This window comes from Rutidosis leptorrhynchoides, chromosome 2 (genome assembly GCF_046630445.1).
Source record: "Rutidosis leptorrhynchoides isolate AG116_Rl617_1_P2 chromosome 2, CSIRO_AGI_Rlap_v1, whole genome shotgun sequence".
NCBI classification, from domain to species: Eukaryota; Viridiplantae; Streptophyta; class Magnoliopsida; order Asterales; family Asteraceae; genus Rutidosis; species Rutidosis leptorrhynchoides.
The window spans coordinates 415,653,188-415,725,276 of record NC_092334.1 but is presented as its reverse complement, the minus strand read 5'-3'; the positions used below and the strand labels follow the sequence as shown (position 1 = coordinate 415,725,276).

At 34.5% G+C, this 72,089-nt stretch overlaps 3 protein-coding genes and 1 pseudogene across 6 annotated transcripts; 2 read left to right on the top strand and 2 right to left on the bottom strand.

Annotated features, from left to right (window-relative positions):
- The first annotated feature begins 37,522 nt into the window (after nucleotides 1-37,522).
- On the top strand, nucleotides 37,523-41,714 carry LOC139892327 (uncharacterized). 2 transcript variants are annotated; one of them, XM_071875392.1, is made up of 6 exons: nucleotides 37,523-37,748; nucleotides 37,831-37,905; nucleotides 38,083-38,210; nucleotides 41,107-41,207; nucleotides 41,319-41,378; nucleotides 41,490-41,714. In XM_071875392.1, the coding sequence occupies exons 1-6, from the start codon at nucleotides 37,547-37,549 to the stop codon at nucleotides 41,572-41,574; spliced, it is 651 nt and encodes a 216-aa protein (XP_071731493.1). In that variant the 5' UTR covers nucleotides 37,523-37,546; the 3' UTR covers nucleotides 41,575-41,714. The 2 variants fall into 2 exon arrangements, with proteins under 2 accessions (XP_071731493.1, XP_071731492.1); XM_071875391.1 differs by having other exon boundaries at nucleotides 37,831-37,938.
- Nucleotides 41,715-41,936: 222 nt separating this feature from the next.
- On the bottom strand, nucleotides 41,937-44,827 carry LOC139889165 (uncharacterized; annotated as a pseudogene).
- Nucleotides 44,779-52,843, top strand: LOC139894487 (uncharacterized protein At1g01500-like). Of its 2 annotated transcripts, none has more exons than XM_071877813.1 (3): nucleotides 44,779-44,856; nucleotides 45,491-46,241; nucleotides 46,480-47,140. In XM_071877813.1, exons 2-3 carry the CDS (start codon nucleotides 45,543-45,545, stop codon nucleotides 46,705-46,707), a joined length of 927 nt encoding a protein of 308 aa, XP_071733914.1. In that variant the 5' UTR covers nucleotides 44,779-44,856; nucleotides 45,491-45,542; the 3' UTR covers nucleotides 46,708-47,140. The 2 variants fall into 2 exon arrangements, with proteins under 2 accessions (XP_071733914.1, XP_071733913.1); XM_071877812.1 differs by lacking the exon at nucleotides 44,779-44,856 and adding an exon at nucleotides 52,754-52,843 and having other exon boundaries at nucleotides 45,291-46,241; nucleotides 46,480-46,712.
- A 215-nt stretch (nucleotides 52,844-53,058) lies between these two features.
- Nucleotides 53,059-63,163, bottom strand: LOC139894488 (uncharacterized). Of its 2 annotated transcripts, none has more exons than XM_071877815.1 (6): nucleotides 63,014-63,163; nucleotides 55,491-55,615; nucleotides 55,202-55,378; nucleotides 54,966-55,064; nucleotides 54,627-54,872; nucleotides 53,059-53,614 (listed from the first exon to the last, which is right to left on the bottom strand). In XM_071877815.1, exons 2-6 carry the CDS (start codon nucleotides 55,572-55,574, stop codon nucleotides 53,333-53,335), a joined length of 888 nt encoding a protein of 295 aa, XP_071733916.1. In that variant the 5' UTR covers nucleotides 55,575-55,615; nucleotides 63,014-63,163; the 3' UTR covers nucleotides 53,059-53,332. The 2 variants fall into 2 exon arrangements, with proteins under 2 accessions (XP_071733916.1, XP_071733915.1); XM_071877814.1 differs by lacking the exon at nucleotides 63,014-63,163 and adding an exon at nucleotides 55,761-55,890.
- Nucleotides 63,164-72,089: the final 8,926 nt, after the last annotated feature.

Genomic DNA, 72,089 nt, shown 5'->3' with positions numbered 1-72,089 from the left:
ATAAAACAGTTATAAAAGTTGCGCATGTATTCTCAGCCCAAAAATATAAAGGGTAAAAAGGCAAATGAAACTCACGATACTGTATTTTGTAGTAAAAATACATATGACGTCATTGAACAATGCAGGGTTGGCCTCGGATTCACGAACCTATATCAATTGTGTATATATTAATACGTATAATGTAAGTTACAAAATTTCATTTATTAATATGTATTATTTATATATTATAGTTTTGTAGAATTTATTCTAACCTTTATTTTAAACGTATACTTATATTATATTTTAAGTTATATTTTATATATATATCGATTTTATGTATATATATCTATAATGATTTACGTTTATATAAATAGTGACATTAATATATTTATATACATATATTTGTGGTTAGTATTGTATTTATGAAATTTTATTAGTTTGTTATGTGAATTATTAATACAATCCTAGTATATACCATAAGTATATATATAGTGTACAAAAGATTTATTTGTTAAAATAATAATTTAGATAATAATGATTTACTAATAATAATAATAATTTTATTAATAATGATAATACTAATAGCAAAAAAAATGAAAATGATAACTGTTAATGATACTAATAATAATAACTCTAAAATAATATTAATACTAATACCATACTTATGTTAATAATAAGGGTTCTAATATTTATAAAATGATAAATGATAATCATAATAATACTAGTAAATATTAATGATGATACTGATAAATATGATATTATTAATTGTAAATGTACTGATGATACTATTATTTATAAACCGGTACAAATTCTAATATTGATGATAATAATATATTTTTATTTCCTTAATAATAATAATAATGATAATCATAATCATAATCCTAATGATGATAAAATACTAAAATGATAAGTTTATTACTAATAATAATATTATTAATACCTATCATAATAATAATAGTAATGTCTATAATACTTTCAAATATGATAACAAGTATGATACTAATAATAACAATAACAATAACAATCAAAACAATCACAATAATAATAATAATACTAATAATAATTAATATATAATAACAATAATAAAATTAGAAAAGAAAACTACCTCGAATTTAAATTTTATATATAAACTGTTTTTCTTTTATTCCTCTTCTTCTCCACAAGTCTCATGGATTCAACAAAACATCAATAACCAAAAAAAAAAAAAACAAAATCGGGGTTTCCTTTAAAGCTTCAAAACATTACAGAAAAAAATAAAATAATTTGGGTTCTAAAATAAAAAAAAAAAAATACTAAAGGCCTACGGCAGCGTCGGTTCTTGGAACAAAACAAAAAAAATTGATTTCGTAATAGATAACATTATAGATAATGTTTATAACACGAAATAGTTTTCTAAACATGTATAAAAACTACTGGAATCGTCAATTTGATCAGAAACATATACACGAACGCGAATTTGTCTCAAGAACAATTGTTGACTTTTTTTAAACTAAACTTTGACTTCAAAATTCAAGATCGATATAAAGATTTGAGAGTTGAGATTTTGCAGATAGATTCAAAGAAAGATTTCTAACCTTTCTGCATTTTTAGATTTTGAAACTTTATTCGAAATTGAATTAAGAGAAAAAAAAATTGGAGCGTGCAGAGAAGAAGAAAAAAAAATAATATCGATGTGCTCTTTAATCCCATTGGATTTCCTTTTTATTTGATTTGCAATTATACATAATCATGTTGTAATAATAGAGATCGGTTGATAAAAAATGGAGAAAATGTCAACACAGGTTCACGAGTTGGGAGCAGGAAAGAAACAAAAAAAAAATAATAATAATAGAGATAAAGGATACAGAGGTCACGCGTATAATATAGATCCCTACTGTTTTTTTTAATTAATAATAATAATATATAATAACAATACTATTAATATCTAATAATATTAATAAAATTAATAATAATGATAAATATAATATTAATGATAATAATAATTGTAAAAATGATAATAATAATAATAATAATAATAATAATAATAATACCATACTAATTATGATAATATTAATATTTTATCGATAATAATAATATTAGTAATAATAATCTAATATATACATCCAAATTCATCTTTATATGATATAAAGTGATATTATGAATACAAATATTGATATTTGACGATACAAATAACATTAATACAACAACTATATTTGTATTTAAATTTAATTTATTAATATCATCTATTATTATGTAATATTTAATAATTATGTAATATGTATTGTAACATATACTGAATATTATATATTTATGCATTTTAATATAAATATATTATAATATTTATTTACATATTTACATACTAATTATATTATACTTATGTATGTAATTATGAAAAATATAAATGTTTTATATATGTAAGTATTATATATATTTATTAAAATAGTACATTATTTCATCAAAGATATATTATAAATTTCTACATATACATAATATAATAATTATGTATAAAATCATATATATATATATAGTTATATTTATGTATATATGTATACTACCATATATATAAAATCATGTTTTAAATGTTGAGTAGATGATTAATTATGTATATTAAACAATTAACCACAAAGTATAACATTGTACATTTAATATTTTGATAACGTTGGTAAAATATGTTTGAATCATTTATATACAATATACTATATATATTCAAAATGAAAATCTTTAGTTATTAAATGTTATCTTTTATAATAACAAAATTACTTAATAGTTCATTAATACTAATATAATTAGTTTTATATATAATTATTTATATTTACATTCTTAGTTACAATTAAAGGTTCGTGAATCGTCGAAAATAGTTAAAGGTCAAATGTTATCATGAAATAGTTCAAACATAATGAGACTCGGTTTAATAGACTTTGCTTATCGAGTCGAATCATATAAGATTATGTTTAAATTTGGTCGGAAATTCCCGGGTCATCACAGTACCTACCCGTTAAAGAAATTTCGTCCCGAAATTTGAGTGAGGTCGTCATAGCTAACAATAAATATGTTTTCCTGACGAATATGAGTTGATAACTTGAGTTTTATCATCATTGAGTAATATGGATAAAAATAATTCGATTATTCGAAGAGTGCGAATGAAGCTATTCACAAAAGGATGAAATGAGAAACAAAGATTTGTTTTTAACTTTTGACGTAGTCAGGTTTGAATTTAGAAAATAAGGCGCGTCTTAACTTTTGACATTGCCTTGGTTGAATTCCGGAATTTAAGGGATTTAAAGAAAATCTTGAAGATCTATAAAATCTGATTCTTCGGGATTTATGGAAATTAAGATCTCTTTAATTAAATACGGTGATCTGCCCCGATTACTACGTCTGATATTTCCAGTATAAATTAAGCTCTTCCTTTCCATTATTCTCACCATTCTTATACTTTCTTTCTTAGTTCATACATCCAAAAGATTCTAAAAATGATTAATCCAGTTCTGATCCTTGTCCTCATCCTTACTATCGCAACAATCATTCTCCTTTTCCAACTTCCACCAGAGGAATCTGCTTTCTTCTACTTCGCCCTCGGGATTATAATGTTTTTAATTCTCCCGTGTCTTTATGTTGCGATAAACATTGATATACACGGTTTGTAATTTATGTGTTGTTATCGGACTTTATATTCTCCCTTATATTTCAAAGCTCTATGCTTTTGTTTTCTCTTCCCGACTTCAAGTCAAGCGAATAATGGTCCAGAATTTATAGATATAGAGTTTCGAATGATTATAATGTTCTAAGCATGAAGGAACGTGATAGCACGATTTGATTTTCAAATTTATCAACATCACGGAAGATAGAACCATCAAGAATACGTTTTCTTGATTTGTTACGGAGTTAAGTAGGATGAAAGAGTTATGTAACATGGCACATGATGACGTTATGATCTGTGAATCATCACGTTTCATTTAGAAACTCAGCATGACTTACTGTAATATAATCACGTTGATCAAGTGTCATTATATTATACTAACTCATGCATCAGTTCCCATCATTACTTCAATAACATTCATATTTTAAGCTTGAAAATTTACAGAATATAGAAACTAACAGTTTCTATATGATGTAATACTGATAGCACGAAAAGATTAATGATTTCAGATAAGAATAGTTATAAAAATATCTCCAGAAATATGGAGGATATTTATAATGAAAGGTACGATAATATCTCAGAATATCTAAGATCAGAGGATGATAGAAACTATTGTCTGCAAGGGTTTAGAGTAAGGAGCAAGTTATTCACTATAGACTTTAGCAGACATTGAATTATTTGGATTCTTTGAAGTCAAACTTATTCTTTGTGATTTATCCACGGCTTTCTTCATAGTTTCGCATAATCTGCTTTTCGGTACTATATTTTCTATTGAATGTTTCCAATATATTGATACACAGGAAGCACGAAGAGGTATATAATTTCGGACGAGAATATTTATGAAAATATCTTCAGAAATATCAAAGATATTGATGATGATATTTTGGAATTTCTAAGTTCGACGGTTGATGGAGAAAGATTTTCCGCAAGATTTTAACATGACTTCGGAGCAAGATATTCTCTAAAGATTTCAACGGATCCAGAATTACCTGAATCCTTTGAATATAGGATTTGGTCCTTGTATTTGTCCTTGGTCTCCTTCATGGGTAACTCAATATGTTTTTCAATACCCAATTTTCTATCGAGCGTTCCTAACACTCCTTTCTTTATCATCAAACTTTTGTCCGTTTAGACCATCAACCATTTTTCTGTTTCCTCTGCATTTAATGCTATGATATCTGAATCATCGGTTATTAATCCGAGGTGGTTTCAGGAGAATTGTGTTTTTAGATGATTAAACGCTGATGGTAATATGATGGAATATGAAAGGTTACCTGGTAACAATAAAAGAGCACGCGTATATATAAACGTTATAATAAGGTTGTTTCGTACGAAAAGTCGAAGTTGACTTGTTGGAGCTGTGACAAAATTGGCTAATTTTGAAAAGGGATCGCAAAGTTGTTTTTGTTAATAAATGCCAAAGGATCTGACGCGGCTACGTGTTGAACTTTTACTCAATTGCCGAGAGTTTCTCAGGTGCATAACTATATGCATAAATCTTTCCTTCCGTAGATGAAGTGCGGTTGATTCATCCTATCGATTGAGGTGTTTTCAAGAATCATGAAAGGTTTGAACGCAGAATGTAATCGTGAAGATACAAATGAGGTTTAAGACGAAATCAAGTGGCAAACTTGAAGAATTGTTTAGTTTCATATGTTATATTCAATATTTTAATTCATTTTAATTGTCCAATGTTATTAGTCCACAGTCGATAGTCCACAGTTGACAGTTCAATCATTCATATATAGTTTAATATATAATATTTGAATTAATTAATACGTATCGTGACCCGTGTACATGTCTCAGACTCGATCACAACTCAAAGTATATGTATTATTATAGAATCAACCTCAACCCTGTATAGAGAACTCGATCATTACTGCATATAGAGTGTCTATGGTGATTCCAAATAATATATATAGATGTGTCGATATGATATGTCAAAACCTTGTATACGTGTCCCGATATTTAAAGTGCGTAAAATAAATAACAGAAATTAAATGACGATAAATAAAGTGCGTAAAGTAAATAACAGAAATTAAATGACAATAAATAAAATTGCGAGAATATAAATTGCGATAAAATAAATTGCGATAAATAAATTGCGATAAATAAAATGTAATACGGAATTAACAATTAGCTAGGAACAGTTAGCTAGGATTTTGTTAGCGTGGTTTCCTAATAAAATTTAATATTGTTAATTAGTCTGTTTCTAATCAATTTTTATTGTGTCCATTATTTCTTCATTATGCCACTTGTTGGATTCTGATAGGTCAAAATTCAAATATGAAATTGAATTTGAATGAAAATAGTTATTCTTTGGTGAACGGATAAGTATCCCGGTGGTTGTAAATAGGATAGTGAATAACTGTTGAATCAGATTCGAAGAATATACAGTGTAACTTATTAATGTGAAATTTAAATATTCCTCGGGTATTACCTACCCGTTAAAATATTTTTATTATTAACAGTTTGTACAAAAGAATTTTTAATTACAATCTTTATGAAAACATATATACATATATATTTTCTTCAGATGTAATCATGAATTTAATGAGTTAACATGATATTAAACTCATTTAGTTTTCAGTTGGAACTAGAATAAATAATCTCTAAAACATTAGAGATTACATAATCACCATGTCGAACGAAGATAACTGATGTAGAATGTCATGTAGAATGATGATTATACTCGAGGTATAGATTGAGATGTTGAGGCATGTGATATTGAAATTTGGGTTGTTGGTGGTACTGTTGGTGCCGGTGATTTGGATGAAGCTGGTACGTTTTGCACCATATTTTCCAAGACTACAACTTATGCGCGAAGTTCGTTAACTTCTTCTATTACACCGGGATGATTGTCGGTTCGGACGAGCGGATGAATGAGGTTTAGAATCTGAGATAGTATATGATTATGAGATACTTTGGAAATGAGAGAGAAAATGGTGTCTCGAACAGGTTCGCCGGTAAACGTTTTAGGTTCATTGTCAAGAGGTGAATTTGGTTAGTGGAAGTGATCGCCTTCTTCGCGTTTCCATTGATTAAGTCGACTACGAACCCATCTCCAATTCATTCAGAATAGATGATGGCTAATTGATCGATTCATTCCGGTTACTCTGCTTTCGGAGCTCGAGTGAAAATCCATATCGAAATAGCTGTCGGAATAACTATCGAAATAGCTATCGAAATCTGATGGACTCGAACTGGTTGAGGGATTCATCTCGTACGATCAGATGAAGGATTTTCGATAAGAAATAGATTATAGGATGTAGATTAGTACCCTGCAATACATAATTTACATATGCATATATAATACTAAAATCCCATAAGCTACGGAGGAATCTACGGAAGCTGTCAGGCAAAGGTAACAATAACAGATACGCTAAGATATGAATTTAACTATACACCGTCTATGCAATAAAGGCAGTAAGACGTGTCTTAGACTTTAAGGATGATAAGCAAATAATTTTTCGACACTAAATGATAAGCAAAACTTTTGACATGCAGACACGGTCGAAGTCCAGACTCATTAATGCATTCTAACGACTATCAGTTAGACTCACTAATGCAAGACCTGGTTCGCTAAGACCACCGCTCTGATACCAACTGTGAAGACCCGACCTAATCCATCCGGACGAAGTCCATATCAATTATAAACGATTCACAACAGTTGATTACATCGCGAGGTACTTGACCTCTATATGATACATTTTACAAACATTGCATTCGTTTTTGAAAAGACAAACTTTCATTACATCGAAAGTTGACAGGCATGCATACCATTTCATAATATATCCAACTATAATTGACTTGATAATAATCTTGATGAACTCGACGACTCGAATGCAACGTCTTTCGAAATATGCCATGAATGACTCCAAGTAATATCTATAAAATGAGAAAATACACAGCGGAAGATTTCTTTCGTACCTGAGAATAAACATGCTTTAAAGTGTCAACCAAAAGGTTGGTGAGTTCATTAGTTTAACTTAAACAATCGTTTCCATCATTTTAATAGACCACAAGATTTCAGATTTCCATTTCTCATAAACATACGTCCCATGCATAGAGACAAAAATATCATTCATATGGATTGAACACCTGGTAACCGACATTAACAATATGCATATATAAGAATATCCCCATCATTTCGGGATCCTCCTTCGGACATGATATAAATTTCGAAGTACTAAAACATCCGGTACTTTGGATGGGGCTTGTTGGACCCGATAGATCTATCTTTAGGATTCGCGTCAATTAGGGTGTCTGTTCCCTAATTCTTAGATTACCAGACTTAATAAAAAGGGGCATATTCGACTTCGATAATCCAACCATAGAATGTAGTTTCACGTACTTGTGTCAATTTCGTAAAACAGTTATAAAAGTTGCGCATGTATTCTCAGCCCAAAAATATAAAGGGTAAAAAGGCAAATGAAACTCACGATACTGTATTTTGTAGTAAAAATACATATGACGTCATTGAACAATGCAGGGTTGGCCTCGGATTCACGAACCTATATCAATTGTGTATATATTAATACGTATAATGTAAGTTACAAAATTTCATTTATTAATATGTATTATTTATATATTATAGTTTTGTAGAATTTATTCTAACCTTTATTTTAAACGTATACTTATATTATATTTTAAGTTATATTTTATATATATATCGATTTTATGTATATACATCTATAATGATTTACGTTTATATAAATAGTGACATTAATATATTTATATACATATATTTGTGGTTAGTATTGTATTTATGAAATTTTATTAGTTTGTTATGTGAATTATTAATACAATCCTAGTATATACCATAAGTATATATATAGTGTACAAAAGATTTATTTGTTAAAATAATAATTTAGATAATAATGATTTACTAATAATAATAATAATAATTTTATTAATAATGATAATACTAATAGCAAAAAAAATGAAAATGATAACTGTTAATGATACTAATAATAATAACTCTAAAATAATATTAATACTAATACCATACTTATGTTAATAATAAGGGTTCTAATATTTATAAAATGATAAATGATAATCATAATAATACTAGTAAATATTAATGATGATACTGATAAATATGATATTATTAATTGTAAATGTACTGATGATACTATTATTTATAAACCGGTACAAATTCTAATATTGATGATAATAATATATTTTTATTTCCTTCATAATAATAATAATGATAATCATAATCATAATCCTAATGATGATAAAATACTAAAATGATATGTTTATTACTAATAATAATATTATTAATACCTATCATAATAATAATAGTAATGTCTATAATACTTTCAAATATGATAACAAGTATGATACTAATAATAACAATAACAATAACAATCAAAACAATCACAATAATAATAATAATACTAATAATAATTAATATATAATAACAATAATAAAATTAGAAAAGAAAACTACCTCGAATTTAAATTTTATATATAAACTGTTTTTCTTCTATTCCTCTTCTTCTCCACAAGTCTCATGGATTCAACAAAACATCAATAACCAAAAAAAAAAAAACAAAATCGGGGTTCCCTTTAAAGCTTCAAAACATTACAGAAAAAAATAAAATAATTTGGGTTCTAAAATAAAAAAAAAAAAAATACTAAAGGCCTACTGCAGCGTCGGTTCTTGGAACAAAACAAAAAAAATTGATTTCGTAATAGATAACATTATAGATAATGTTTATAACACGAAATAGTTTTCTAAACATGTATAAAAACTACTGGAATCGTCAATTTGATCAGAAACATATACACGAACGCGAATTTGTCTCAAGAACAATTGTTGACTTTTTTTAAACTAAACATTGACTTCAAAATTCAAGATCGATATAAAGATTTGAGAGTTGAGATTTTGCAGATAGATTCAAAGAAAGATTTCTAACCTTTCTGCATTTTTAGATTTTGAAACTTTATTCGAAATTGAATTAAGAGAAAAAAAAAAATTGGAGCGTGCAGAGAAGAAGAAAAAAAATAATATCGATGTGCTCTTTAATCCCATTGGATTTCCTTTTTATTTGATTTGCAATTATACATAATCATGTTGTAATAATAGAGATCGGTTGATAAAAAATGGAGAAAATGTCAACACAGGTTCACGAGTTGGGAGCAGGAAAGAAACAAAAAAAAATAATAATAATAGAGATAAAGGATACAGAGGTCACGCGTATAATATAGATCCCTACTGTTTTTTTTAATTAATAATAATAATATATAATAACAATACTATTAATATCTAATAATATTAATAAAATTAATAATAATGATAAATATAATATTAATGATAATAATAATTGTAAAAATGATAATAATAATAATAATAATAATAATACCATACTAATTATGATAATATTAATATTTTATCGATAATAATAATATTAGTAATAATAATCTAATATATACATCCAATTTCATCTTTATATGATATAAAGTGATATTATGAATACAAATATTGATATTTGACGATACAAATAACATTAATACAACAACTATATTTGTATTTAAATTTAATTTATTAATATCATCTATTATTATGTAATATTTAATAATTATGTAATATGTATTGTAACATATACTGAATATTATATATTTATGCATTTTAATATAAATATATTATAATATTTATTTACATATTTACATACTAATTATATTATACTTATGTATGTAATTATGAAAAAAATAAATGTTTTATATATGTAAGTATTATATATATTTATTAAAATAGTACATTATTTCATCATAGATATATTATAAATTTCTACATATACATAATATAATAATTATGTATAAAATCATATATATATATATAGTTATATTTATGTATATATGTATACTACCATATATATAAAATCATGTTTTAAATGTTGAGTAGATGATTAATTATGTATATTAAATAATTAACTACAAAGAATAACATTGTACATTTAATATTTTGATAACGTTGGTAAAATATGTTTGAATCATTAATATATACAATATACTATATATATTCAAAATGAAAATCTTTAGTTATTAAATGTTATCTTTTATAATAACAAAATTACTTAATAGTTCATTAATACTAATATAATTAGTTTTATATATAATTATTTATATTTACATTCTTAGTTACAATTAAAGGTTCGTGAATCGTCGAAAATAGTTAAAGGTCAAATGTTATCATGAAATAGTTCAAACATAATGAGACTCGGTTTAATAGACTTTGCTTATCGAGTCGAATCATATAAGATTATGTTTAAATTTGGTCGGAAATTCCCGGGTCATCACAGTAATGATCGAGTTCTCTATACAGGGTTGAGGTTGATTCTATAATAATATATATACTTTGAGTTGTGATCGAGTCTGAGACGTATACGGGTCACGATACGTATTAATTAATTTGGATATTATATATTAAGCTATATATGAATTATTGGACTGTTAATTGTGGACTATCAACTGTGGACTGCCGACATTGGACAATTAAAATGAATTAAAATATTGATTATAACATATGAAACTAAACAAATTCTTCAAGTTGCCACTTGATTTCATTTTAAACCTCATTTGTATCTTGACGATTCCAAACTGTGTTCAAACATTTCATGACTCTTGAAAACACCTCAATCGATAGGATGAATCAACCGTACTTCATCCACGGAAGGAAAGATTTATACATATAGTTATGCACCTGAGAAACTCTCGACAACTGAGTAAAAGTTTAACACATAGCCGCGTCAGATCCTTTGGCATTTATTAGCAAAAATAACTTTACGATCCCTTTTCAAAGTAGCCAATTTTGTCACAGCTCCAGTAAGTCAACTTCAACTTTTCATTCGAAGTAGCCTTACTATAATCTTGATATATACGATTACCCTTTTGATACTGGAGAATTCTTTTACATTCTACCATATTACCAGCAGATGTACCAGCAACCTCGTTGCTTCTTGGCTTAAATCTCTCTGACAAATCATTATATTTATTCATTGAAACCCTATCATATACTCATCCGCATCTTGTAACGAGAACTGCCATACCAATTACCGGGAATCAGCAATCAGTACTTTGAAAACTCACAGCATATCTACATCAACAGTTATAAGTATGACATTTATCTCTTAGAATTATGATCTCTCATTCTGAAATTCTGAAAAGCACCCAGTCTACAAATCAATACTTTGAATGTTGAAAAAGCTGAATGAAGCAGCAGAAACTGTAGACAACCGTAAACGACCTTAACCGTCAGAAGTTTGATGATAAAAAATGGAGTGTTAGGAACGTTCGATAGAAAATTTAGTACCAAAAAGCGGATTATGCGAAACTATGAAAGAAGCTGTGGACAAATCACAAAGAATAAGTTTGACTTCAAAGAATCCAAATGATTCAATGCCTGCTAAAGTCTTTAGCGGATATCTTGCTCCTTACTCTAAAACCTTGCGGACAATAGTTTCCATCATCCTCTGATCTTAGATATTCAAAGATATTATCGTACCTTTCATTTTAAATATCCTCCATATTTCTGAAGATGTTTACATAACTATTCTTATCTGAAATCATTAATCTCTTCATGCTATCAAGGTTACATCATATAGAAACTGTTAGTTCTATATTCTGTAAACTTTCGAGCTTAAAATACGAATGTTATTGAAGTAATGTTGGGAACTGATGCATGAGTTAGTATAATATAATGACACTTGATCAACGTGATTATATTACAGTAAGTTATGCTGAATTTCTAATGAAACGTGATGATTCACAGATCATAACGTCATCATGTGCCATGTTACATAACTCTTTCATTCTGCTTAACTTCTGAACATATCAAGAATATATTATCTTGATAGTTCTATCTTTTCTCTGAATTCTGGTAATTTAACTAATTAAGATCGTGCTATTACAATTTCTCTCTTAGAACATTAGTCATGTTCATTTGAAACTTCATAACCTACGAATTCTGGACCATTATTAGCTTGATTTAAAGTCGGAAAGAGAAAACAAAAGCATGAAGCTCCGATATATAAGGGAAAATATAAAGCCCAACAATAACACCGAAATTACAAACTGTGGATATCAGTGCGTATAGCAATATAAAGACACGGGAGGATTATAAATACAATAATCCTTAGAGCATAGTAGAAATAAACAGATTTTTCCGGTGGGAGTTGGAAAAGAAGAACGATCATTGCGATAGTCAGAATAAGAACAAGGATTAGAACCAGATTAAGCATTATTATAATCTTTTGGATATATGAACTGAGAAAGAAGGTATAGAAGTGGTGGAAACTAATGGAATGGAAAAGGTAAATTTATAATGGAAATATCGGACAGAGTAATCGAGGCAGATCACCGTATTTAATTATAGAGATCTTAATTCCTTTATTCACCAAAGAATCAAATCTTTTAGATTCCGAAAATTTTCTTTAAATCCCTTGAATTCCGGAATTCAACCAAGACATCGTCAAAAGTTAAAACAAAACTATATTTCTCATCTCATGATAGCTTCACTCGTACCTTTCAAATAATCAAATCATTTTATCTATATTACTTAATAGTGATAAAATTCTATATACCAACTCATATTTGTCATGAGAACATTTTTATGATTAGCCATGACAACCACGACCAAATTTCGGGACGAAATTTCTTTAACGGGTAGGTACTGTGACGACCCGGGAATTTCCGACCAAATTTAAACTTTATCTTTATATTAATCCGACATGATAAGCAAAGTTTTTTAAGTTAAGTCTCAAGGATTTGAAACTATATTCATACATTCATTTGACCTCGACCAAATTCCAATGATTCACGAACCATTATAGGAATTGATATGTTTATATATGTATATGTATATATATATTATAACTTGAAAACGTTACGCGTTAAATTATTTTCTAAACGAAATAAAAATAAACTTTGAAATATAAACCGTTTTGAAAAACCAAATGTTATATTGTTAGATGAAAAAATGTATATATATGTCTACGTATTTTAATCTCGTCATAAAAAGTCTTAATTTAAAATAAAATATTTTGGTAAACAACGAGTCACTGATTTATAGAAGCAAATGACCACGACACTCAAATTTTATAAGATACACTTTTACAAAGTAATTTATTGGTGAATAAATCAAGCTATTACTAATGGTACACGTCGCGTAACATAAAAGGCTAGTTTTCTAAACGTACGAAAGTGCGCTCGAAAAACCGAAAGTGGTACATGAGTCGTGAGACCACGACCGTATCATTTTTGTAAAAATTATATTTTTACAATGAGCGTAAATATAATATAATATTTAATTAATTCTAAAGATTAAATATATTATATATTAAATAATATAAATAAATACATATGTGTGTCAATTACGTTTACAAAGTGTTATGAATGTCGGCAAGAATGGAAAATGGACACCAGCTGTAAAACGAAGTCATGCAATCGTATGACATAATAACTTCATCCCCATGCGATCGCATGGGGATCAAATCCTGAAAATGTGTTTAAATATTCGACGAGTTGCATTTTGACACACACACATTCATTCATCTGTATCTTTGAACTTCATATTACTCCGTATTATATATTACTCATATTATTAATTATATACTTATTATTATTATTATTAAGATTATTATTAATCTTATTATTATTATTACTAGTATTATTATACATAAAATACTACGACGAAGTGCTGCTCGAGTGATCTAAAACGGATTTTCAAAACTAGTTTTGCGAGTAGGATAGGGCTAAGGAAATTATGGGTTATGGCTATGGAGGTGAAGGGTATGGTTCATGGGTATGTTAGTGAGGTCAATCTAGTGTTTATCATCTTCGTCGCGTCTACGTACTTTCCTGCAATATTGAATCTCAATATTGATACGTTCGTGAATCCGAGGCCAACCCTGTATTGTTAAATGTCGTCTTATGTATTTTTACTACAAAATACAGTATAGTGAGTTTCATTTGCCTTTTTACCCTTTATATTTTTGGGCTGAGAATACATGATATTTATAAATGTTTTACAAAATAGACACAAGTACGTGAAACTACATTCTATGGTTGAATTATCGAAATCGAATATGCCCCTTTTTATTAAGTTTGGTAATCTAAGAATTAGGGAACAGACACCCTAATTGACGCGAATCCTAAAGATAGATCTATCGGGCCCAACAAGCCCCATCCAAAGTACCGGATGCTTTAGTACTTCGAAATTTATTTCATGTCCGATGGAGGATCCCGGAATGATGGGGATATTCTTATATGCATCTTGTGAATGTCGGTTACCAGGTGTTTACCATATGAATGATTTTTGTCTCTATGTATGGGACGTATACTTATGAGAAATGGAAATGAAATTCTTGTGGTCTATTAAAATGATGAAAATGATTATTTATGTAAACTAATGGACTCACCAACCTTTTGGTTGACACTTGAAAGCATGTTTATTCTCAGGTATGAAAGAAATCTTTCGCTGTGCATTTTCTCATCTTAGAGATATTACTTGGAGTCATTTATGACATATTTCAAAAGACGTTGCATTCGAGTCGTTGAGTTCATCAAGATTAATATTAAGTCAATTATAGTTAGATATATTATGAAATGGTATGCATGCCGTCAACTTTCGATGAAATGAAATATTGTCTTTTCAAAAATGAATGTAATGTTTGTAAAATGTATCATATAGAGGTCAAGTACCTCGCGATGTAATCAACTATTGTGAATCGTTTATAATCGATACGGACTTCGTCTGGATGGATTAGGATGGGTCGCTTCATAAACCATTTTAAGAATTTAAGAAAGCGGAAGCATGTTAATTACCATTTAAGAACATGTTAATCTTTAACCAATTAAAGTTAAATCCCAATTAGGATCAAGTTATGAAACATACTTACAAACTACAAGCAAGTAAAGAGATTATACCTACTCCAAGCTTGCTAGTAAATGATGAAGATGATGATGATGAATGGAGCTCCAAAAGAATGAAACCTCAAGTTGTTATACCCCAAACTTGTGCACCAACACCCTAGCTTTTGGTCAGGATTTATTTTTACTTGAAATGAACTTGCAAAAATCAAATTATGAACCTCTTTTGGCTACCAAAAGCCCACGGCACCAGCAGCAGATTTTGAGAGGATTATGCAGTTTTTTTTCAAGTATTTTGATGTGTTTCACTTGAGAGAATAAGTGCAATACTTGGTAGAAATGTTAAGCATGCTTATGAGGAGTTGTGTAGTATTAAAAGTAACAAAACAAGCATGTGAGCCCTTCCTTGGAGTCCAAAATTCTGCCACATATTTGTTTAATAATAATACATGTAAGTTTATAAACTTATTATAAACTTATGTATTATTTTTGTTACTTATATATTTTATAAAACCTTTTATAAAATATAACACAATATAATCATTTAAACCCATAAACAATTATATATAAATTATCCAAATAATTTATCTCAAGTGATAATATTTTAGAAACCCGATTTTCTAAAATCCAAGTGTTGCGTATTTGTTTAATGATCCAGTCGTTAAGATCAAATACGTATGAGGTGTCGGTAAGTTTGTTATTGGGTATGACCCGACTTGGATCATAACATATTAGCCACATTAATTTAATATGTCTCTCGGGCATATGAAATACCTTCAATCTCCCACTTGCACGAGAAACATAGGAAATTAATGCAAGTGATGGATACCACCTAACAACCGTCCATCACCCCCAATATGTTATGACTTTGTGCCATTCAATAACATCATCCTTTTCGAGTTCCCATCTCGAATATGATTAGGTGAATCTTTTCATTATATCCTTTCATCCTAGATGTCATGTTAAATCCAAGAGATACAGAGTGATCACTCTCTTTTAGATTTAACTTTATCAGGCCTTAGACATCTGACTCTCAACGAATAAGAGGGACAAATTCCATCTTGACTACATACATCCTAGATATATACTTTGTATCACACCTGAGCTCTTCCTTATGAACTACCATATTTCAGAATAATGAAGGAAAGAATCAAGGCACAATACTTGGTAAATATCTGAATCTAATATGTATCTCAGGTCAGAGGATACAATGATATTCGCCTTTACTCAAGATTACATGTGATCAACCACAAAGGCTCCATTTAGTAAGTCTTGAGGGCAGGTCTTCCAATATTTGTATCCCACAAATATCTATGAACCTTGGTTGCAACCTTGCACCACATTCATCCCGTGAATGTATACCAATCCGAGTTCATAATAGTCTAAACCTCACATTTGCTCCCACAAATGTGATTGACTACGGAATTTAGAATAATTACTTATTCATGGATAAAATATGCAAAATAGGAACATAACTCAAAATAAATTAATACCATAATTATATTAATGAGTTTGAACAATTTCGTTCCGTTACAATACTTAAAACAGATCATGACCAATCACTAGAATATCGAAGCCCTAATGCACAAACATGTCCTGCATGTTTTGATCCATGTAAGAGCTTCGTGAGAGGATCCGCTATATTAAGATCTGCGTGAACATTGCGAATACATATCTTTCCCTTTTCAACTTCATCCCTTATGTAGTTGAATCTCCGCTCAATGTGACGGGTCTTTTGATGAGCACGAGGTTCTTTGATTTGAGCAATCGCACCCTCGTTGTCACAAAAGATCTCAAGAGGGTCCTGAATGGAAGGGACTACTCCTAAGTCGTCGATGAATTTCTTCATCCATGCAGCTTCTTGAGCTGCCAATGATGCGGCGATGTACTCCGACTCTGTAGTGGATAAAGCAACAACATCCTGTTTTGAACTCTTCCAAGAGACCGCACCTCCATTTAACGTGAAGACATAACCGGATTGTGATCGAGAATCATCTCGATCAGTTTGGAAACTCGCATCCACGTAACCTTTTACAGCGAGTTCCTCCTCACCAGACCCATATATCAGAAACATATCCTTAGTCCTCCTAAGGTATTTCAATATACTTTTGACAGCAATCCAATGACTGTTCCCTGGGTTATTCTGGCATCTACTTGTCAGGCTAAGAGCGCATGACACATCCGGTCTAGTGCATATCATTGCATACATGATTGACCCAATGGCAGACGCATATGGGACTTTCTTCATTCTCTCCTGTTCCCCTTGGTTCTAGCATCACGAATCCGTTTAATAAGTTTCTTCATTGAACTATTAATAACGGGGTCATTTAATTTTGTATCAACAATGGGGTTCTTTGTTATCAAGTCATCATTAGGTGTTACTTCATTTTCTCCACACTTAGGCATTTTATTATTGTTAAGCACTACCGTTGGAGTTGGTAAAATAACATGGTTCTTACCAATCATTTTTGTTGGTTCAACGATTTTGGTTAGTGGAGACTTAGACTTTCGACTCACAAAGGTGATCGATTTTTCATCATTACTAAGTGTCACTCTACCCTCTCTTACATCAAATAACGCCCCGGTGGACGCTAAGAATGGTCGACCTAAAATTAGAGGAATGTTTGAGTCCTCTTCTATGTGAATGACAATAAATTCAACTAGAAAGGTTAAATTGCCCACTTGAACGGGTAGGTTGTCAGCAATTCCAACTGGGTGTCTAATGGTTTGATCAAAGAGTCGAACACTCATTTTCGTTAGACTTAACTCACCTACTCCTAATCTCTTATATAATGAAAGAGGCATAACACTCACACTCGCACCTAAATCTGCTAGTGCATCATACATGACACAATCACTAAGTAGACAAGGAATAATAAATTCACTCGGATCACCCAACCTGGGTGGAGGTTTTGGTGGAACTGTCTTCACCGGGTTTATCTTTACAGTTTTTGTTTCTTGCACTTTCTTATTCTTCTTCTTCTTTCCAGAGGTATCACAAACTTTATTACCTATTACTTGTTCATACTCAACTCCTTTTCTTGGAAACGGGATGGGTGGTCTGTATAGTGCCACCACTGGCTTTACATACTCGAGTGGTGGTGGTGTTGTAACTTCTTCATTGTTACTCACATCTAAAACCTTTCCATCTTCTGGTGTTGGTTTTTCAAAATTCGTTGAAACCATATTAACATTTTCATTCCGAGGATTTACTTCAGTATTACTCGGTAGCTTTCCTTGTTCCTTCTCACTCATCAAGCTAGCAAGAGTACCTACGTGTTTTTCTAGATTCAAAATGGAAGCTTGTTGAGTTCTTAATGACTGATCAAACCTCTCATTCATTTGGGTTTGAGATGTAATAAATTGTGTTTGAGATTCCATTAGCTTTGCCATTATTTCTTCCAGATTTAGCTTTTTCTCTTCGGTTTGTTGTGGTGGTTTATACAAGCCAGGTCTTTGTTGATTGAAAGTGTTGTTTTGATTTGGTTGGTTATTCAGACCTTGTTGGTTTTACGAGTTATTGTTTAGCCCATTTGGATTGTAAAGAATGTTTTGATTTCGATTGAAGTTTGGCCTTGGCGGTTGATAATTATTCTGATAATTAGTTCTCGGCCTTTGGTTCATGTATGAAACATTCTCTCTTTGTTCCATTGTTTGCTCGATGTGACAATCTTTCGTTAAGTGTGGTCCACCGCATTGCTCACAACTGATTCGTATTGCGTGAATATCTTTATTTATCTTTTCCATTCGTCTCTCGAAAGCATCTATTTTTGCGGAAACGGAGTCAAAGTCATGGCTAGAATCGGCTCTAGCTGCTTTAGATGAACGAAAAATATCTTTTTCTTGATGCCACTCATGCGAGTGGGAAGCTGTGTTATCAATGATTTTGTGAGTTTCGGTTGCGGTTTTCTTCATAATGGAACCACCAGCTGTTATGTCGATGTCTTTTCGTGTAGCAACGTCGCATCCTTGGTAGAATATTTGTACTATTTGATAAGTGTCTAAACCATGTTGCGGACATCCTCTTAACAATTTTCCAAATCTTGTCCACGCCTCATATAGAGTTTCATTTGGCTTTTGCGTGAACGTAACAATTTCTCCTTGAAGTCTCACGGCTTTAGATGTCGGAAAGAATTGTTTAAGAAATTTTTCAACTAAGACATCCCATGTATCAATCGCCCCTTCAGGTAACGATTCTAACCAATCTTTGGCTTCTCCCTTTAAAGTCCGGGGAAATAACATGAGATAGATCTGTTCATCCTCAACTTCTCCGATTTTGAATAGAGTACAGATCCTATTAAAGGTTCGAAGATGTTCGTTTGGATCTTCTTTTGGCTTACCACGATATTGGCATTGATTAGTTACCATGTGTAGGATTTGTCTTTTGATTTCATAATCTGGCGCATTAATATCTGGCTTAATAATGGCGTGACCTTGGCCAGTGCGTGTGGCTCTCATTCGGTCTTCCATACTTAGAGGTTCCGTTACTTCCATAATTGAATTTGTTGAATCTGAATCACTAAAGGATTCTGATTTAACGGTTTGTGGTTCAGGAGGAATGATTAGTGTTTCAGGATCTTGGAATTGTCCTTGAATATCCTCCGAATTCTCAATTGTGAGGTCGGGTTCAAAAAATGGATTATCGAAAATTTGAATTGGAGTACTTGGTCGACTAGATGACGATTCTAAAGAAAAATCAACGGTGACAATGTTGGCCAGATGTCTTGATCGAGTTACAGGTGGTGAACGTATGAAAGGTGGTGAACGTATGAAAGGTGGTGAACGTATGAAAGGTGGTGAACGTATGAAAGGTGGTGAACGTTTTGCTCGGTGCATTCACTGAATATCCTATTAGTTATAAAAATAAAAATTATATAAGTTATCAAATTAATAGACTTTTCTGATTTTGCCCACGTTTCGAATAGCCAATAGATGCAGCAGGTAGCCAGGACCCTTTAAATCGGAAGCCCACAACTCGCCACTAACAAATCCAACTATTACTACGAACCAGAAATTTTGGATGTCTATTAATTTAACCGCTTAAAATAATTTTTTCGTTTGAAATTTTAGAGAAGAAATAGAAAATTCTATGTCCTAAAAACTAGAGCGTCGAGAAATAAGAAAGAAAAAGATTGCGTCGAAAAAGGTTGAAAAATAAAAGGTCGAAAAATAAGCGTCGAAAAATAAAAATAATAAAGTAGAGCGTCGTAACTTAAAAGGTACTAAAATTTATAAACAGCGTCGCAAAATTCTAAAACACCTAAATCTTAGTCTAAAGAAAAAGCACTTAAGGGATTTTACGGAAAGGCCTAAAAATCTAGAAATATAAATAAGCTACGGCAAAAACTAAGTTTAAAACTAATTACGAACGATAAAAATACAAATATTACGAATAAACGATTAAAAAGATACAAAATATAAAAGTAAAATTTAAAGATAAAAATACAATTTTTATTAAAATATTATTTTTATTTTATTATTTTATAAAAGTATTAATTTTATATATTAATAAAACTAATTAAAACTTAAAAATACAAATTAAATAAACTAAAACTAATTAATATTAAACTAAAACCCTAATTATTATTAATTATAAATAATTATAACCCTAATTTGTATTTAATGCGGCTGAGGTTTGACCTGTCACGGTAGCTCCGCGAGTGCGGATTTTTGCTTCCCAAATACTCCGCGAGTGCGTATTTAAACAGTGATGGATCCGGTTTGGGCTTGAAACAGGTTCGGCCTGGTACTATTCCTGTATGGGCTTTAGTTTTGGGCTTCGGCCAGACTTGGGCCCAGTTCGATTTTTTTTTTATGATTTTTAAGTTTTATAAAATAATAGATAGATAATTTATATAAAATATATTTTAAAAACTTAAAATAAAAATAAAAATCTTAAAAATAAATTTATAAATATATATATTTTTTCCGTTTTATATTTTTGATTTTAATATTTAAAACTTATATAAATATATTTTTACAAAAATATAGTTTTTCACCGAGTTCCCCGGCAACGGCGCCAAAAATACTTGATGTGTGCGAGGTGGTGTATAAAATAGTTATATTTTTGCTACGAAAATACTATTAAATACGATACAATTTTACACAAGTTATTTATTTATTTATTTATAGAGTGGATATACCTAAACCTTGCTACAACACTTATAGGCAGTGTACCTAATTGTACAGTAGTGTAGTTTTTAGTAAGTCCGGTTCGTTCCACAGGGAGACTTAAACTAGTTCAACCCTATATTAGTTTTAATTGTAAAAATACAAATATATTTATATAAGTAATATAATTATTATAAAAGGGGGTTTTTACCGTTTAGTGACCGGTTTGTCGATCTTAAAACTTTAGTCGCGTTTAAAACCTAATGTAAAATATTAAAAATAATTATAACTTAATTTAAAGCGTAAAGTAAATAACGATAATGAAATTGCGATAAATAAAAGTGCGATAAAATAAAATTGCGATAATCAAAAAGTACGATAATTAAAAGTGCAATTAAATAAAATGACAGTAAATAAAATGCGATAATTAAAAGTGCAATTAAATATGAAATAAAGGAATTATGCTTATTTAAACTTCCGTAATCATGAAGTTTGACGTGTTGATTTTAGTTTATTCCCATGGGTTAATTGTCCTTTGTCCTGGATTATTCAATATGTCCGTCTGGTTTTTGTCCATAACAGTCCATCAGTCATAAATATAAAGTGCGAGTGTCCTCGTCAAATTATCCTTATATCCGAAGTTAAATATTCCAACTAATTGGGTACTTAAACTATAATTACACCAAGTGTCCTTGTATATAATTCACCCTTGTTTTAATTAGTCCATGATTATTAATTTACCCACTTGATCAGAATGAATAATCAATTACCCAACCCAATTGATTAATTAAATGATTGTTAAAGATGTCGTATAAACGTCACTAAATAGGACATGCATAATCATTTAATAATTATTAGATTAACTAATTTGAAGATAGGTTCGATAGGCTCCATAGAATTGTCATTCGATTAGACAATACCCCCATCTATTAATGGTCCATGGTCCAATGTTCACAAGTGTCGGTCTTTTGTCCATACCCTAATTATGGTACAAAATTTAATAACCCAATCTTAATTTTTAGTCTAACATCACGATTACTTCGGCTCAAATAAGCATAATAATAACTTAGTTACGAGACATTAATTTAAATAATTTAAACATAGCTTACAGTGATTATTTATTGCGTAGCGTTACACGGACAGAGTTTCGACTTTAAAACCCGTAAAACATTTCTTACAATAACCCAACTAAACCATAATTTATTATTAAAATTAACTTAAATTAAAATTATATATTATAAATAAATATATATAGAGACAGAGTGAGATTGAATTGAAAAAGGGGTATCAAACTCGGCAGAAAGCTCGTGCCTTTTATAGGCAATTTCTGATTTTGGCTGCTCCGCGAGTGCGGAGTTTTTGGCCTTGGGATCTCCGCGAGTGCGGAGTTGCAGGATCCAGCTCACCATTTTTGTCTTTTAATTTACCGACGGTTTTAATAAATATATATAATATATATATAATTTTAAGAATTATTTATATATTATATTATATTTATGTGCATAGTTGACTTGTAATTTTAGGTCCGTTGCATCGTGCATTGAAAGGTGGTTCATGTCTCTGTTCCGGATTTTCGAACGCCTTTTCGTACGATTTAATATCTTGTACTTTACGTTTCACGGCTTGTACTCTTGTCATTTTTAGGTGTTTCTCATCAATAATTTGAACCTCTTTGATTGTACTTTGTACTTTTTGGCGTTTTGGTCATTTGCGTCTTCAATTCGTCGAATCTGCCTTTGTCTTCACCTTTTATTATTTAAACGAATATCACTTGTAAATAGAACAATTGCAACCAAAAGCTTGTCTTTCTTGAGGGATAATGCCATGAAATATATGTTCGTTTTTAGCATTATCAAGTGGCGAGAGTTGTTTGTTGTTGGAGTAGTATATACAGAAGGACATGTATAGGATCAGTAGAAGCAACACAGAAGCTACAGTAGCGTGATTGTGGTGATTTTATGTGTAGTTGAAATGGCAGCAGCAAGGAAATCAGTTGTAGGTGGCGGTTGGAATGGTGTGGGTGGCGGGTTATGGTGGTTCCCGATGATTAGTCTCGATTGAAAGGAAACAAGTAGGAGAAGAAGATGAATGATGGGTTCCTAACTTTCTTGCATTCTATATGTATATGTAATGTAATGTTTATATAAGGAGATATTGATAGGTGATTAGAACAAATCATTATTAATAAGGAGTCATCAAAATAAATCAAGGGTGAATGTAGTACATATAATATATATATATATATATATATATATATATATATATATATATATATATATATATATTATATAGATATATTCATTTTCATATCACCTATATAATGTGATACATGCACATACAATAATAGATATATTAATATAATAATAAAAACTAAATTCATGAATCACAAAACAGTGTAGCCGCCTTAATTATCTGTCGACATGAGTTGTACAGATTGGATTCCGTGCCCCGTTGTTAATCCGTGATGGATAAAAGTCTTCGGAAAAAAATTCCAAATTTTTATGTTAAATATCTTTATTTATTTCGAACATTATGGTATAAAATTCGAACATTAACTATTAAAAAAAATTAACTCACTGTCCCCGGTCAATCCCAGGTAAAATATAAAAAAATCTTAAACTTAACAAGTAGTTCCTAAATAAATATTTAATAAGCCTATAAATTATAAAACTCATTTTTGAATCACCGTTTATTTTAAAATCACATAAGTTCGTTTTTTTAAACTTATTTACTATCAATTGAATAACAAATGAGTGCTACTATCTTTTACTAAATAAATTCGAAATCAAATATATATATATATATATATATATATATATATATATATATATATATATATATATATATATATATATATATTCAATATACTTTATTTATATATATTGATACATTTTAAATTATAATATTACTTTATTTTACATAATTAATTTAAATAACTAAATTTTGTAATATTACAAATTACCATTATAATATATATTTAAATACATACATTTCTATTTACAATTAAACGTTCGTGAATCGTCTGGAATAGTCACAAGGTAATTGCATATATAAAAACAGTTCAAAATTTTCAAGATTCAACAATACAGACTTTGCTCATCGTGTCGAAATCATAAAGAGATTAGATTTAAATTTGGTCAGAAATTTCGGTCGTCACACTTTATATATATATATATATATATATATATATATATATATATATATATATATATATATATATATATATATATATATATATATAAGTCAACGTTAGTCAACATCCGTTTCGACCCCGTTTTTTCCGTTGCGATGTTTTGAGGTCGCTAACGTTTCGGCTCCGTCTCACGTCTTTTTCAACCTTGGTATTAACTAGTCCGGACCGGCCCGTGCGTTGCGGCGGGGCTTTCGGCCTGCGTATTTATATTTAACGTATCGTTGTGTATTTACAGAGGGGAACACGACACATGTGTTAAGCGTCGTTTTGGATGTCGTTGTGTTAATTGTTTTTTAAAAAGTATCCGTTTCGAACGTAGTTAGTTTTGTTTTGTTCAATAAATTTTTCAAGTGTAACGGTGCTGTCGGAAAAATTTAACTCGCAGCGGACAAAAAGATACGGGCTGTCGTTGTGTTTAGCGTTTTTTAAAAAGCGTCTGTTTCGCGTATAGTTAGTCCCGTTGGGTTCGTAAGATTTTTTCGAGTTGAACGGTGGTCTCGGAAAAATTTAAATCGCACCGAGCGAGAAGATGGAGCCCGTTATAAATTCAGGTGGAATTAGTTTCTTTTATTTTAATAAAATTATATATTTACACTTTTTACCCCTGAAAAAGTGTAAACTTCAGGAGCCGTTGTGTAAATATAGTCGAAGTTGAGGGACCGTTTGTAATATGAATGCAAACTCAAAACACAATACGATATAACTGAAACGACGGAAACCGCCACTACTTTTAGTATATAGAACTAGAAAAAAGTTCGACCGCGCGTTGCTGCGGTTGTATTCAACGCGCGGTCGAATTTGGATATACGTTGTTTGGTACCTAATATATCTAGTAGGTTGGGTTGTTTGTTGGACGTGTATGTATGTGTATGAAATATAGCCCGAAATATTTAGTGTTTTTTAACAATGTCCGTTTTGCGTATAGTTAGTCGTGTTGTGTTCATAAAATTATTTCGAGTTGAACGGTGGTCTCGAAAAAATTTAACTCGCACCGAGCGAGAATATAGGGCTCGTTATTTAGTGTTTTTTAACGATGTCCATTTCGCGTATAGTTAGTCCCGTTGGATCCCTCTGATTTTTTTGATTTGAATGGTGGTCTGGGAAAAATTTAACTCGGACCGAGCGAGAAGATATGGCCCGTTAAAAATTCGGGTGAAATTAGTTTCTTTTATTTTAATAAAATTATATATGTACGCTTTCTACTCTTGGAAAAGTGGGAACCTGAGGGACCCTTGTGTAAATTAAGCCGAAACTGAGGGACCGTTTGTAGTGTGAACGCAAACTCAAAACGACAATCAAATAGAGGTGAAACGGCCAATTCGGCCGTGAGCTTTAGTGTGTAGATAAAAATAAATAAATAAATAAATAAATAAATAAATAAATAATAAAAAGTATTAGTTTTAACTAGTCCGGTCCGACCCGCGCGATGCGGCGGGGGCTTTCGGCCGGCGTCTTCATATTTAGTGCAGTTTTATTTACAGAATGGAAAAATGGCACATGTGTTACGCGTCGTTAAAATTTAACTCGCGGCGAGCAGGAAGATACGGGTTGTCGTTGTGTTTAGCGTTTTTTTAAAAAGTGTCCGGTTCAGACGTGCTTAGTATCGTTTCGTTGCTAAGATTATTTCGAGCCTGACGGTGTTGGCGAAAAAATTTAACTCGCGGCGAGCAGGAAGATACGGGCTATCGTTGTGTTTAGCATTTTTTAAAAGTGCTCGTTTAGAACATAGTTAGTATCGTTTTGTTCATAAAATTATTTCGAGTCTGACGGTGCTCTCGAAAAAATTTAACTCGCGGCGAGCGGGAAGATACGGGCTGATGTTGTGTTTAGCGTTTTTTAAAAAGTGTCCGTTTTGAACGTAGTTAGTTTTATTTTGTTCGTGAAAATATTTCGAGTTTAACGGAGTTGTTGGTGAAATTTAACTCGGAGCGAGGCGGAAGATACGGGCTGGCGAAATGTTTGGGTGGTTTTTTTATTTTAATATGGTGAATTTGCATTTTACCCCCCTAAATTTTGGTATTTTTTTTGCAAGTTGGGTGTAGTTGAGGGGGTAAGAATTAAAATTGCTAGTGTGAAAGGTGTTGATCACTGTTGTCGTTTTGGGTTATCGTACGACGTAGAAGCCCATCTCATTTAGTAGTATAAGGGATTAATTAATTAATTATCGTTGTTAAATGATCAAGCATATTTTAACCGTAGGGTTTAATATGCCTGCTCAATACATAAAGAGGGGTTTAAGGATCTTAGAACGTGGCTCTCCGGTCCGGCTACCGTGAATAACCCTGGCCGACATGATGATGTCGGCGGGGTGGCCAAGTGATTAAGTCCACCTCCGATAACGGTCGTCGATCAAGAGGCCCCAAATAAGGTCGTAGGTACTAGCTTACAAAAGACTAACCTGTTAACCTTGAAAAGATGCTGAATGATACTGTTTTACGTAATGTGTATCGTATGTGATAGTTACGTAATGTGCCGTGTGTGGTGAATGATGATTAGGGTTTGTATTTATAGGCAAACCCTAATTCTAGAACCGTCCCAGATCATGATAATCTCATCCATAACTGACTCTCCCGAATCACGGATATAATTATGGAAAAGATATTTACTTGACAGCTAAGCAACCGCTGTACCGAGAACAAAGGAATCAGATACAATCCGCATACCGCATAGCGCACACAAGCACACGCCTACGCACACTATTAAGCGCCCGCATGCATATGAGGTGCGCATGCGGGTTGCGGTATCATTATGTCCCCCCAGTTTGATGTTATATGACGCAAGACACATGACATCAAACTATTAAGCGGAAAAAACAAGAAAACGGCTAGCATTCAATGTTCCGCGTGCGTTTCGAGGTCATTTAATGCCTGTCACTGTCGCAGAAGACCATTCGGCTGACAAGACATAAAGTGGCAGTTGGCAGGCGCATGTCAGCCACGCGCTCATAGGTAACCATACCCATCTGACATCCTCACGCTCACTCAAAATGCTAACCGTTGATCGCTGAACACGTGTACAGCCACGATAAACCCATTCCAACCCATGGCCCCAAATCGTCTCTATAAATAGCCCCAAATCACACACATTTCCATTTTTCTGCTCCAAGCTTCCTCAATACGCTGCTACATTCAATTCCGATCAAATCCTAAATACTCCGCCCACCGTCTAAAGGTTAGTGATTCTCCAACCATTCTATAGAAAATGACTAAGGCTAACGAAACCTATGTAGATAGTGTCAGATCGATTATAGAGCAGAAACATATTGACCACTTAGTTAAACAATACCCGCCGTTAGCGAAATACAATCCGGTGCCACCCTTGCCCAATCAGCGTGCTCACGAGCCACCGGAGAAAAAGGTGGCCATCTACGAACATGCGTTCAAGCATGGTAACTTTAGGGTTCCCCCATCCGACTTCTTCCTAGGCGTATTAGATCACTTCATAGTGGGATTAGGACAACTACACCCTTATGCCATAGGCAAAATAGTTCTGTTTGAAATGTGGTGCGTCGCACTCGATAGGGTTCCGTTGGTTAAAGTTTTCTGTCATCTATACCGCTTAGCCAATCACCACAAATCCTGGTTCACCTTCTTTGCCCGTCAAAATTTCACCAAAACCCCAAAGTCGAATGCGGGTAACTGGAAAGAAACTTTCTTTTTCATTGACCAAACTGTAGTTGGTACCGCTTTTCCGCAAACGCTTATATGGTGCGAGAAGGTGGAAAAGGATGTGAACAAAACCCCGGTCCTTGATGACGAGGAAACAAAGCTGTTAGCAGAGTACGCTAATGCACAGCTGGTGCACCGGTCATACGGGAACGTGATGTTGCGGCTAGGGAAGATATCCACACACTGGCCATGGGAGGATGTGCGTCCAGCCATAGTCGGACCGGATGGAAAGGGTAGGAATAGTATAATCACGTACTAACAACAGTTTGCTATTTATGTGTTCTAACACATGCGTGCATGTTTACAGAGATGAAGATGAAGAGAGTACTGACTGCGGAGGAGATTGCGAGCATCGCCTTCCGCAAACAGAATGTGAACCAGCCGTTAGAGCAGGAGAAGACTGGCGAGAATGCACCTGCCACCTCCGGCAATAAGCGCAAGGCCGCCGAAGCCTCCCAATCCCAACAGAAGAAGAAGAAACTCACTCCCAAACAGAGGGAGGACAAGCGGAACGACAACTTCATTCCCATCGAACCCCGTTCTGCGGATCTACCTCCCCCATCATCTGGTAAGAGTTCTGCTTGCGCGCATACCGCACATTTAAGTTTACATTTATTTAACCATTTATGAATACGCAGGGCATGCTGAAGAGACTCATCACACCCCACCGCGGGTCAATCCGGACCTCGAAGATACCGCCGAGTCAAAGGACAAGACGATACACCTGGACTCCGAGTCTACACCAACCCCGCCACACGGTAGCTTTCGATTGGCGAACCTGGCGCAGCTCACCCAGTCATCTGCGGAAAACACCACAGAGCAATCCGCCTTCCTTCAACAAATTTTTCCTGCTGAGTTCCGCAACCAACTAGCCGCACTGCCTTTTAATCAGGCGCTCAACGCCTTCGTCCAAAACGGCCTCGTCTTTTTTGGCATGGTTGCGGATCAAGCCCGCCGTTCCACTAACTTGTATCAAGTGGCCGTGCAGAAAGAAACAGAGCTAGGGCTGCTGCAAGCGGGGGTTGATCAGGTGAAGAAAGACAGGGACGCCGCAGAAGAAGCGCGCAAGGCGGTGGAGTTAACCGCGGCGGAAACCAAAACTGCACTGATTGAAGAGAGAAAGAAAAACCGCGAGCTGGTTGGGGTGGTTGACCAGTCCAAGGGGGAGGCGGAGCGTCTGCGGGTGGAGCTGGAACGGGTGACGAGGGAAAAGGATGACGCGATTACAGGTCGCGAGCTAGCGAAGGCGGACTTGACAAAACTCCGCACCGCTCTTCCTACCATTGCGCAGAAAGTAATGGATTCCAAGCCTGTGTCCGACAAGTTCAACGCCTATGTTGACGCGGTTAAAGACCACGAAATCAACAAGGCAGTGCTATAGGTGATCCAAGCCTGCGGGCTCACACCGCCGTACCCCGACGTCGTGCAGAAAAAATTGAAGGAGGGTACGGCTGCGGTGCTCATGGAAGCGGAAGAAGCCATCACTGCCATCCCGATCCCCCTAATTAATGCGTTTGCCACGGACCCTAATATGTCGATTGATGGGTTCCTCAAGGAGGAGTTTTAGTTTGTTGTAATAGTTTGCGCCGTAAGTCCTATGCTTAGGCAGGCAATTGTAAATACAATTTTTGAGTCATAGGTCCCGTGATGGGCAGGTATTTAAAACAATTACCATTTGTGTAACAACTTAATATGATGTATATATATTTCTGTTATGCATGCGTAGTGTGTTTATTTGTTTATATATCGCGAATCAAAATAAAAGGTGAACCGCATGCCCATGCGCATAGTTAACCAAAACTCATGCGTATGCGGATGGTACTGCGTAAAATAAACCAATACTTTAACAATTTACCTTTAACAATCTAGACTCAGAAGCTACTGCGTTTTTGCTTTGTCATGTACTAGAGGTGCACGGTAGCTGTATGGTAAGCAACGCAACTAAAAACAATCCAATGTCTTTATGCTTAAGAGTTCCTCAAGCAAACCAATGCGAGAGTAATTACGCATAAGCAAACCAATGCTTGTAATTTTTTAAGTCGACTTTGCAGCCATCTAGTCTGCGTGGCGCTTGGCTAGGGGAAAATAAATTCCCTTTGCCTGCCGTTAGCGTCTAGCCTTGTAACCAAACAGGCTTCTACCGCACGGGGGCTAGAGGACACCCCTTAAGTAGGCAGGAACCGCATACAAAAAAGATTTAAACAACAAAAGTATGCGCGAGTAAATATTTAATTGGCATTAATCACAATTACAACCGCGACACATCCAAACGGACGGAAATTACATAGAAAAATAATGTGCTACAATAAACTGGAGTGATCAGGTCCACCTAGCTACATATAACATTTTTTCAATAACGTCGCATGCCAAGTGCGTTTCACAGGTTTTCCATCTAATGTCTCGAGATGGTACGCCCCGGTATTGTTTGCCTTCGCTACCCTGTATGGACCTTCCCAACGGGGGCCCAGTTTCCCAGTATCCTCCGCATGACTTGCGTCGTTCTGACGCCAAACCAAGTCACCGCACTTGTAAGAGCTCGAACGCACACGCTGATTATAGTACTTTGCAATTTTTTGCTTGTTATTTGCTTCGTTGACAGCCGCAGAGAGTCAGCGCTCTTCCAGCAAATTAAGATTTTCCCGCAAAGCTTCAGAGTTATTTTGCTCATCAAAATTTTGTATGCGGAACGTTGGTACCCCAATTTCTGCGGGTACAACAGCTTCTGATCCATAGACCAAACTGAACGGGGTCTCACCAGTGCTTGCTTTGGGTGTTGTTCTATGCGCCCATAAAACCTTCGGTAGTTCATCCACCCAACCAACGCGACCATGACCCAACCTAGCTTTGATTCCAGCTACTATATCCCAGTTGGTGACTTCGCACTGGCCATTCGCCTACGGATGCGCAACAGATGTAAAAGTTTGCTTAATATTAAGCTCCGCGCACCAGCTGCGAAAAGGGTCACCCGCGAACTGCGTACCGTTATCGCTAACAATTTCGTTTGGTATACCAAATCGACAGACGATGTCTTCCCATACAAAATTTTGCACCCTTTTCCCTGAGATTTCAGCCAGCGGTCTCGCTTCGACCCACTTTGTGAAATAGTCGATTGCAACAATCAAGAATTTGATGTTTCCTGCGTGTGCAGAATGTGCGTAAGGTACTGATGTGAGTAACATGTTTAGAAAATAAATGATAAAATTATCTCGGCCTTTTGGGAATGGTCCGACTATGTCGATTGCCCATTTGCAGAATGGCTACGGTGAGGAGACTGGTATCATTGGATGCGCAGGTGCTCTGCTAATAGGTGCATGTATTTGGCATGATTCACATTGCTTAACTATGCGCGCAGTATCCGTGTACATGCTGGGCCAATAATATCTTAGCAGCATTATTTTTGACACAATGGACCTGTGCCCCGAATGGAGTGCGCATGCACCCTCATGCACCTCGCGTACAACTTCCTCTGCCTCTTTCGGGCCAATGCACCTTAAGTGCGGTCCCAAATAATTCTTTCGATATAGGACGTCACCCTCAAGGGCATACAGCGGTGCCTTAACGAGGACTTTCTTTGCATCAGCGGAATCCGCAGGAGATGTGCCATCCCGCAGAAAAGCCACAATGGGCATCATCCATGTTGAGCTTGATTCCTCAACTGGTGCCACTAAAGGCATCATAACAATGGATTTCGCATTGAGTTCTTCCATTAGAACTTTATTCCCCATATGATCAAAAGCCAAGGCAGCCAGTTTGCTTAGCGCATCCGCCTTCTTATTTTGCCCCCGCATTACGTGAGAGATTTGAAAAGCTTCAAATTGGTCAGCGAGGTTGTGAACAAGCGATAGATATTGCTGCATGGCTATATCATGCGCTTCGAAATCTCCGCTGACCTGACTGCATACTAGCTTTGAATCCACATATGCGTGCAAAATTTTAACATTTAACTTATGCGCAATGCGCATACCTGCTAACAGAGCCTCATACTCTGCTTCGTTGTTCGTAACAGCAAAATTAAACCGCAGTGCGTATGTATGCTCTTCGCCATCTGGGCCTGTTAAAATTATACCCGCACCTGCACCAGATGCGCTGCACGCACCATCGGTGTACAATTCCCATGGTGACAAAGTTGGTGCAGGTGGATCCTGATGTTCTGCTGACGCCTCGACATCCGCAGGTAATTCTGCTAGGTAATCAGCAAGTATTTGACCCTTAACCGCACTGCGCGAAGAGAAATTTATTTCATGTTCACCTAATTCAACTGCCCACTTAGCCATTCGGCCAGAAATCTCAGGCTTGTATAACACCTGAAAGAAAAATCATTGCGTTAGTCAATGCGGTAACCCCGGTCATTGCCGCAAAGTAGGCGTTTACCAACCTGTTTGATTGGTTGATCAGTTAGAACCACGATTGGATGTGCTTGAAAATATCGGCGCAAACGTCGCGCCGTATGGACCAGCGCATATACAAGCTTTTCTATTGGTGAGTAGTTTACTTCGCTTGATGTCAGCGTCTTGCTTACGAAGTAGACCGGCATTTGCGTCTGAGAAAAACCTCAGTCGTTAAATTTCTGCGATATAAATAAAGCATGTAAATTAATAGATTACCTTTCCGCGATCCGCGATGAGGACTGAGCTGACAGCTTCCTTCGATGTCGCGAGGTACAGCGTTAGCGTTTCTCCTGATACTGGCGCAGTAAGTGTTGGTAATTCTGCAAGCACCTTTTTCATCTTCTGAAAGGCTGATTCTGCTTCCTGAGTCCATACGAAGTCTTTTTTCTTCAAACAATTTTTCAAAGTATTGAAGAATGGTAACTGTCGTTCTGCGGCTTTTGACAGAAACCGTGTGATAGCCGCAAGCTTCCCCGTTAGACTCTGCACATCTTTCTTTGTCTTCGGAGATGGCAAATTATCAATGGCTTCGATCTTTTTGGGATTGGCCTTGATACCCCGCGCTGTCACCACATGACCTAAAAACTTGCCTTCCTCTTCCCCAAAACTACATTTAAGCGGGTTAAGCTTCATGTTGATCCTGTGCAGAGATGCAAACGTTTCCAGGATGTCCGCGAGCATGTCTTCTTCGGTGTTACTTTTAATTACCAAGTCGTCGACGTACGCTTCAAGATTTCTACCGATTTGGTGCTTGAATGCTGCATCAATTACACGCTGATAGGTCGCGCCCGCATTCTTTAAACCGAAAGGCATCTTCGTGTAACAATAAATACCCTGCGGCGTATGAAAAGCAGTCTTGTCCTCATCTTCCGCAGCCATTAAGATTTGGTGATAACCCTTGTATGCGTCCAAAAAACACTTGTACCTAAATCCCGACAGTGATTCTACCTTCCAGTCTATCTCCGGGAGAGGGTAGTTGTCCTTAGGACATGCTTTATTAATGTCTTTGAAATCAACGCACATTCGCCAGTTACCGTCAACCTTTTTTACCAACACAGGATTTGCAACCCATGTCTGATAACGCACTTCCCGCAGAATGTTTGCTTTGACAAGGTTGTCCACCTCTGCGCACAACCAATCACTGCGGTCTAGGGCCATATGCCGCTTCTTTTGCCTAACGGGTGTCAATGATGGATTAACGTTTAACTTATGTTCCGCAATATCCCGCGGAACCCCGGTCATGTCTGACTCGCGCCATGCGAAAATATCTGCGTTAGCTGACAGTATTCCATGCAACTTGCCCTTCGTTTCGGCTGACAAGCCTGCGCCGATTTTAATTCGCTTATCCGGATGCAAGCGGTTTGCTATTACTGCATAGTTTGCAAGTTGCTCTCCTACGCTAGGAGCGCTTACAGACGCGACAGAGCCACACAGCTCGGTTGCTTGATGTGACGCAACTGTGGCAACGCCTCCTACTGTGGGAAACTTAATCAAACCATGCACTACCGATGGGATGATGTTGAAACGCCGTATGAAGTTTCTCCCTAGCAGTGCGTTATATCGTGAAGTTGAACGAACCACATAAAAATCGACCAATTCATGCCTGATCATCTGCGGGTTCGTGTCATCCGCAAGCTCTATCATTAATTCTATTCGGCCTAGCGGCCACGAGTTTTCTCCGGAAAACCCTGATAGCGTAATATCAGGCTGGCGTAACTGCGCTTTGACTTCTGCCGGAAGGAAACGATAACAATGCTCATACATAATATCGACACCGCTGCCAGTGTCAACATGCATGCGCTTAACCTGGATTCTGCAATCAGGGGTGCGACACTTGATGATAATGGGCTCATTAATAGAATCAATTGACATTACAGGATGGAAAGTGATTGGGAGAAGCTCCCAATCCTGGTGATCATTGTACTTTCTCCGCTGGCTGATTTTCTCTGCGTCGACCATGTTAATGGTTAAGTCGGCTTTTTTTTGCTTTGTCAACTTTCTGCCACGCGAAAGTCTTAGACTTCGAAGCCTCTTCTGCGGCCTTTCCCTTGTCCTTTTTAGGTGGATTTAGATGATCCAATTTGCCCGCCCAAAGCGCTTCCAGAACCCGTTCCATCAAGTTTTTACACCGGTTAGTGTCGTGACCATAATCGTCATGAAATTCACAATACTTTGTTTTGTCCCGCTTGCCAAATTCTGTAAGCGGAGTTGGAACCGCGAAGGTCGCGCATACTGGCTCCGTTGCCAAAATTTCCTTGGGCGTTTTGGACAAACTTTTGAGCAGCGCATAGTTCTGATTATTGATGCCGCGCTGATTATTTGCCACTTGATTTCCCTTTATCATTCCTGATAGGACCACCGCTAGGATACCTTCCGCGAGAGTTGTTACCACGATTTTGATCGCGCGAACGATCATCATCGTCCTTCCTCTCGTTGCGTGAGCTAGCTGTTGGGATGTCATTATCTTCGCCACTCCGCATATAGTCGTGGCATTCATTAAGCGCCTCAGCATAAGTTGTTGGGACTGTATGGCGCAGACGCCTTACCAGTGTTGGATGACGTTCTGAGTTTATACCATGTATGAGTCCGGAAATCTGTTGCTCTGGTTTGAGATCTGGTATACGCAGGCACTCATTAGTATACCTTGTGAGAAATTCACCCAAAGATTCCTTGGACTTCTGCACGATGTCATGGAATTCAATGTGAGTGCGCTTGTGTGGTCTCTGATTCTGATATTGCAGCAAAAACTTTGTCCGCAGATCCATAAACCCGGCAATACTACCCACCGACAGCTTATTAAACCACTCACGAGCAATACCCTGTAGTGTCATAGGAAATATCTGACACGCAACCGGATCCACCCAGCCTTGAGTGCGCATTGCTCCTTCGAAACGCTGTAAAAAATCATCTGGATCGGTCAGGCCATTGTAAGTACCCAACGTGCTAGGTATCTTTGGTGCTGATGGAAACGGGTATGCGGATATATGCGGAGGAAACTTGTCAAAGGTAGTCGGTAGCTCGAAGGGTGGTTTAACAGGATCCCCTTTCAAGTTTGCAAAGAAACGCTTCATCATCTCCTGAACAAAGTCAGGTTGTGAAAATAAGTGAACCATATCAGGAGGTGCGGCCTGCATGAATTGACTTGCAAGATTTGCCTGGCCTTGAACATTTTGCCAAGGTTGACCCTGCGTCTGCGGATATAACCAAGTCTGCTGTGTTGCAAAAGAGGGATAACTTGAAGACGCAGAGTACACAGGTGGCTGTAAAGGAAGCGAAACCTGTGGCGCAGATATCTGCGAAACTTGAGGATACACACTTAAAAGCCCAACTGTATGCGCTGTGCTTTGCTGCTGCGCTGTTATCGGCGCCCAATGAGAGTTTGCATCTGGGATGACACCAAATCCCCAACTATTAAGTAACGTCTGCGCATCCGCAGGAGTTAAAAATTGTGAAACTGGGCGCGGTGGTTGCCAAGGTTGCAACGGTGTAAATGACGAATTCTGCTGAATGCTCTGCGTATGCAGAGGTATTGAAACAGTGGTACTGTAAATAGGTACCTGCCGCAGCAAATCACATGCGGCCCCGTTGTTCCACCGCTAGTGCCTGCAAAGATGACCCTTGGATCCACTGACGAAAAGTCCAGCCGCGTGGTTGTGACTGGTGAGTTTGCTCTTGGCGGTGTAACCCCGTCTGAATATATCGGCTTGTACCTCTGAAAGGGCTCGCCGGATATAGGTGGAGGGTACATCGTGTACCCCGCTTGAATAGCGGCCCCCGTAGTCATAACCGGTGTCTGTTGACTATCAGACGGTGCGTTCTGAACATCTGTTTGGGTATGTTCCGATGATTCCTCGGAAGTCATGATACTGTTAAAGAAAAAATTAAAAAATTTTGTAAATAACGAGTCATACAATTCAAAACCTTAAAAGAGAAAGCAATTAAACAGTCTTGAATTAATTCGACTCTCAATGAAAGCACCACTTGATCATGCATATTTTAACCGTAGGGTTTAATATGTCTGCTCAATACATAAAGAGGGGTTTAAGGATCTTAGAACGTGACTCTCCGGTCCGGCTACCGTGAATAACCCTGGCCGACATGATGATGTCGGCGGGGTGGCCAAGTGATTAAGTCCACCTCCGATAACGGTCGTCGATCAAGAGGCCCCAAATAAGGTCGTAGGTACTAGCTTACAAAAGACTAACCTGTTAACCTTGAAAAGATGCTGAATGATGCTGTTTTACGTAATGTGTATCGTATGTGATGGTTACGTAATGTGCCGTGTGTGGTGAATGATGATTAGGGTTTGTATTTATAGGCAAACCCTAATTCTAGAACAGTCCCAGATCATGATAATCTCATCCATAACTGACTCCCCCGAATCACGGATATAATTATGGAAAAGATATTTACTTGACAGCTAAGCAACCGCTGTACCGAGAACAAAGGAATCAGATACAATCCGCATACCGCATAGCGCACACAAGCACACGCCTACGCACACTATTAAGCGCCCGCATGCATATGAGGTGCGCATGCGGGTTGCGGTATCATTATTAAAAAAAATAGTAATAGTATTTTTAAAAACAGAAGGGGGTGATACGTGAATATTTAATAGTGTAGGTCTTTAAACTTAAAAATATATCTGCACTAGATCTAAATTATCAAAAATAAATACAGTATAACTTTAAAATTATATAACACCACCCGCAAAAATGTCACCACCGTCGATATCTACCCTTATCTCCTCCACCATCGCCACCACCATTCCGACCACCGTATTCCGGCCAAATCCCCCAAAATCGCCACCATGTTCAGACCTCATTCCCACCACTCGAAGAGCTGCTGCTGCCGGCGTAATTCTGACATCAATCATCCCGTTTCTCTATCAACCTCCCGTCCTCTCGTTCGGCATTTGTACGTAAAACCCTAATTCACGCCCTTACCTTTTTGTTTCTTCTATTTTCATTTCATATATTTGTCATATTATCCAATTCAGCAGGACCAAAGGATTGGTTAAGAGATCAAAAGAAGAAAGCAGCTAAGTATTTGTTAGCCCCAATTGATGCTTCTCGTAATAGCCTCCAAGCTGCATATCTTTTAATCAGTAATGTTACATTTCTAGTTTTATTAATCTAATCATTATTTTATGTATGTATGATATGAAATGATAAGTAAAATTAAAAATAAAGTAGGTTCAATTAATTTGTGTATTAAGATATTGATGTGATTGATGTGATGTGATTTGCAGCTGGTAGTGGAACATCACCGGAAAAGGATTTGGAAGAGGTTCAACGGCTGCTTTTGTCAGCTTCAAGAGATTGTATTCCAAAGGAGAGGAATTCTATTGTTACTTTTCAATCTAATACTGGTGTTGAGGTTTTTCTTTTTTTCCCTAATTTCTTTAATTTTCTAAGAATATGATTAAGTTATTTGATTTTCTGTGTTTCTATTCTTACACCATGGATAATGGTGGTAACTATGATGTGAAGTGGATAAGAGTTACTTTTTGAGTTATGACGTTGCCATGACAATGATGGGGAAGGGGGAGTTGTAACAGTGGGCGTTTATGGGTGATGTGGTGAAATTTGATTGATATACGAGGTGTAAATAATTAAAAGTTGGAGAGAGAAAATAATTGCAACCAATCAAAGTCTGCCACCTCACCTAACTTCTCTCTTCTTCCTGTGTTTCCGTTTCACCTACGCCCCATTTGTTTTTCACAAACGCTGCATTACAAGCATTTGTTGGCGTTTGTGAGTGCCATGTTTGAGGTATTTGAGGAAGAAACGCTGCGTTATCCTTAGTCCTAGTTTGTATGGGGATTAAGCTGTTGACTAGACATTGTTAGATTGTAACGACCCAACCCGTTATCCGACCGAAAACACGCCAAAAAAAAAAAAAATTGTGGGACAGTACATCTGGACGGCGTCCAGCTCTGAAGGACTGGACGGCGTCCAAGCCCTTTGGACGGCGTCCAAATGAACTAAAACATTCTGATCAGCTTTACAATTTTACGCGAGCGAAACACCCGCTTCCCGACACTTTCACACGAAAATACTTTCACAATATGTTATAATAATTAAAACTAAGAGTTTTTCACGATAAAACCGAGTTTTACGACACCGGGCCCACATCGTCCGTTTTACGACTTTCGTACAAAATTACGAGTTTTCGACCACGTGAGTTTTAACATAAACTAAAGACCGAGCATGGCGATTGGGGATACGCTACCCAATCCTAACCAATCCAAAAGCAAGATCTTCTAAAGCAACTACGCGAGTCCACTAGTTCTCACGCTTACCCGAGCCACCGCATCCATGCAAATCTATAAAATTGTAAACAACGAGAGGGTAAGCTAACGCTTAGTGAGTGAGAATATACTACATACATATATATGCATAAAATGAACACGACACACAATGATAATCAAATAACGCATACCGGAGCATCCAAGCATAAAGGCAAGCTAAGCTAAGCATACCGTACGATCACTAAGCATCAAGCTAATACTAACAACAAGTATAAGTTCACCAACGACGATGTGTACAACACCAATAAGCTACATCCAGAGGGTTAGCTACAACACAACAATACGACAATATATAAACAATATACAAACGTCCAAGGTTAACCCCTTAACCCAATACCGGAACCGACTACCAATTACCAACATGAAGATTGGCCGAACTACACGAGCCTTAGTAAATCCGCATCCACACGAGATTACTATCTTCAATACCACAACAACATCGAGGTTGGCCGAACTACACGAGCCTTAGTGAATCCACAACCACACGAGATCACTACCTCAATAAGATGACCGAACTACACGAGTCATCGTGAATCCGAACTACACGAGACTCACTTTCTCAATTCACAACTCAATACCAACCCTTCGCCATTGGGGTTGTATAATCCACATCACAAGCATATGTGATATCGTACACACAAAGTGTGCACCTCGCCAAAAGTGGTCAACCAAAATGCACAACCGTGCCAATTGGACCTATTACACAAGTCCATCAAATCCACCTATATGTGAAGTGTGCTCTATAACCGAGAACCACTTCACCCGACCCGCACCCATCCTACACTTACATATGCACATAGGATATTAACACTCACCTTGTCGCCTTGATGAATGCAACCGAAATCCGCAACATGCCAATGGAAAGTACCTATTCCATTATCACAATACAAACAACACACTTAGAGTGGATTTACAACCCAACTCAAATCGACACTTAGTGCAATTTCGACCCATTGCACTTCCAAGCACCAAACCGCGTCCAAACTAACCAATAATCACTTAACACAAGTGAGAATGGTCCTAATACGCCAATTAAACCCGAACACAAGTGTTAAACACTCGTCTTGCCCAAATTGACACCAAACCCTAATTTTGACCCATTTCAAAATTAGTCAACCAAATACTCCCAAAAGGGTTCCAACACTTCCATAATCACTAAACCTAGTGATTAAACCCAAATCAAAGCCTAAACATGGCCAAAACGTCAACCAACTCAAAACCCGCCAAGTGACAAGAATAACTAGTCACCATAAACCCACTTCATCATCCAAAAGGGTTTCACAACTAATCAAGCTCAAACCCTAACATTGAACCTCAAATCAAACAAATGAAATTCGGAGTTTGAACTTACCAATACTACCACAACGTAGCCAAGAACGAGATGAACAACTTTAGAACCCGAGCTTTGGTGAGAATCCGACTCCTTCTTCTCCAAATCAAGCGCTCTCTCTCTCTAAACTCTTACTCTCTCTCTAGATACAAGTGTGTGAGTGAAAAGAGGTGAAATGAGGATAGGATAGCCCATGGATCAGTTTTGTGGCTCATAAACCGACCCTCAAGTGAAAATACCAAAATACCCCTTATTAACTCAATTTATCACAGCTGGCCCGTCAGTTCTGTTGGACGGCGTCCTAAACCTTGGACGGCGTCCAACCCTTCATTGCTGGACGGCGTCCTCCAATCTGGACGGCGTCCCAATCAACTGAAAAGGACCGAAGCAGAAACAGGGTTTTACATAGATTATAATGATATGTTTTCAACAAATCATATTTTTCTTTTTGCTTGCTTAGTGCTTGTTTTCTTTTCAAGGGCATATGATTATGATGGCAGTGAGATCATGAACAAAATATGCATAATTTTATTTTGTCAATACTATGCACTGTCTTAAGCTAGTTTATGTGGATTTACAACCAGACAAAAAACACAGGAGAATAAAATTGCACAATTATTTCAACTTTGCAGGTTTGCACATTCAAGTTGGTTTTAAAAAATGCAGCTTCATTGCTTGAAGACAAGGATCCAACAAAGTTGGATGCTGAGGCTAAGCTCGGTGATCTAGAAAGGTAGTGCTTCACATTTATTATTTTTCACAATTAAAGAAATCGATCACCTGTTCGTGAATAAAACTTTTGGATACAAGCAACAAGATTGTAACTTCCTCGAGTTATATGCAGGTCTTTTAGTTCACTTAATAATGTGGCAAGTGGAACTACCCCTCAGCTTGTATCTGACAGGTATTCTTTCGCACAAACGTGAATTAACCTTTTTGGTTAATCGACTATATGCAGGTCTTTTAGTTCACTTATTTTTTTTTTCTTATACACATTTTTGTCTATTCGCTACAGACAGAAGGTGGCTAATGCATTAATGGATACCATATCATCCCTAAACAATTTTGAACAGGGTATCAAAGATTGTCTTGAAATTTGACTTTTTCAACTGTTTATTATCTGAATTTGTCGTATTTATATAGTCATTTTTCAATTTTGTTTAAGGCAAATATTCTCTATCTGCAAGAGTATGTTATATTAGGTTGCTTATATTTGATATTTTCATTCTTTCAAGAAGGATACCAATGTTGGTCTCATCACTTGTCTATGTAGTACTATTTACTAGTCACCAACATGGTCGATTTATTCGATCAAAGTTGTCAAAAGTAAAATTTAGTCGCTCAAAGTTGGTTTTATTAGTTCAAAGTCGGATTAAATCGGCCAAAGTCGGATTAATTCGAACAAATTCGAATTTATTCAGTTATAGTAGGTCAAATACATATAAGTCAAAGTTGGTCAACGTCAGACTAGTCTCCAACTTGGCCGAACAGTCCCTATAAGGTCCCGACTATTCCCCGACTGTCGACTTTTACAACCTTGAGTAATGCCAACATACCTACATATTATTGACTGTTACATAAAAATATCTCTACTTATGGAGAACCGGTTCTCGAAATAGTTAGGTTAGGTGAACCAAAACCCTGCACTAAATACAACCGACAGCATGGGTTCCATCATACGAGTGGGTTTGGATGGACACACAACCTGTTAAATAGATTTAGTGGATCATGTAAAAGACCATAATCAGCAGCAGGGTCTCCAATTTGAAGTAGATGGTCAGGCCAATTACTGTAAAAATGGAAATTGTCTTCCGAGAGTGTGTTTGACTATTTATTCATGAATTTCGGTCAACAAAACTGTCCGCGTGATGTTGCAGTTATCACCTATCGTCTTCAATACTCCCATGGCTGGTAAATGAGGAAGATAATAGATAATTCCTTCAAGAATTAACACGGTGTTCATCTCGCTTATAAAGCATGACCCTCGAAGCTTCTTGAACCACTCTTCGTCTCTGATATCTGATATCTGCTGAAATTCTTCTAAGTGATTTCGCTGTCAAAATCAGTTGACTAGGCTCATTTATCGAGTTGATAGCTGTTTCAAGCAACATGCTTTCATTTGCATAACTTCTGGAAAATCTATCTCATACACATCACCATGTTTTAAGCACTTCAACCTATATGCCCCTTCTATGCATTTTTGAAGGTAAACAAACTCTTTTAGCACATAGAAACAACATTATCGTTTACCAACCTGCAGAATAAAACCGGTGACCAACCTGCACTTAGAAGAACCACTTGAGCTCCGCCACCGAATGACTTAACAACAGTCAGGCTTTAATTCGAACCAGAGTCCTAACAGAAAGAATGACACAGAAACTTCTCTCGCATTGTTTTATTGATCTTCTCACAGAGACTTCTCAAATACGATTTCCCCGCAAACAACTCAACTAACAGATCATGTAAAACACATTTCCATAATGCCCTCCCAGTTGCCGATTGCTTAACCAAGTCACAATCCTTTACAATTTGGGACTGCCCAAAAAGGCATGAAGGAACTTTACCTTGTTATTCTTATCTAATTACGCATAATCATGTTATTTTAATGAACTAACATGACAATACAAGTCATAGTTTTCAAATTTTAGACGGTAAAAAATGATCGATAATTATATGGTTTTATGTGTTTGTTAGTAATTTTAGATTAAATATGTAAGTACGTTAGTAATGGCAGTGACATAACAATGTAATGAGGTTTTTCAAAGGGTTAAAGCCATAAATAGGTCATATACTTTCATTTTTGTCCCAATGTAGGTTATATACCTTAAAAAATACTAATGTAGGTTATATACTCTTAAAAGTTGTCTCGATGCACACAAATTTAACAAGTTACCTGCTGAACAGGTAAAGTTAATTATTAAACATTTTTTTTTGCATTTTATATGGCTACAAATAGGTCATATACTTTCAGTTATGTTCCGATGTATGCTATATACTTTTAGTTTTGCTCCGATGTAGGCTATATACTTTTAGTTTTGTTCCGATGTATCACCAACATCATTCTCCACGTAGGATGCCACATCATCGTTTAGTTGTTTATCCGGTTAATAAGTTTTGTCCGTTCATATTAGTACACTTTATAAAAGTATATAGCCTACTTTAGTATTTTTTGGAGTATATAGCCTACATTGGAACAAAAAGGAAAGTATATGGCCTATTTATGGCTTTAACCCTTTTTCAAAAGATGACTGTAACATGGCAAATGTGGTGGTGAAACGGAAAGTAGTAGGGAAATGGTGATCAAAAGGGAGTGTAGGTCTCACCTTAAACTATTTTTATCTTTTTTTGTTTGTTATATTTATTTTTATTTATTTTTAATATCTTATTTTGTTTAATAAGAAGAAGAATAATAGTACTAAGCATATTAATATGATTAAAATTAAAACCATATAAAATTTCATAAATAAAATCCTAAAATTACATTAATTAATTATAATCTAAAATTAGAATAAATTACAACAAATTAATTATTATAAATAGTCATTCCATAACTCTTCATGAGCATCTTCACGATCTTTATAAATATAAATTCAAGACTAGAACTTTCACCGACTTTTCGCTCGAGCTCTTTTGCGCATGTAATATAATTATTAACATTTCATCGTCCCACGAAGAATCAAAAATATGTGAAAGTCATTGTATTATGTTATGTGTGATAAGTGTTTTAAGTGTTGAATGAATTGTTCGTACAATATACTTATAACTTATTGACGTTCAGGGTTCTATGCCGTCCATGATGTACGTTTAAAATCACAATTAACCATCTTAAGTCGTTTAAAATTGAACGACAAATGGTTGTGTGGTTATCGAATTGAGATTTAAATTGAAAAAAAAAAAAAAACAACGTTACTCTAGTTTCAAAATGGGTGACGAAGATAATTATGTTCTCCCGTGGATTGCATGTGTAAAGAGTTAACGACAAAATCAGACGGCATACTAACGATTGGAGTATCCGTTAAAGGTGTGCAAACCAAACCACATGAACGATTGGCATTAGTAAAAAAAAAATTACCTGTCGTAAAAATTTGGTACAAACTAAACGGACTATCCGTGTAATTTTGACTTGCCCGATATCTGATCCGTTGCAGACTTTTCATGCCGTTTTCACTTTTAATCAAACGTACGCAAAAGCATAATTAGTCCGTAAAAAAAAAAAAATACTATTTATAGGAAGCCGGCTAAACCAAAATTAGTGTCATATGAAATACATGGTTAGATACACTATTTTCATTCGTAATCTTTGCACACTTTACAAATACCACTCTCATCTCCAAATCTGATCCAAGACCCCATTTTGATTAATCATCTTCTGTTTGGATAAGGTAACAATTTTCCAACTTTCTCTACCTATAGATATATGTCGATTGTATCTATCTCTACAGTATATAGGTATGATGTTGATATACAAGACTTACATGAGGGATTGATAAATTCCGGAATCTGGGTATTGAATATATTGATTAATTATTATGTGGGTGTGTTTTGTTTTAACTGATACCATAAAAAAATTGAAACTTTAAGTGGTTTTAAAAGATTTATGTAGGGTATGTGAAAGTGATTTGAGGGATTACTATGGGCTTTCATTGGATCTTTGTTAGTGTTTAGTGAGGGATATGTTGATAGTTACTGATTTTTTTTTTTTTTTTTTTTTTTTTTTTTTTTTTTTTTTTGAATTTGTGTGGACTGTGGGTATTCAAGATTATATTTGCCACTCATTCTTTATTTCATACGGAGTATTTTTTTTGTGACATATTCAATGTTGGTGGCTACCTGCTGTTTACACTTAGCATCATTCCTTTGGTTCTTTGTTTATATTTCTCACACACACCACAAACAGTGGCAGATTCTAAGATTTTAAATTAGTTAAATTTATGTAGTCTTGAAGGTAGAAATTGATAATAGACCAGAATTTGTTGTTTGGGTCTTAAAGTTTGGTTTTTTATTTTTATTTTCTAGGGTGGTTGTTTTCAATGTTAAAGGGGCTTTTCATGAGAACTTAGTTGTTAAAATGGATAAATATTTGTACGAAACCGTGAAGAAGAAAGAACACAAGGTGATTAATCATGGGCTTCAGATAATTAAGCACCCGTCTTACCAAGCATACGGGAAGCATCTGTTATCGTGGTTTGACGTACGTGTGTTCTATGTTAGAATAAGCAATTTTATGGTGGATTGCTACACACCTGAATATCTTACTCTCAATCATATACCGTTGGATCATAATACCGTTCTTGAAGTGAACGGTAGAAGATGTGCCCTTCATTCAGAGGGTAGTTCATGTCGTTTAAAAAGGAACCGAGTAGACAAGAAATTTGAAGAAGTTACTTTTGTGAGTACAGACAGTATAAGATTATCTGGTTCAGTGAAATTCGAGGTTTTTGATAAGGATGATCTTATTCTTTGTGGGACTTTGGAAATATCTGAAAAAGATGATGATATTAGTAAGTGGAGTATGAATTGTAAATCAATGATTTGTGGTAGTAATGGGTTTTTGAAAGGAAAGAAAACGGCGGTTTGTGATTCAACGCCACCAATGATTGAAGTTTATGTGGCGGGATCCTTTTCGGGGACACCAATTATTTTGACCAAAGCGTTGCAGAGTAGTTTTAATAAGAAGCAAAGTAGAAAAGGGGTGTTGGATTCAATCCCTGAGTATGACCCAACCGAAGAATCTCAAAAAAAAGTTGCACATGGACGTGATTATCAGGTACTTTTTAAAATTCAATATGCACACACATGGTTGGGTGCCCTGAGTTCGAATGTTGTGGTGGCCAGGGATGGGTGGTAAACGGCCACGGAGTAATCCAGCTGAATTGCATACATTAGAGTATGGGTCGGAATATTCGCCCTCCCGGTAGGGTAACCTGAACAGGGAAAAAGCTTATAACTTTATGTATCGCTTTAAGTTATTTTGCAGTGTTCATATATTTCTTGTTGGTATTCAGATGGCAGGGTATAGAAGTTATAAAGTCGACGAAGATTATGATAGCAGCTTGTTTTGGAGCCAAACAGAATACATGGAAGGTGAAGATGGTGCGCTCTCGTGGTTCAATGCTGGTGTAAGAGTAGGTGTTGGAATAGGGCTCGGTGTTTGTCTTGGGGTTGGAGTTGGAGTCGGTCTTCTTGTTCGAACGTATCAATCTACAACCAGAAACTTTAGAAGATGGCTTTAGTAATTGTAATTCTTCTTTAACCTTATGTTCTTTTTCTATCTTTTTGTGTTTTGATCATATATGCTATAAAAAGGATGTAGAAAGGAAATAAACTTGGTTTTAGTTTATGTTACAAATATCAAGAATCCTGATTTGTATTAAATCCGAATGTTTGATGTTAGGGTAGGGTCGGTTTACAATAACAAAAAAAGTTTATGTATTTCTGTAGTGGATCTTCCACTTTTACGATTAACGAACTTTATAGATAAGGATTAGGTTACATTAGGTATTATGCTTGATTTGGTGCTACACTAGAACTAAATTGAGCACTTGGCCTTCTGGGAATATGGGTAAGCATTAAAATGTTTTATGACTAGAGGTGACAAATCTGACCCATTTAGTTATTAATGAGTAGATATCTATCTTAAATGGGTCAAGGTTTAGCTGAAAGGAGAGCATGTGTTGAACGTGTCAAACGGGTTAAGTCACCAATGTCTTTTTTTGACAAAATTACTTCGGTCGTCCTTGAACTTGTACCTAAATAACACAGGTCGTCCTTAATCTTTTTTTTTTACATAGGTCGTCACTATCCTTTTAAAACGTACCACCCGTCATCCTTCTGTCTACTAGCCGTCCACTTGATCCGTTAACCCACCTCATGTGCGTCCCACGTGAGGGTATTTATGTACTTTTCACCTTGTTGTCCCATTAATACCTCACCTACTCTCGTTTTCCCCCAATTCTACCAGATACCCATTTTCCCTCCTAAATCACCCCCAATTCGTTCACTTTTCTTAAACCTAATCTGAATCAATTCAACCATGAAACCCAACATTACTAAGTTCTACCAGATTCGCGATGACGATGTAACTTACAATCTTGAGGAGCTCTATGGTAAGCATTTCTCCATAATTTGATTATTAATACTAACATTGTTGTATAAAATACGCTAATTTTAACCTAAATTCTATGTTATGCAGAACATACCTCTACATTATTTTCAAATACAGTTGAATCATGGTGGTCATTTTACTGATGCACCTGGAAGGAGATATTTGGATGGCAAGGTAACCTACGTCGATGCCCTTGACACTGATTTCTTTTCATATCACGAACTTGCTGATATTATTCAGGATTTGGGTTACAATGGTCACGAAGTCATGCTTTTTCACTTTTTAAAGCCTAATTATGATCTGGATTATGGTTTAGAACCGTTAGGATGTGATGATGATATAAGACTATTATCCAAGTATGCAATGGAATTTAAGATAATTAGTATATTCACTGAACATGGGTTGAAACCCAAAGTAAACCCATTTAGGAGTCCTACAGCTAGGGTTAATTTTGTGTTAGAAGAGATTGTAGATGAAGAAACTAGACCAACTAAGATTGAAAAACCAACCAAAAAGCCTGCATTGAATCCAAAGAAGCTGCCATTAGAGTACAATGAGAGTCAAGTATTAGATGAGAGTCAAGTATTAAATGATAGTCAAGGAAAAACACCTAGTGTTGTTGTTGATGAATTCCAACAAAATGAATTTGAAACACATAGTGAAGCTGCCAATGATGGTCAAGATATCCAACAGGATGAATCTGAACCACATGATAATATTGAAGATGCCAATGATGAAGATGCCAATGATGAATCTGAAAGTGATAGTGAAGATGATGATTTTGTAGTTGATAAACATAATATTGAGGATGTTGAGGTTGATATGGAAACCTTTAATTTTTGCATTGATAAAGATGTGGAGTTTGTGGGTTCTGGTTTACAAAATGATAGTGAGGGTAACAACTTTGAAGGTGATGAACCAGTTATGTTGAACAATGATGACCTTGATTCTGGGTCTGAGGATGATATTAGGAAGAAGAAACTTAAAGAATTGAAAGAACAAGAGATACATGGTAAAGATTTTAAGACAACTGTGTTCTATCTTGGGCAAGAGTTTGGAACTGCAGAAGAGGTAAAGAGATATATTGAGTTGCATGCAATAGAAACTAGAAGAAATTTAGTATTGATAAAAAATGACAAAACTAGAATCCAAGTTGGCTGTGAAGGTTCAATTGGAGTTTTCAAAGATGGTCAATTAGTTGGGGGACAAAAGTGTGAGTTTGGTAAAAGTGCTAAGCATGTGAAATCTGGGAAAAAGGGGACCACAAAAGAAGGAATAAATGCTTTATCAGATAAGGACAAAAAGAAAGATAGAAAAAGAGTGAATGCAAAAGATCTACTGTGCAAATGGAAAATGTATGTTTCTAAAAACTCTAAATCTGAAACATGGGTTGTAAGATCACTTAAAGATAAACATAAATGTTTGACCTCAAGGTACATCAAACAGTGTACATACAAATACCTTTCTACAACATTGGTTAATGATTTAGCAACCAATCCAAAGATCCCAATCAAAGCTGTTAAAGCTAGATTTGAATCTGAGTTAGAAGTGAGGGTGCATAGAATGAAGGCTTTTAGGGCATTAAAAGAAGCACAAAATAAGATACAAGGAGATTATGCTGAGCAGTATACTGTTTTAAGAGATTATGTTGAAGAACTGTTAAGATGCTATCCTGGATCTACTATTAAGTTTGATGTTGAACCTGGTAACTTAAGGTCAAAGACAAGGGTCTTTAAAAGAATCTACATATGTTTGAGTGTACTGAAAAGGGGATTCAAATCAATTGGTAGAGATTTTATTGGTGTTGATGGGGCATTCATGAAGGAACCTGCTACAGGTCAGATGTTGACAGCTGTTGGACTTGACTCCAACAATGGGATTTATCCTGTTGCCTATGCAATTGTTGAGCAAGAAACTACCAACTCATGGACATGGTTTCTTGAGCTGTTAGCTGCAGATTTAAAGTTAAATGAACTATCTAACTTCACCTTCATGAGTGATAGGCAAAAAGTAAGTCTTTTTTACACAAATAACATGCCTGCAACTATGTAGTTACTTAGATTTTATTTGTTTGCTTATGTTATGTTTGTTACTTATGTTTTGTGTGATAGGGTCTGATAAATGCAGTTGAAAAAGTGTTTCCAGTTGCTGAGCATCGTTTTTGTCTAAGACACATTCAAGAGAACATGAAGAAAAAATGGAATGGAAAAGCATACAAAAATCACTTGTGGTCCTGTGCTACAGCAACAACTGTGCCAGAGTTTGAAAGAGCAATGTCAGCCCTGAAAGAGTTCAACAAGGACTGCTATAAATTTTTAGCAGATATTCCACCAAGGCAATGGGCTAGAAGCCATTTCACAGGTTTACAATTAATTCTGTGTGTTTCCAGTTTGTTATTCTGTGTGTTTATAATAGCAATTTCAAGTTTATCTGTACAATAAATATGTTAATTGATATATGTAGGTAGAGCAGTCACAGATATTTTGTTGAACAACATGTGTGAGGTGTTGAATAGATGGTTGGTTGATGCTAGGGATAAACCAATTATAACTGCATTAGAGTATGTGAGAGAGTATTTGATGAAGAGGATAGTTAATGTGTTGGGTAAGTGCAAAAACAATGATCAACTGTTAACTCCTTATGCAACCAAACAATTTGAAGTCATTAAGAAGGAAGCAAGTAAGTTAACTGTGCTTTGGAGTGGTAGTCAGCAATACCAAGTGAATGGTCCTCATGGTGAACAAGTTGCTGTTGATTTTGGGAACAAAGAGTGTGCTTGTAGGAAGTGGGAGATTACTGGTATTCCTTGCAAACATGTTGTTGCTGCACTTTACAACTTAAATGCAAATGATGATCAAGTTGGTCCACCAGATGAAGTAGGTGCACCAGAGCATTGGGTTCACCCAGTTTATAGGATGGACACTTGGAAAAATACATATACATTTACCATAAACCCTGTTAATGGTAGATCTATGTGGCCCAAGTCTAATGTTCCTTATACCCTAATGCCACCAAAGAAAATAGCAAGAGCAGGTAGGCCAAAGAAAAATAGAAGGAAAGGGTTAGAAGAGAAAGACAACATTAGCACAGATGGAAGGTTGTCTAAAAAAGGGATTATCATGCAATGTTCAAATTGCAAAGAGTATGGCCACAACAAAAGAGGGTGTTCAAATGGGGGAACTAGTGGAACAAGCAAGAAGAGGACCAGAAATGCTTCAACCAGTGGAACAAGCAAGAAGAAGTCAAAGAATTGAAGTTAAAGCAAGTTATTGTGTTCTTGTCTTTTAAACTTTGTAATGTTATTGGGTGTACTGGTACTTTAATTGTGATGTTATTGTGTTGTTGTCTTTTGAACTGGTACTTTAATCCTGATGGTATGTAATTTATGTCTGTATTTGGAACTATATTTAGGTATTTTGTGACTGTGGTATCATATACTCTTGTTTCAACATAATGTGTTTGTTATTTTGTGTGTTTCCAGTTTGTAACATTTCACATTCCAGTTTGTAATACTATGTGTGTAACATGGAGTAATGTACATATAAATGAATCAACTAAGAAATGAGTAATGTACAACAGATCTTTCATTCATTCATTAGTTCATACAAAAAACATTGGTTCTTATTAACCAAAACTATTACAACAGAGATTTCATTCTTTCATTCATTCATTGAAATCAATTAACCCAAACAATAATGAGGATAAAGAGGATCACAAAAAACATAATCTTCCACTTTCTTGAATTTACTTGTTCATCTTCCAATAGTTCTTCCAATAATTCATTGGGTCTTATTACCTCTGTACTGTTAATCGGTGGATCCACCCAAATGAACGACCTGCAGTCAGAAAACTAACCACGAATTCGATTCAATTAGGTGTATAACATTACACAAAGTTTTAACCCTTTAAATTATACAAAAAATAAATAAAAATATTACCAGTGTAGGACATGAATAATATCGACGACCAGGATTTTTAATAGTTTTCGCCTTACGAATAACCGCTCTCTTGCCACAATTGCAGAACACCATTGTTGTTTGAAAATTGTACCGAAGGTTTTTTTTAATATGGAATTAGGGTTTATAGAGCATCTGGTGTAAGCAAGTAAGTTGAATTGGGGGAAAACATGAGTAGGTGAGAGGTATTAATAGGACAACAAGGTGAAAAGTACATAAATACCCTCACGTGGGACGCACATGAGGTGGGTTAACGGATCAAGTGGACGGCTAGTAGACAGAAGGATGACGGGTGGTACGTTTTAAAAGGATAGTGACGACCTAAGTAAAAAAAAAAAGATTAAGGACGACCTGTGTGATTTAGGTACAAGTTCAAGGACGACCGAAGTAATTTTGTCGTCTTTTTTTAGTGTATACAACCTCCTAAATACTTCTATTATTCATGGAATCACGTCACTGTTAAAAAATTACAGATCTTTTTATTTTTTTATTTTTTTATTTATATCGTAGTTAATGCAATAACTAACTATAGCAGACTAAACTAAAAAAGAAAGAAGAGAATCTTGTTTAGACAACGAGGGAATAAAGAATATTTGCGGACCATGTCTGTTTGACCCGTATTAGGAAATAACATGTTTCATCCGTTTTGACCCTGTTCGACGACCCTTTCTTTTTCACCTGTAGTTTACTACTGAGTACCTTTAATAAAATTAAATTTCCTGGGCCGGAGTCTCTTCAAGGTGGCAAATCAACAACACTTTAATGGATTCTGAAATATTTGAACGACGAACACAATATATTTGCATAGGTACAAGACACCGAGTACATATTTCTATTAAGAGTAGTAGAAGCATCAAAGCTAATCACATATGTTGACAATCTACAATTAGTAAGCAAATTTCTGGAAGAAATCCAAATCAACAGCCTTAGTTAGACCATTTGTAATAAACTTTCCAGAATATAGCTTAGCAGTTTTCAGGTCATCCTGGATCATTAATTTTGAAAATTCTTCATGATCACATATGCTTGTATTGTAATATTGATGTTTAATGTTTAATTACAATATCTATTTTTATTTTTAAATTGAACTCTCTCAATATAGTTAGGATTTTGCTGATGTGTGCCCCCGTATCACACGTTAAGATATATTTAATGAACTTGTTATCTCCTTAAATCATATTTATTTGTGAGATTAATTTCCCTTTATTTTATATGCAGAAAGTAAGTGTTAATTGACACACTGAAGATAATTAATTTTTTCTTGTTTTTAAGATGGAGAGCATGTATGTGTGTAACATATTGTACTAGTGATTATATGTTCTTATAAGATTAAAATGTTTACAAATTTTTGTTACAATCTTCAATTTTAGTTTATTATATTGTTCATTGCATCATACTAGTACATGACGATGGTGATGGTAACGGATATATGTATACGTGGGAAATTATTCAGCGCAATCTTAGTTAAAGATACAACAACATTACTCAATCTCGCGTATGGGAGGTTATCTTGGTAAAAGTTAAAATGTTCAAAATAAACTTTAAACCTTTATAAGTGAAATTGCTTTATATAATGAATACATATTGTTTTCTAGTATTATAGTATAACATTTACCAACTTACCTTAAACCATTTTAAACTGGTTCAAACAAATGAAGTTGGTTAACTTGCAATGTCTTGATGTTAATTAACCTCATCTCAAAATCAAAATTCATGAAGAACATCAAACTTAGCAGATAGCCTTGGTTACACTACCTTTTACTTTGCTTTATAACAACTTGCTACAATGTTTTTAAATCATTCTGTTAGTTTAACTTCTTGTGCAACTTCAACCGAAGTAGCAGCATTCCCGTTGGTTTTTCGGTCCAAACCCCAGAATTTGGCAGTTTTGAGGTCATCCTGGACCATTAACTTCGAGAATTCTTCGTGGTCATATGTCATAGTAGCCTTCCCACCAAAATCGGTTGGAAGATTATCTATATCAAAACACGATTGCATGATCTCTACACTCTCTTTGTTCTTCGGATATACAAATTTAACCTTCTGAAATGTTTTTGGATCCAAAAAGTACTTAACGATCTGCAAATCATCAATCGGATATACCATTAATCGTCTGGTGGTATTCAACTGTTTATATGATATACTTCGGTGGAAACAAAACCATCAAAAGATAGCCCAGTGGTTACAGTCCATATATGCTCACAACAGTGGCGGAGCCAGGAAATCTTTTCACCGGGGGCGAATTTTTTTTTTTTTAAAACGTAGGAATTTTTTTTTGGCAAAATATGGAGGTTTTGTTAGAGTTTTTTGAGCAAAATTTGGAGGTTTTTGAGCAAAATAAGAAGTTTTTTGGGTCAAAATATGGAGGTTTTGGGTTTGGGGCAAAAAAAAAAAATCCACCGGGGGCAAAATTGAAAAATCGAAAAATCAAAAAAATTTGCACTAAAATTTTCAAATCCACTGGGGGTGGGCGGCCCACCCTGCCCCTTCATAAGTCCGCCTCTGCTCACAAGAGGCCTCACGTTCAAACCTTACTAACATCTTGTCTTGGGTGGCTAGGGAAAAGGGTCAGAAATGGTCACGGGATAATAACTGAATAGGCCGCGTACATCTGAGTAAAAAATGTTCTCCTTCTCCGGGTAGCTGAACAAAGAAAGTGTTGCAAAACTCGGTCAACTCGACCAAGTTCTAAGTTTAAATCACCAACCGAGTTCTCGGTGCCCAACTCAGTCAAGTTCTCGGTGCCCAACTCAGTCGAGTTCTCGGTTGCCCAACTCAGTCAACTACTCGGTCAATAGTCAAGTTTCTCGGCCAACTCTGGGAGTTTTCTCGGTCAACTTGGCCAACTCAGAGAGTTCTTAGTCAACTCAACTCGGCAACTTGGTCAAAAACTCTGGAAAATTGGTCAAAGCTTATTAGAATTTACATCAGAACACATATATTTATATAAAAAAAACTAAAAAGTCGATGTAAGTCAACATCCTGGTTTTTCCCGAGTTGCCGAGAACTCCCCAAAAAATTTCCGACCGAGTTCTTCCTGAGTTCCGAGTTCTCCAACATTGCCGTTTAGTAAGGTGGAAAGAGTACGTACCTTCCAAAATGCTTCAAAAACGCGTGGGGGGCTGTATAGAAACGCCAAAGCAAGCCTTTGCGGATAATGGTTTTGCAGTATGTTAATGGTTTCTCTTGCAGTTTTAATCGGCACACTTGCGCTGAAAGACCATCCAGTGAAATCTATCATCCAAACCATTTCTTCATGCCCTTCTGGAAGATTAAGTATAGCGTTTTCGATCAAGTACACCAGATGTTTTATCTGGTTCTCCATGCCTGTTGTGTTCTGCATTCATTCAGTTTATCTCATTAAAAATCAACAAAAGTTTAGATTAGAAATTAAAAATGCATCTGATAAAAAGGTTGGGTTATCAATCACCTGCAGCCCTGGTCTCATTATCAAAACCGTTCTTCCAAAACGGTCACGAAAATTTGATCTGAACACTTTTCCTGTTTCACCTTCTGAAGCAATCTCATGCTAACAAAATGAAAAGCATTATGTAAACTTACAATTTAATGAAAAATCATTTTATAAGCAAATAATCACTTATAAATAAATAATCCGAAACATCCCCTGAATAACAACTAAAGATGTGTGGAACGTTGAGAACTAACCCAACGAATTTCTTCCGGTTTGTAGGTTGATCTCCATACAAGCGTTTCTTCCAACATCTTTTTAGCTTTCTCTACGTTCCAATTTCGAGCTTCGAGATATCTTTTCAAGCAAGCATCGGTGCAATATTGTAAGCTGCGTCCCGAAAGTGGACCAAGAGCTGCTCGAAGCTCATTAACCTGCACGATCGAAGAACTCAAATTCATTGTTGTATGTAACAAATTTGAACAAACAACATAACAATCACTATAAACATATGTTTCTAATATATTTACATAGTTTTTAACTAACCTTAGACTCGGGTCGTTGTTCATGATCATGTTCCTGCTGCTCTTGCTGTTGCCGGTGAGACCCCCGACGCCGAAACATAGACATGTTGATATATACCGATGATACTGATTAGACGCTTGAATTACCTACAAAAAATATAATTAACAAGATCTATTTAAGTTTTGCTCTTAAGTCCAGTTGACTAATTTGAGCTACTGATAAGTTTAACTTTTTGAAAAGAGAACAATTACTGAGATTCAAACTCAAAGAAAAGAAAAAAAAGTGAAATACCTAACACACACCAAATGGAAACATACACAAGTGGTAGAAATATTTGGTAAAGAAAATGAAATGATACTATATGAAACTATTTTTTTTACCAAAGTTTTTTTATTTAATGTTTTATGCTACTAGAATTCAGTTATGGACATGTGGTTAGGAAAGTGATAGGAAGGTGGCCTTATGTTAACCAAAGTTGACCATGACTACATAAATAATGTGGAAAAAAATTTTAGTTATATAATATTACACAGGATATTCTTTGATCCCCCATAGGTCAAATCTTCTTATCAACCCATTTTGAGATGATTGAGAAAACGATCATAAATAGTTACAGGTTGACCCGATTAAAACACGTACATTTGAGTAAGATTACTAGCTTGGCCCTCATCGAATAGCTTGGACACAAAATTTTCCGTTTACCTGTTTTACCCTTATCGAAGTATCATCATACTTGGTGAATATCTCATATTCTCATTTGTGGTAGAAACATTTGAGTACAACTTTAAAATTTCTAATGTATTGTCACATTAATATCTCATTTTATCATACATTTTTTTTTTTTTCTTTCTAATGTATCATACATTTTCTTTATTTAATTTTGCCAGTTCATAAGACTATGTTAAATCTAACGATCCGGGTCAATTAGAACCCCATTAGCCACTTGATAGCCATCGACTATTCGATCTTGTATATGGATGGCGTTACTAAAAAAAAAAATTGCACCCCAAATCTTGTCAAAAGTATACAGTTAAACACCATTCAATTTCAATTAAATAAATGATAGCGAAAGAATTATTGTAGAACAGAATTTCAAAGTAAAGCTACTAGAATTTGGCTCATGGAGTCATTGCCATCATGGCCACCGGACTTGACTTTGAATAAATTGACCAAAAAAAAGTATTAAATGTTGTTAAATACGCCAACATAAAAATGTATGTCAAACTCATTTATGAAGATTATCTGAGTTTCCAAATCATTTGCAAACCGACTTATTTTAGGGCGACTAGGTTTGTGAGCAGCCCGGTGTAAGACTCGATTATTTATTGTACAGGAGTATATTAGAGTGTACATAAAGTGTGTGAAGCGTGCTGTAAATTAAAAAGCTCAGAAACTATTCAGACCATGGTGCGCGCCGCGCACAGCTAGGTGAGCGCGCCGCTCACAGTCCCTGCGACAGATTTCCTGATTTTTCTAATTTGAGTTAAATGAGGGGCATTTTGGTCTTTTCACTTGGGGACGGATTTGTAGCCTTGTTATCAGACTTGGAGTCAATTTTGGATCATATTCACATCCACACAAACACTCTCATTCATTCTTAGAGAGAGAGATTTCTAGAGTGAGATTTGAAGATTTGGGGAAGAAGGAGCTCAAATCGATCAAAATCTCGAGTGTTAAAGTTGTTCATCTCATCACTAGCTACGTTGTGATTGTGGTGGTATGCTCTAATCTTGATTTCCTTATTTTAATTTGTTTAAGGGTTAGGGTTTGGGTTTGGGTTAGTGATGAACATAAAACCCATATTTGGTGATTTTGGGTGTTCTTGGGTAAGATTGGGTCATGAAGACTCAAAGATGACTAACCTAGGATTTTGAAATGATAAATGGGCTTATGAGTCATAATTAGTTAGTTAATTACTAGCACACCTAGTTATTAAGCAAATGTGTGTTGATTGGGTTAGTGGATGACCCGAAATGGGTGTGTTGACTTTAAAATGGTCAAATGGGTAATAATTGAACTAGTTGGGAAAGATGGGTATGAAATACCCTAATTGTGTATTAGTTAGTGTTGTTGGACCTTAATCACTAGCTTTTAGTGATTTATGATGGTCTTGACCTTAAATGGACGGTTTTGATGTCAATGGGGCATTTAATGCATTTAAGTCATTAAATGCACATGAGAGATTTGTTGGTGATAAGTCCAACTAGTTTGTGTGTTGATTGAGTACTTATTGTATTAGGTACTTTGCTTTGAAGCTTGCGGACGTGTAAAACCGTCACCGAATCGTTAAGATGAGTGGAATAATTATGCGTATATGTATATGGCGTATTTATTTGTGAATGTTATGGTATGAACCACGAGCCGGTAGTACCATAGCATGTATGTGACGAGTGTCATGATGTGAACCACGAGGCGGTAGCATCAAGTGTGAACCACGAGCCGGTAGCACTATAAAATAAAGTGTGAACCACGAGCCGGTAGCACTATAAAATGAGGCGTGAACCACGAGCCGGTAGCGCTAAAGTGTGAACCACGAGCCGGTAGCACTATAAAAGAGTGAGACTCAAATGCGTATGGTGTGAACCACGAGCCGGTAGCACCATAGTGTTATGGTTAACCATATTATGTTGTTGGATATTGTTTAGCATGCTATATATATATATATATATATATATATATATATATATTGCGTTGAGTATATACTAATGTGGTGTTGTGATAGTGTACGAGTCGTTAGCATTATGAGTATGACGGCATGCTATTTGAGTTATATTTTCGTATGAGGTATTTGGTGGGTGCGATTGCAAATAGATGGGTTATATATGTGTATGTATAATTGTTGCACTCACTAAGCTTTGTTTACCCTCTCGTTGTTTACCTTTTTATAGGCTCCGGCGTGGACAAGGGTAATGGCGTTCGTTTGGAATAGAGATCCCGCTTTGTTTGATTGTTTTTGAAGTTTGACCGAGATTTGGGTAGTTTAACCCCCAAACATCATGCTCTAGTGTCGTTTGGAATTTAAACTAATTCGGTTGAAACTTGTATTTTGTACGAAACTCGTAATTTGGGCATATGTGGGCCCGGTGTCGTAAAACTCATTTTATTATTGAATCGTGTGAGTTTTTCATATTAGAATGTGTTGTGAAAAGCGTTTCGTCTAAAAGTGTCGGGAAGTGGGAGATCTTTAAATGAAAAATGGAAATTTTGAACAGCGGGTTGACAGGCCTTGTGCGCGCCGCGCACTGTACTGTAATAAAAAAAAAAATTATTTCGCGTGTTCGATTGTATAACGGGTTGGGTTGTTACACCCAGAATCATCGCATGTGAACCACCATGGCCACGAGGGGGTTTGTGTTGCTTAGTGGATGCGAACTTGAGACCTCCCAGAGCTTTAATCTTATTTGAGAGACCAAATACTAACCACTCAGCTACCCTATCCCGTGGTTAGGTAGATTCAACAAAATTAGTGAAATGAAAAGTCTTAAACAAAACAATGGCACTAGTTCGAGTAATGTTAAAGACGTATGGCAAGCAACAAAATGGATTAGTTTGTACCTTATTTGAAAAAATCGGAATAAAATGGTATTTCAAGGTAACTCTTGGAGTATCCCGATGGCTCTAAATGAGATACAAATAAAATCCTTCGAGTGGATCAATTCAAGAGACAAAAGAAGAAACTTCGATTGGTTGATATGGTTAACAAATCCTTCATTTTACCTTACTAGTTAGTGAGTCAAGTCAATTTCAGTTTGGGTTGTTTATGTATCGCGTTGTTGGCTTGTTTTTGTATTGCTTCGTTGGCTAGATTGTATTCTTAGTTTAGCATAGTTGCGCCCTTTGCAACTTGCGTGTCATTTAGCTAGGTCTCGTGTGTATTATTGTCGAGTTGTTCTTTCTGTAATGTTTTCTTCGTGCTCTTTTAATAAAAGTTTGGTTGGCCTTTAAAAAAAAAATGAAAAGTCTTGAGGTGTAGTTCATGAAAAGTATAAAATAGTATTATATACCCAATATTTTTTTGAAAGGAAATATCTCAAAACTGTAGACTATGGTGATTGAATTTGAGTATACATTATAGAATTTCTAAGCCTCAACCATATTAAGAAGTAATTAGCCTAAACTAGTTGTTGAACCTTCGCTTCGCGCCAAGAGTTCGATTTTCAATGTATTTTATTGCGTTTAGTTTGTAAAATTATTTCGTGGCTAAAGAATGATGTTGTTGAAGCGCAACTCGAGTCGAACTAAAAGGTATAACCCGTGAAAGATTTAAATGTTATTTTAAATTAACAATATATGTCCATCTCCGCGTTTAGCTATGTAATTATCGACATTTAAAAATATAACGCAAAATCAACGTGTATGAAAAGTACCCCAAATATTTAGCGTTTTTTAAAAGGCGTCCATTTTGCGTATAGTTAGTGACATTGTGTTCCTAAAATTATTTCGAGTTTAACGATGGTGTCGAAAAAATTTAACTCGTTGCGAGCGAGAAGATATGACCCGTTGAATATTTTGGTGGAGTTTATTTAAGACTATGTTTTGAGCCCGTGCGTTGCACGACTACTCAAAAACCGTTTCAAATGAATCAGTTATTTTACGACGCTTAATGTTCATTTTCAGAACCAATAGTTTGAAATGAAGTTGATTTTGATTTTTCCAAGCATTTTTTACTTTTTCAAGCTTTATAAAAGGAATGTGGTTAAAGTTTAAACCCGTTTCAATTTATATACGGAGTAGTTATTAATTAATTCCATTTAAGTAATAATATTAAATTAATAAATATTATTTAGCTCCTTAATTTTTGAATAATTATGAAAGACATGTGGATTTTACACTTGTCACAATTAGCTACAATTAAGGTGTTAGCTACAATTAAGGTGCTAATGACATGCCATGTTTTTTACACTCTCTTTTATATAAATATATAGATATAGATTTTTTATGAAAATGATTATTTGACACTTTACCCCCTGTTTAGGGGGTCGATTTGAATATTTGAAAAAAGTGTGGTGGTCTTTATTGGTGAAGTGAAATTTAATTATAATTAAAAAAAAATGAAAGGACGAAAATGCTCCCAATTACTATTCATCTTTTTTGTCTATTAGATAATATAGTACTCCGTAATAAATAAGTGGCACAGAACATCTCCACGTGAAAATGAGCGACTTATAAACATGAATAATGAGGTAGCTCGTAGCTAGTTACTTTAAAATGTGGCAAGGCGAAACTTTATACTTTTTCTTGAAGATAAAAAAGTATGAAGATAAAAAAAAGTATAGTACGAATTATGATCGTAATTTTTGAAGCAAAAAGTGTTGTATAAAATATAAAATATGCCAATAATTTTAAAGGCGATTAGGCGAATAACGTATAAATTCCATTTTACTGCTAGCTTTCTAAAAGGCGAAAGGTATAAATTTTATTTTACCCTTATAAACATGAATAATGGGGTTAAATATTGGGACGCTAAGAAGAAAAAATTTAAGCTTGTTAAGTAAATAGTGGTGGCGATACAAAAATGAACCTAACCCTTTTTGGGTCAAAATTATTTCATCTATGCATGGGTCGGGTGGGCTGATCTCTTCAAATGGGCTGCTCAGGCCGCATGGCATGAGCGGTGTTTGGTTTAATATCGTTCGTGGAGAAGATTGTTACTGATTCCGCCGCTCTTTTATTCGAATTAATGGGGATGGCGCTTCTACAAACTTTTGGGATGATCCATGGCTGGTTGAGACTTCTTTAAAGGTGAAATACAAAAGACTTTACCATTTGAAAGTGAAAAGTGAGGCATTGGTTCGGGACCGAGGTAAATGGACAGGTCATGAATGCATTCTGAAATGGAGTTGGAATCTTAATCAAAGTGGAAGAGCTCTTGATGAGCTTGCTGAATTATCTAATTGTTTAATCTCTTAAAGGGAATGCGTTTTGGGTTACACAACATAAGAAAAAATAGAAATATGAAGGAACGAAGTTGACACAATTCCATTTCTTTATGTATTTCTACGATGCTTCGTGTATTCCTTATGTGAATAATAATGTTGTATGCTCCAGCAGGGGTAGCTCCATATGCTACTACCCTGTCTCGTTTGATTGGTTTTAAATAAATTTCATTTTTGAGGAAAAAAAATTTATTTTTAACAAAATATTCGGGCGTTAATTTTTTTGTCATTTAGTGCATTTTTGGCGGCGCTTTTGGTGTGCCGTGATCGTCACATGTTCTCATTTTTCCAGTAGTGTGCCCTTACATATTATCTACACTAATAACTCAAATGTCTAAGGATCACGAGTTCCTGTTATCTTTATTATGTATTGCCTAGTGCAGTAACAACAACAATACCCAATTCCACGAGTGTAGGGTATGGGAGAGGTGGAGTGTAGACAATCATTCCTCGAACCCGAAGGAAGTCACTACTCCACCAGCGGGTATAGAACCTGCGACTAGATAAGATCGTCCCACCCTCTACTCGAGAGCCAAGAGATTGCTTCCTGAGGGACCTCCGGCCAGGAAAGCTCAATAAAACGAGAAAGTGCGGGCATACGTACCTGTAAGCGTTATGTGCGTCTAGGAAGATGAAACTTTACGAATAAGCCAAAAAAGAAAACACATATAGCAGTAATGCACAACAGTATGACAGATAGCATGAATAATATAATGCGCAGTAATATGTAAAATCAAGTAGTAAAAAAAAAAAAAAAAAAAAAAAAAAAAAAAAAAAAACCGTATAACTAAACATGTAATTATATTATAAACCAGTTAATTAACAGAGAAGATTATTTCATGTTCGAGGTTGATCTTTTTCAAACTAATAAGTCCCGTGACCATTTCCCCCAAAAATTCTGTTTGTCACTTGCAAGATCGTCACAAAGAAGGACCCCTCATTACAATATCTGTTTGATGGTTGGACTGAATCAGTTTCGAAGAAAACACGATTGTATTCGATTATGGCTGCTGCTTTCTGATTACTATGGAGACATCGCAATGGAGTTTTACGCCCGGAATCGGCAATTAGAAAAGGAGAATTGTTTGATTTTTCTCGAATATATTCTTATTCATTGTTGTTTAATAAGAGTAAGTACAATATTGGGTGGAACAATTGGCTAGTAATGTCATTCTAATCTTTTTTTGTTCTCCTCTATCTTCTTGCTAGAGGGGTTATATTTAAATAAATATATTGCCGTTCAAAAAAAAAAAAAAGAAAAAAAACAATATCGTGACACCTTACAACTAAACCATCTTCATAATCATAATAGTTACTACAAAATATATTCCTTTAGCAAGAAGATATAATATATTCCTTTGTTTTGACCAGTTTTTCCACTGATTGATCTTCCATGTATGGATCAATAAGCTGGTAGGATGACTTTATAATTTTATATTTTATATTATATAAATATAATATAATTATATAATATAAAAAAAAGAAGATAGATTCGCTACTAATTATTGGTGTTTACACATATCTATAGTAATAGTAGAGTAGATAAAATTAACATAATCAAACACGCATATGCTATTCGTAATTGAGTTTGTAGTTAATCAATCGTACCTTGATTGTGGAAGTCAACTGCGCAACAATCGGTGATGAAATTAACAAAGTGATCTGTACGTTAAATTTGTGGAGAAATATATAAGGTACTCCGGTATATATAGAAAGCGTTGAAATTTGAGATTGTGGAGAGATATTTTTTTCCTTTTTAATTTTTGTTTATTTCGGAGTATTAAGTTTAATTATTATTATTTATTACATATTACATTCTCGTAATATATACTCATATTGGGGCACCGATTTATATGTCGATGGCAAGTTAAGATATGCTGCAATCTTACGCGAGATTCATCCTTAAGGTTAAGCTCAACATAAATACTCCGTATAAATTAGATAAATCAGAAATTTTAAGACGATAAGTATGTGACGACCCGGAAATTTCCGACCAAATTTAAACTTAATCTTTATATAGTTTCGACACAATAAGCAAAGTCTATTAAACCGAGTCTCAAAATTTTTGAACTATTTTCATATATTCAATTGACCTTCGACTGCGCTTGACGATTCACGAACAATTAATTGTAAATAGATATGTGTGTATGTATATATAAATAATAATTCGAAATATAATTTGAAATAATATATGTTGTTGTTATTAAAAATTAATAAAATAAAAATAGGATATTATAATAATTATTATTTAAAATATATCTCTCTATATAAATAATGTATATTAAAAATAAATATTAAATGGTTGTAATACTCGTTTGATGTTCCGATTGATATTAAGCAAGTTAAATTCAAACTTATGTAATTTTAAAATAAACGGTGATACGAAAATGAATTCTATAAATTTTAGACTTATTAAAAATGTATTTAGGAACTATCTATTAAGCTTTAAACACTTTTTATATTTTACTCAGAATTGAGAGGGACAGTTGATGTAATTTTTATTTAACAAATTAAGGATCGAATTTTATACCATAATGACAAAAATAAATAAATATAGTTAATTTAAAAATATGAGATTTTTCTGAACAATTTTAACCGCCACTAATTAACAACGGAGTACGAAATTCAGTCCGTGAAGGAAAATATCAATCCATAATTGAGGCGGCTAAGTGGTGACACATTTTTCTTCTCTGATTACCAACATGATCAAAACATTATTATTATATATTATATTATTGCTATATCTAACTCCTAACTCCATCACTATCAATATATATATACGTAAAAGTAGAATATATAAAATAATATATATATATATATATATATATATATATATATTATTTTATATATTCTACTTTTACGTATATATATATTGATATTGATGGAGTTAGGAGTTAGATATAGTGATGGAGTTAGGAGTTAGATATAGCAACCATCTTCAACCATTGATCAATCCGCCACCCTTATTGTTCACCATCCACCATCGCCGAGCACCCACCACTACCTCAACCGGCCACAACAACCACACGCACACCCATATACACGATAACCAACATAACCCATCGCTACAACCAATTTTTTTTATGTTCTTCCTTATTGCTATCACCAAACATGATCACCTTTCACCACCCTTAAAACCCGGTTAGAACCACCCTCAAACACCACTATACCATCTCCATCGAATTTTGTTGCTCTCTCTCTCTTCTATTTCTTTCACCGTAAACCACCACCAAAGCTACGGTTTCTGCAGTAACCCGCCACCTTATAATCACCTTATAGCCACCTTCATCACCATCTCAAACCACAACTGCTAATGTTACTCGTGCTTAGGGATATGTTACTGTTTCTTTATACAACAACCGAACCATCACCACAAATTGAAAATACTTCCGGTGTGCTCTTCGTTTTCTGTTATCGGTTTCAAACAAGCTAAAAGAAAAACCACCGAGCCCATTAAATTCTGCTGTTACCATTCCTATTCGTGACACAAAACCATACTTGCTGTTGATTTTCTGATTCAGTCCTTTGAGAACTAACTGCAACATCACCATCACCGTACGTTACCTTCTTCTTTTCCTTTAATTCCTTTACAGTGAAATTGATAAGTGAAGTTGACGATTGAGATATGATGGTGATGAGAGAAAATAAGTTGATGATGATGGAAAGAAACAGGAGAATGCTTGTACATGATCTTTTTCTGCTTTTAATCATAACCAACACCACCGAAGTTTTATTTCTTTTCTTTTTTTCTGATTAATCGATTGGGCTTATTTCACTTCATGGATTGGCTTGTGAGTAAAGATTGGGCCTGTATTGTCAGGTTGGGCCGAGAAAACGATTTAGTAATTTGGGCCGTGAACAAGTTGTTGTTATTGGGCTTTAGGTTTAGTATTTTTTTTAGAAAATGGGAAAACTGAAAACGAGATTACATAAAATAAAAATCGGAGTTAGAATAGAAGCAGATATAGAGGAGTGGTGTGGGGTGTTGTCAGGTTAGCGAGAGGTTCAAGCCTTGTCTGAGGCATTTTTTTTGGGAAAAGCTTCAAAGGTAGCTATTAGTATTATTATAATTATAATTATAATTATAATTATTATTATTATTATTATTAATTAATTAATTATTGTTGATATATGATTAATATTATTATCATTAATAAGTATTAGCATTAAGTATTATAAGTAGTATTATTATTATCATTAATATCATTATTATTATTAAAATAAGTATTATTAGTATTAATATCATTATTATTATGATTATTAGTAAAATTATTATTATTATAGTTATTATAGTTATTATCATTACTATTATTATTATTATCAATAATATTATTAGTATTAACATTAAAATTATCATTTTTAAAATTATTATTAACAAAAGTATTTTTGTTAAAGTTTATATTTTATTATCATATTATTATCATTAAAAACTATCGTTACTATTATTATTAGAATTATCAATATTTTTATTATTATTATCATCATTATTATTATTTTTAACATTAATATTATTATTACTATAATTATTATTATTATTGGTATTATTATTATTAATATTATTATTATAATCAAAAATAACTTTTTACTTATTATTATTGATATTATTTTACCAAATAAATATTAGTTATATAAAATATATTTAACAACATAACTATATTAATATTTTATAATAAATACTAACTATTTATCTAAAGTATATAAAATAAATATAGTTAATTAAGTTATTAATGAAACATATAATTTACTAAAATAATAATTAATAAGAATATATAAATTTGTTCGATTACCATTATATGTGTTAATATACATATAAATGATATAGGTTCGTGAATCCGAGGCCAACCCTGCATTGTTCAATTTCGTCGTATGAATATTTTTACTACAAAATATCGTATTGTGAGTTCATTTGCTCCCTTTTACTCTTTATATTTTTGGGACTGAGAATACATGCGCTGTTTTTACAACGGCTTTATTAAATGCTTTTGAAATATATTTTGAACTGAGAATACATGAAATGCTTTTATAAATGTTTGACGAGATAGACACAAGCAAAACATTCCTCGAATGAATTATTATGCAGACAGAAGTTCTGTGGATTATTATTGAATTAGTTGGACGTTATGATTGCCACTAATTGTTGTGAATATTTTTCCCCTGATTATCATTGCTTGGTAACCTAAGAATTAGAAACGGGTATGGCCCTAATTCACGCGAATCCTAAAGGTAGCTACCGGGTTTAACACCCCCATCCAGAATGTTCACTAGACGGAAGAGCTAGTGGGCTTGGTGTTTAGTACTTCGAAGTTTATATATTATACAAACGAGATGTTCTGTTTTGGGGATATTATTGATGCGCATTATATGTTAAGGTCGGTTACCATGTTGAGTAATGAAATTGAAATGAATGTTATGTATCGAGGGAATGATTTTTATACACATGTTATGTGTATTATTTTTGTGCACGAGATATGTGTACGGTTATTTAAAATTCGCGAGGCAACCTACGGGGGAGAAAAGGATACGAACATACTCTGCTAAGCATTATGAAAAATAGTTTTGTACACGAGATAGGTGTACTGTATTTAAATCTTGTGGTCTAACAAAATGATGAATTTTATTGTTTACGATAAACTTATAAACTCACCAACCTTTTGGTTGACACTTTAAAGCATGTTTATTCTCAGGTATGAAAGAAATCTTCCGCTGTGCATTTGCTTATTTTAAAGATATTACTTGGAGTCATTCATGGCATCTTTCAAAAGACGTTGCATTCGATTCGTTGAGTTCATCAAGATTATTATTAAGTCAGTTATAGTTAGATATATTATGAAATGGTATGCATGCCGTCAACTTTCAATGTAAAGAAACTTTGTCTTTTAAAAACGAATGCAATGTTTGTAAAATGTATCATATAAAGGTCAAGTACCTTGCGATGTAACCAAATGTAATGTATTCGTCCAGATGGATCAGGACGGGTCGTTATATGTGGTATCAGAGCGGTGGTCTTAGCGAACCAGGTCTTGCATTAGTGTGTCTAACTGATAGTTGATTAGATGCATTAGTGAGTCTGGACTTCGACCCTGTCTACATGTCAAAAAGTTTTGCTTATCATTTCTTGTCGGAAATTACATGCTTATCATTCTTAGTCTAGACACATCTTACTGCATTGATTGCATGAATAGTGTATAGACAAAATTCATATCTTAGCGTATCTGCTAATTCATATCTTAGCGTATCTGTTACTGTAAACTTTTCCTGACATATCCTGTAAATCCCTCCGTAATCTACGTAATCTTTTGTTCTATATATATAGATATTCTATATAATTAGAATACCATCCGATAGTCGGAAATCATTTCATATCGAAAAATCCTTTCTTCAATCGTACGAAATGGAATTCGCCACTAGTTCAAGTCCCTCGGATTCCGATATGGAGTTTCACTCAAGCTCCGAAAGCAGTGTGACCGGAATGGATCAACCAATTAGCCATCATCTATTCTGGATGAATTGGGGATGGGTTCGTAGCCTACTTAATCATTAGAGATAAGAAGAAGGCGATCCCTTCCATCCACCACATTTCTTTCTTGGTGAAGAACCTGAAGCACTTACCGGAGAACCGGTTCGAGACACCATTTTCTCTCTCATTTCAAGGGTATCTCGTCATGACTATATACTGTCTTAAATTCTAGATCTTATTCATCCGCTCGTTCGAACCGACAATCATTCCGGTGTAATAGAAGAAGTCAACGAGCTTCGCGCTCGAGTTGTGACCTTGGAAAATATAGTGCAAAACGTACCAACATCAGCAACATCACCAGCACCAACATCGATACCAGTATCACCAACAACCCACGTTTTAACATCACACGTCTCAACATCACAATCCATATCTCGAACTTAATCATTGTTCTACGAATCATTCTACATCATTTATCTTCGTTTTACATGGCGATTATGTAATCTCTAATGTTTTAGAAATTATGTATTCTGGTTCTAACGGTAAATCAAATGAGTTTAATGTTATATTAACTCATTAAATCCATGATTACATCTGAAGAAAATATAAATGTATATATGTTTTCATAAAGATTGTAATTAAAAATTCTTTTGTACAAACTGTTAATGGTGAAAATATTTTAACGGGTAGGTAATATCCGAGAAATGTTTAAATTTCACATTAATAAGTTACACTGTACATTCTTCCAATCTGATTCAACAGTCATTTACTATCCTACTTACATCCACAGATATACGTATCCGTTCACCGCAGAATAATCATTTTCATTCAATTTTATATTTGGATTTTGACCTATCAGAATCCAACAAGTGGCATAATGAAGAAAACATTGGACAAAATAAAATTTGTTAGAAACAAACAAATTAACTATGAGAAATTCTGTTAAGAATCCACGCTAACAAAATCCTAGCTAACTGTTCCTAGCTAACTGTTAATTCCGTATCGCATTTTATTTATCGCAATTTATTTATCGCAATTTATTTATCGTAATTTTTATTCTCACAATTTTATTTATTGTCATTTAATTTCTGTTATTTATTTTACGCACTTTAAATATCGGGACACATATATAATGTTTTGACATATCATATTGACGTCATCTATATATATTATTTGGAATAACCATAGACACTCTATATGCGGTAATGTTCGAGTTAGCTATACAGGGTTGATGTTGATTTTAAATAATATATATACTTTGAGTTGTGATCGAGTCTAAGACATGTATATAATGGGTCACGACACGTATTAATTAATTCGAATATTATATATTAAACTATATATGAATTGTCGAACTACTAATTGTGGACTACTAACTGTGGACTAATAACATTGGACAATTAAAATGAATTAAAATATTGATTATAACATATGAAACTAAACATTTCTTCAAGTTTGCCACTTGATTTCATCTTAAACCTCATTTGTATCTTAACAATTCCAATGTGCGTTCAAACCTTTCATGATTCTTGAAAACACCTCAATCGAGAGGATGAATCAACCGCACTTCATATACGGAAGAAAGGATTTATGCATATAGTTATGCACCTGAAAACACTCGGAACCTGAGTAAAAGTTTAACACGTATCTATGCTAGATTCTTTGGCATTGTTATTATCAAAAATAACTTTGCAATCCCTTTCCAAAGTAGCCAATTTTGTCACAGCTTCAACAAATCAATTTTGACTTTTTATTCGAATAAACTCTACTATAACTTTGATATATAAGTTTGCCTTTCATCATCGCTACCGGGGAACCTTTTATACCCCCATCACATTAGCAGTAAACTTACCAGTAACTTCATTGATCTTTGACTTTCCGAAAAATCATTATATTCATTGAAACCCTATCATGTACTCATCGACATCTTGTAACGATAGTTGCCATACCAAATACCGGGAAGCATTAATCATTAATTATCGAATTTCGCAGCATTCCTACGTCAACAGTTATATATCTATATATAACGTATATCTTCTGAACTGATGAATTTCAATTCGGAATTTCTGAGTTCTGAAAAGCTGATGAAGCAGCGAAAACTGAAGACTGTTTAAAATAGTCAAAAGTTTGATAATAAAGAGCGACATACTGATAAAGCTCAAAAGTTTTGATACTGAAAAGCAGATTATGCGAAACTATGAAGGAGGCTGTAGACAAATCACAAAGACTAAACCTGCCTTCAAGGAATCCAAATGACTCAGTATCCGCTGAAGTCATTAACGAATACCTTGCTCCTGACTCTAAATCAATGCGAACAAATCATCCTCATCATCCTTTGATATTAGAAATTCTAAGATATCGTCGTATCTTGCATTATAAATATCCTCGATATTTTTGAAGATATTTTCATAACTATTCTTATCTGAAATCATTCGCGATATCAGTGTTACATTAGAAAGAAAACTGTTTTAGTTTCTAAATTCTAAACAATTCGAACTAAAAATATGAATGTTATTGAAGAAGTGTTGGGAACTGAAGCATGAGTTAGTATAATATAATGACACTTGATCAACGTGATTATATTACATTAAGTCATGCTGAGTTTCTAATGGAATGTGATGATTCACAGAACATAACGTCATCATGTGTCATGTTACACGACTCTTACATTCCATCTAATCTATAAACATATCAAGAACATATTTTCTTAATAGTCCTATCTTTCCTCTTGAATTCTGATAATTTAACCAATCAAGATCGTGCTATTACAATTTCTCTCTTAGAACATTAGTCATGTTTATTTGAAACTTCATACCTACAAATTCTGGACCATTATTCGCTTGACTTAAAGTCGAGAAGAGAAAACAAAAGGATGGAATTCCAAAATATAAAAGAAACGAAGGGGATGAATTTATAGTGAAATATCCGACAGAGCAATCGAAATGGATTATCGCATTTAAGCAAAGAGGATCTTAATTTCTTTAATTATCGAAGAATCAAATCTTATTACGAAGATTTTCTTTAAATCCCTTGAATTCCGGAATTCAACCAAGACAACATCAAAAGTTAAGACGAAACCTTATTTCTTCATTTCACTCCTTTGTGATAACTTCACTCATACACTTTGAATAATCGAATTGTTTTATCTGTATTACTCAATATTGATAAAACTCTATTTATCAACTAATATTCGTCATGAAAACATTCTTATTGTTAGTTATGACGACCCCACTCAAATTTCGGGACAAAATTTCTTTAACGAGTAGGTACTGTGACGACCCAGAAATTTCCGACCAAATTTAAACTTAATCTTTATATAGTTTTGACACAATAAGCAAAGTCTATTAAACCGAGTCTCAAAATTTTTGAACTATTTCATATATTCAATTGACCTTCGACTGCTCTCGACGATTCACGAACAATTAATTGTAAATAGATATGTGTGTATGTATATATAAATAATAATTTGAAATATAATTTGAAGTATTATATGTTGTTGTTATTAAAAATTAATAAAAAAAAGGATATTATAATAATTATTATTTAAAATATATCTCTATATATAAATAAAGTATATTAAAAATAAATATTAAATGATTGTAATACTCGTTTGATGTTCCGATTGATATTAAGCAAGTTAAATTCAAACTTATGTAATTTTAAAATAAACGGTGATACGAAAATGAGTTCTATAAATTTTAGGCTTATTAAAAATATATTTAAGAACTATTTGTTAAGCTTTAAACACTTTTTATATTTTACTCAGAATTAAGAGGGACAATTGATGTAATTTTTATTTAACAAATTAAGAATCGAATTTTATACCATAATGACTAAAATAAATAAATATAGTTAATTTAAAAATATGGAATTTTTCTGAACACTTTTATCCGCCACTAATTAACAACGGAGTACGAAATCCAGTCCGGGAAGGAAAATATCAATCCATAATTGAGGCGGCTAAGTGGTGACACATTTTTCTTCTCTGATTACCAACATGATCAATACATTATTATTATATATTATATTATAATTATTATATATATATATATATATATATATATATATATATATATATATATATATATATATATATATATATATTATATTTTATATATTCTACTTTTACGTATATATATATTAATATTGATGGAGTTAGGAGTTAGATATAGCAACCATCTTCAACCATTGATCAATCTGCCACCCATATTGTTCACCATCCACCAT

Excerpts from the sequence above, each read along its gene's own strand:
- LOC139892327 (XM_071875391.1), top strand. The coding sequence starts at position 37,547 with ATGTCACCACCGTCGATATCTACCCTTATCTCCTCCACCATCGCCACC. Across the intron at positions 37,939-38,082 it reads AGCTGCATATCTTTTAATCA|CTGGTAGTGGAACATCACCG; the intron begins GTAATGTTACAT and ends TGTGATTTGCAG. Across the intron at positions 41,208-41,318 it reads AAGCTCGGTGATCTAGAAAG|GTCTTTTAGTTCACTTAATA; the intron begins GTAGTGCTTCAC and ends AGTTATATGCAG.
- LOC139894487 (XM_071877812.1), top strand. The coding sequence starts at position 45,543 with ATGGATAAATATTTGTACGAAACCGTGAAGAAGAAAGAACACAAGGTG. Across the intron at positions 46,242-46,479 it reads CACATGGACGTGATTATCAG|ATGGCAGGGTATAGAAGTTA; the intron begins GTACTTTTTAAA and ends GTTGGTATTCAG.
- LOC139894488 (XM_071877815.1), bottom strand. The coding sequence starts at position 55,574 with ATGTCTATGTTTCGGCGTCGGGGGTCTCACCGGCAACAGCAAGAGCAG. Across the intron at positions 55,379-55,490 it reads AACAACGACCCGAGTCTAAG|GTTAATGAGCTTCGAGCAGC; the intron begins GTTAGTTAAAAA and ends TCGATCGTGCAG. Across the intron at positions 54,873-54,965 it reads TAATGAGACCAGGGCTGCAG|AACACAACAGGCATGGAGAA; the intron begins GTGATTGATAAC and ends GAATGAATGCAG.